The following is a 64,409-nucleotide window of genomic DNA, read 5'->3' as shown; positions in this document are numbered from 1 at the left end:
AAAACTATACATAATGAGGAGTTCTATAAACTAAAAACAGAAACCTTTCAACAATAATTATGTATTATAAACCTATCAACCCAAAAGAGAAAACTATACATAATATGGAGTTCTATAAACTAAAAACAGAAACCTATCAACCCAATAGAGAAAACTATACATAATGAGGAGTAAAATATCACTACAATATGTATCAAGTAAAACTTTAATAAGTACATATTAGAAATAAAATTTCCTGACGAAACCTATTATATAAACAAATTAATATGTAAAAATGAGATATTTCTATATCACACTGATTATGACTCAAGATCTATGTAAAATACAATTTAAAAAAGAACAACTTAATAAAAATGTATATTCATATACCTACCTATTTTGTACCATTTATTTATGTTTACGAACTTCGAAGTCCAAGTTACAAATAATAACTTATTCGGAAAAAAAGCTGGAACCGAGAATTCAACATCAGAACCATATTGTAGACATCCCTGCAAATCGTAAGTTGCGCATGATGAGCGGCTTAAAGTGGAACGGATATAGTACTTCTATCACACTCTAAAATTGTCCCAGCGAGAGAACTGTCTTTCAACAAAATCTCGTTATTTGGCTTTAAATACTTACTTTTGAGCACGATATACAACAATGTCTTCAATATAAGACTGAGTCGCTTGAACGCCACTGACTATTTGATCCCAAACTGTCTGATGGAGTGTTGTGTGTTGCGTCATACTCGTAAGTCTCATGACGCGTTTCAACCGTCCCCAGTCTACCCTACAGTAAAAAATGTCAGTCCCCACTGCCAAGGAAGTGCTCGAGCCACCACTGTAAGAAGGAAAGTTTGAAGTACAGCTGATCGGATGGTAGGTAAGAAGCATAATTTTGAAGAATATGTTATAACTATACGAGGGAGTTCACAAAGTTGGTAGTTGAAGATATTGGATAGGGTTTTTTTTTTATTTCTTACCGTGTTGTTTATTTTTTCTTCACCGGTTCCTTTTCTCAGAATTTCTCTAGAGACTTATTTTCAAGCACTTTTTGTGGATGTATCAGAACCAGAAGAAATTTCCAGAGTAGGTTTTGCAAGTCAACGACACATTTATCCAGTTATACTACACTGTAACTAAATTATGAGTAATATTTTTTTAATAAATTTCAACATTTTTTATTCTTATTATGTTGTCTTATTATAGGTACAGTTACAAGGAGTAAATCCATAATTGGTTTTGTTTTGGCTATACTACACATGTACAAACTGATAAAATATAAACTGTGGATTTCCTGAAAATAAATAAATAAAAATAAAATAAATATTTAAGCACAGCAGAGTGTAAAAAATAGGAACTTACGGCCGTTCTTCCCAATCCTACTGATCACCTACCGAGCCGAAATTTTGGCTCAACACTGCTCAAACGCACAACTATGCTCTTTCCGACGGAAAAGTGACAACTGAGTGATCAACCAATTTAAGGAAGCCAAACTACTGGATTAAGCTTGCCTCAGTAAATGACTACTTATAAAAAGTGTCAACAGAGTGAAACATATTTGCGAGGCCAAGGCACGGTGACATTAAAGTCAAGCTAATACTTTATTTTTAACATATTTCATACGCTTAAATATTAAATACTGGTTTACGTATTACAGTACTTAAAAAAATATATGCATTAATAATAAATACAATAATTAATTCTTCAATGTTAATTTAGCATTGAAAGTTTTAACTTTGATGTCATTTTATTGTCTATGAAAGTGGGCATGGCCACTTAAGATAATCAACAGTAAAGATGTTTGGAAACAGGCGAATCGAACGTTACTGAATAAATCACTTGGCTGATCGGACCCTGAGATTGATCGTTCGAAATGTTGGGAGTTACTGATCATTTCCACAGATAGTAATCGCTGATGTAGATTATGAAGATCAATATATATTAATAATTTTTTCTTTTAACAGTTTCACTGTAATATGTTTCCCATATAATCAGTGTATCTTCCAGAATGCGACTATTACATATTGCTCAGTAAAGTTTAACCTTCAAGCCAGTTCCCACAGTTCGTATTTTCAAGTTTAGTGTAGTTTCCCACATTTGCAGATTCGACCCTACAATAAAACAATTCATTGGCCTGGTATTTTTATAAACATATTGCCTTGTTTGTATCATTTATGATTTAAGAATTGGTGACATTTTACTGCAAGCGGCGGCAGTTTTCAAATAGAGCTGTGCGCTATCTATTTTATGATGACCCTAGTTAAACCATTATGCCTAAAAATATTTGCCAATACCTTTCCCACCCCTGTCCCATAGTAATAAAAACCCCAAATAAAGTTTCATCTCCCTCAAAATAATTCCTTTAAAATATTTCTATTGTTTAAATCACGTCTGTATCATTAAAAATAGTTGATTGCATTTCATTTTATGTTAAGAATGTTGTTTGCCAACGAGCGGGTGGAACATCTTTATTTTGGTAAAATGTCCTTCAGAATTTAGTTTAAATACAGATACCTCCCAGAAAAAGGGCAGTATTCATATAACTGGTAGGTACAGACGTACCTACGCAGGAACAGTATTAGAGTATTCATATAACTGGTAGGTACAGACGTACCTACGCAGGAGACAGTTTTAGAGTGTTGCTATAACTGGTAGGTACAGACGTACCTACGCAGGAGCTAGTATTGATATAACTGGTAGGTACATGCGTACCTAGGCAGTCAGTCGTGAGATAATTACTAGGTTTATGTAAACCTAGGGAAAACTGAAGAATAGAGGAAACTAGACCTTTATTTCTTTCAGTTTAAGTTTTAGCAGAGGAAAATAAGATCCTCTGCAATTATATTGTGAATTAATAAATTTATATGTCAAGAAGAAGAAGTGTTTTCCTGCATTCCATCTGACGGCGTGTTCTCGTACCACGATAGCAGAAACATATGGTCCTTCGAGCCGGATCGGGAACAGCAGCATCATGGAAGCGGGAAAACACACAAAGACGTCATCTGTCTGCGGCAGCAAGGCGGGAACCAGCAGGAGCTGGAGGGAGGCTCAAATAAAAGCTTCAGCAACCAAGGTGCACATCACGAGACAAAAAGCCCGCCTACTTACGGAGATGGCCGAAGCAAAGATGGCTGCTTCCGAAGCAAAGATGGCTGCAGCAATGTCAATATTGGAAGCAGAGGAGCAACATGCGGCGCTCGTTTTAGAAGCTGCATCAAGGACTTCGCAACGGACTCTCGAGGATAGAGTCAATGACTGGGTGGACCAGTCACATCACAGTTCATCATCAGAACTTGAAGATCACGATGAACAGCCTCTTCGAGTTCAAATGGAGCAGCAACAGGAACTGCTCAATGATGGGCGGTTATCACTACAACCGCCCACAAGAACTGCACAGCAACAGCCCTTGGCAGGGCAGATTCTCCCGTCGCAAATGGAACCTCGGGTAGAGCAGGCTCATCCGCTGCAATTGGAACAGCGGTTGGAGCAGCACAAGGGTGGGCGGTACGCATTACTCCCACCAAAAGGATCCTCAGAGCAGCAGCCCTTGGCAGGGCAGACTCTCCCATCGCAATTGGAGCCTCGGGCAGAGCAGACTCTTCCGCTGCACTTGGGACAGCGGTTGGAGCAGCAGCAGCAGGGCGGGCGGTACGAGCTACTCCCACCCAGAAGAACATCGGATCAGCAGCCCTCGGTAGGGCAATCTCTTCAGCTGCAGTCGACGCAGCCTCAGCAGCCAAGCAGTAGCTACTGGGAGCTGCCTACATCAGAGCAGCCATTCAACTTAGCAGAGCAACGCGACGGGCAACAGTGGCCAGAGTCGCAGGGCCGATTCCAGGGACCAACACCTGCTATAACTGAAGACCGTCTCGCGGAATCAATTGGTAAGGCAATGTCTTTATATAATACCAGGCCCAAAGTCAATGATCTTCCCACATTTAACGGCAATCCAATTGAATGGATTGCGTTCAAATTAATATTCCATCATACCACAGACTTCTTAAAAGTATCTGACAGCAAAAATTTATATACATTACAAAAAGCGTTAAAAGGAGAGGCGCGTGACGCGGTTTCTTCCCTTCTTATAATTTTTGGCGCAAAATCATCACCTTGTTCGGCGCAATTCGTAAAAAATAAAAACGCGGATCAATTTTTATCTCAGTATCCCCAGGCCGTCAAAGCAATAAAAACAAAACATTACATGAACGACTATTTAGATAGTGTAAATTCAGTAGAAAGTGCGAAGAAATTAATACTAGATATTACATACATACATGCTCAAGGCGGGTTTAAGGGTGGAGGTGAATGCGAAATTACCTACTACAACCATTTAGTCAGTCAGTAAGATATACATTTTTTACGGAATTTCTAGTTTTAAGACATTACCTACTACACAATTTTTAGTCATAAGAGTTACATTTTTTACGGAATTTCTTGTTTAAAGACATTACCTACTACACAATTTTTAGTCATAAGATTTACATATTCCACGGAATTTCTAGTTTGCGGCAGGAGTGGACCTAAAATACAGCGAAATTATAGAGGTAAAAAGGATACCTGATAGGCGAATCAATGCACCACCTAAAATACTAGTGCAATTTTCAGATAAATTGACCAGAGACAAGCTTATTGCAAATAGAAAAAACATCAATTATGCTGCGATCAAAGATATTTCAACTGAAACAATATACATAGCTGAAGAACTGAGCCCTTACCATAAGGAACTTCTTTGGAAAACCAAACAAATCTCAAAAGAAAAAAACTATGCATACGTCTGGCACAAAGAGGGAAAAATAATGGCAAGAAGAAATGCAAACGAAAAAATAATTTACGTTAAACATATAGACGATTTGAAAAACATCATATAAATAAAATGGCTCAAAATAACAAATATAACAAAAATTAAAAATGGCTGACACTACATTAACCACGGAACCTAATGCAAAAAGAGCAAACTTACCTAACCTATCAACAATGAACAAAAATTTTAACATACTGCATCAAAATATTAGAAGCATAAACAAAAACTTTGACGAGCTACAAATATTAATTAAAAGTTTAAATTTAACCTGGGACATAATTATACTTACTGAATGTTGGTTAACTGATAAACACTACCCTCTACAAATTGATAAATATGTCTCTTACTCCACACTAATGAATAATACAAAGAGTGATGGTGTTATTGCATACATTAAAGAAGACACTGAAGTTGAAGTCAAAGAGATCAATATTAATAACGCAAACTGTCTAAGGATATCAATTGGTAAGGATATAACAGTTCTCGCAATATATAGATCACCTTCTACAAAAAATCTGGAGCCATTCTTAAACTCCTTACATTTTGAGCTTAACTTACTCAAAAATACTAAGAATGTTTTTATTATCGGAGATATAAATATTGATATCCTGGAAAATGGAAATCCAAAAAAATATGATTACATACATACACTAGCTCACCATGGTTTTAAAAGCCTGGTTGATGAACCTACACGAGTATGGAATGAAAGCAAATCATGCATTGATCATATTTTTAGTAAAACTGATAAATTAACTCAAACCATTATTTACCCTTCTACACTGACTGATCACTACACAATACTTCTATCTATTAATAATAAAAATACATCTATAAATCAAAAAAAGAAATCTGTCATAGCAAAGTCTGAAACAAACTGGGAAAACGTTAAAATCGAGCTACAAATTGCTGACTGGTCAAACCTTCTTGGCAATGATGATACTGATGCTGCTTGGAATTATTTTATTGACTTTACTCAGAACATTATTCTATCAAACACCATAACGACAGAAAAAAAGATATCTCATAAAAATATTCATATTAAACCCTGGATTAGTCAGAACATTATCAACTCAATCAGGAAAAGAGACGAACTCCACAGAAAAGTAAGAAACCACCCCTATGATATCCATTTACATCGCTTCTACAAAAGATATCGTAACATTTGTAAAAATGTAATCCGTTATGCTAAAGAAGCATTCTATAAAAAGAAAATCGAGGAATGTAATAATGATTCCCGGAAATTCTGGCAGATTATAAACGAAATTACAAACGCTAAAGCCTCGCACAATGTTAAAAACATTAAAGAATTAAACATTGACAGGATACCAACATCTTTTGCAGAACATCCAGAAAAAATTCTCAACTTTGCAAACAACTATTTTTGCAATATAGGCTCGAACTTAGCGAATAAAATCAAACAATCTTCATTTACTGCCGAAAAAACAGTATGGAATGAAAATGTCAATCAAGAAAACTCCCTTAACATAGTCAAGATAACAAGTGAAGATATAAGAAATACCATAGCCTCCCTAAACACAAATACCTCATCGGGAAATGAACTGATATCAAACAGAGCAATTAAATATCTACTAAATGAGCTAATCTACCCACTGACGTACCTTGTAAATCTTTCAATAAGAAAAGGTATTTTTCCCACACGTCTTAAAGTTGCTACGATTATTCCAATATACAAAAGCGGTCCCAAAAATGATATATCTAACTATCGACCAATTAGTCTATTACCTACACTATCGAAAATATTGGAAAAAGTAATAAAAAAACAAATGGTTAAATTTTTGGATGAAAATAAAATATTATCAACGACACAATACGGTTTTAGGGAAAACCTGGGTACTGGTGATGCTATAGCTAAAGTAACAAATACAATTATAAAAAAACTGGATGAAGGTAAAAAATGCTTGGCAGTTTTTATTGACCTTCAAAAAGCTTTTGATACAATTGACCATGAAATACTATTTTTTAAATTAAAAAAAAATGGAATAACACAAACAACTCTAAATCTAATTAAAAGTTACTTAACTGGAAGAGAGCAGTATGTACAAATTGGTAATAAAAGTAGCAAAACACTATCAATCAAGTACGGTGTCCCTCAAGGAAGCGTATTGGGTCCAATACTATTTCTCATTTATATTAATGACCTTATGAGTCTTCCCATTGAAGGAGACATAATGAGCTTTGCAGATGACACTGTCATTATATTCTATGAACAAAATTGGACAAGCACACATAAAAAAGCGGAGCAAGGTCTGACTGTACTCCAAAACTGGTTAAAAGCAAACTCCCTTACATTAAATGTGAGTAAAACTAAATATCTAACTTTCTCTAAAACCAACAGAGGTCAACCAACGAATGAGCATACACTCAAATTACATGAATGTCTAAATAAATATCCGCAATGTTCTTGCCCGCATATAGTCCAAACTAAAACAATTAAATATCTTGGGATCGTAATTGACGACAAACTTCATTGGGATGCACACATCGAAGGAACCTCAAAAAAGCTAACAAAACTCATCTATTTCTTCAAAAAATTACGAAATATCTTGTCAACTACAGATCTAAAGAGAGTATATTATGCGCTATGCCACTCTCTACTGGAATATGGAATAATAGGATGGGGCTCAGCATCATCAAACCATATTAAACTACTAAAGAAAACTCAAAATTGGATCATAAAGACCATATTAAAGCTCCCCGTAAGGACGCCAACTACTGATATTTTTAATCTGTTTGATGTTCCAAGTTTACAAAAAATCTATGCTAAAAATATTCTAGTTCATCACTTAAAAAATAAACCAGAGGCAAACCCCTCTCACGATCATAAAACCAGAGCCAAGCAAACAGACATGCTAAATATTCCTAAATGTAATTCTACTTTTGGACAAAGAAACTCTGAATTTTTAGCAATTAAATTATATAATAAACTCCCTCTCAACATCAAACAAAGGAAAACGAAAAATAACTACATTAAGGACATCAAATCTTGGCTTATGGAAATATCGGAAGAAGAACTAACTAATATATTTAAAACATCATCTTAGTTGCTGAAAACGTATTCTAACATATATAGTCCCCCTCAGCACAGGATCTCCTAGTGAGGAGGACTTCAATGATCTGTTTTAATTTTATTTATATATTTTATTTCATGTGCCATACAAAAATGTACCTAATTATTTTAAAAAGTAACTAAAAAAAAAAAAAAAAAAAAAAAAAAAAAAGCAGCATAAATATTTGTATTTTAGACATTTTAATAAATTTAACTGGTAATTTTCGTAGACATGCAGTAGGTACCTAATAAAGATAACAGTCGCATTCTTAGCCTATTTTGTGAAGTACCTTCACGGGAGGAGGTATGTATCTTCCAGAATGCGACTATTACATATTGCTCAGTAAAGTTTAACCTTCAAGCCAGTTCCCACAGTTCGTATTTTCAAGTTTAGTGTAGTTTCCCACATTTGCAGATTCGACCCTACAATAAAACAATTCATTGGCCTGGTATTTTTATAAACATATTGCCTTGTTTGTATCATTTATGATTTAAGAATTGGTGACATTTTACTGCAAGCGGCGGCAGTTTTCAAATAGAGCTGTGCGCTATCTATTTTATGATGACCCTAGTTAAACCATTATGCCTAAAAATATTTGCCAATACCTTTCCCACCCCTGTCCCATAGTAATAAAAACCCCAAATAAAGTTTCATCTCCCTCAAAATAATTCCTTTAAAATATTTCTATTGTTTAAATCACGTCTGTATCATTAAAAATAGTTGATTGCATTTCATTTTATGTTAAGAATGTTGTTTGCCAACGAGCGGGTGGAACATCTTTATTTTGGTAAAATGTCCTTCAGAATTTAGTTTAAATACAGATACCTCCCAGAAAAAGGGCAGTATTCATATAACTGGTAGGTACAGACGTACCTACGCAGGAACAGTATTAGAGTATTCATATAACTGGTAGGTACAGACGTACCTACGCAGGAGACAGTTTTAGAGTGTTGCTATAACTGGTAGGTACAGACGTACCTACGCAGGAGCTAGTATTGATATAACTGGTAGGTACATGCGTACCTAGGCAGTCAGTCGTGAGATAATTACTAGGTTTATGTAAACCTAGGGAAAACTGAAGAATAGAGGAAACTAGACCTTTATTTCTTTCAGTTTAAGTTTTAGCAGAGGAAAATAAGATCCTCTGCAATTATATTGTGAATTAATAAATTTATATGTCAAGAAGAAGAAGTGTTTTCCTGCATTCCATCTGACGGCGTGTTCTCGTACCACGATAGCAGAAACAATCAGTTCATAGTGTTAAAAAAATGTAAAAGGAAATAAAACCATAATTTTTTGTATTACATTAAACATTACTTTATTATTTTTGCAGATGATAAAAATAAGAATTAACTATATTTTATCAAAAATTCATTAGGAATTAAGAGCCTTAGAGTAAATTATTACATAGATATTATTATTAGTGATGCAAATTAAATGAATTATTGAGCATTATTAAGTTTTTTATGGAAAATATTCTGTCACATTTTTATACAAAAAATACACCCCTCAAGATAACATCCTGTCACCAGAAAAGGGGCCAACTCGGATGATCATTAGAAAGTGACAACAGGCATCACTTATAAGTTTCAGCGGAGGAAAATAAAAACATAACTTAGGAATGAATTGGTGACTAATTTACATAGACTTGGGTTAACGTAACGTATGTTATAATTAACACATTCATAGATAGCCTTACTTTAATTATTTTATCAAAATACAATTTATTGTAACTTATGCTTTACAATATTGGGACGAATTATATGTTTGCGCCCGTACATATGCAACATGAATATGAATAAATTCTTTTGTCCGAATAAAAAATCAATTATTTCAAGAAAGACATACAAATACAATATTGTATCAGAGATTCAATCCAATGATGTATTTGTATACCTCTCTTGAAAGAATTGAGTTTTTATACGGACAAAACGCTTTAATCATATTGCATATGTACGGGCGCAAACAATTAATTCGTCTTAATATGTTAAGACATTAAGTGTATTGTCATAAAATAATTAAATTAACTCCATCTATGAAAGTTTACGTTTAACCTTAACGGAAACTTTAAATGCGTTTACAGTTATATCAGACTTTGGTATAAACCTTAAGAATATTTGTAACATTTCTAGATAGTGGCAGTTTTCGGCCACTGAACCTAAAACTCACAAGATTGAAGATGATTTAATCTAGGAAGACTATTTAAAATAAAGATGTTGTTCGTCGGTAAATTCACTATGACAATCAGGCACAGTTCTTTTTTCACTGACACTTTTTAATCTTAGTAATTGAAGACTGACATAACACACAATTATAAAAAAAAATGATATGGTATTAAGTCTCTATAACTCGTCTTTGTCCAGGTCGATGTCTGACAAGTCTATGTCATCTTCTTGGGGCAGAACTCCGTCCTTGCCGTCCCAAGGTTCATTTTCGTAGATCTTAGGCATCTCGGCTCCTTTAACTGGTGCGGTTTGTCCACGTCCAAATGAGAGATCCCTATAAAATGAAAAAATAAATTTACCCACTCAGAACATTAGAACGTCAAAAGACGTAAATATGATAATAGCGGTCAAGACATTAGAACGTCTTTTCACGTAAACGCGCGAGATTTTACAAAAATCGATTTATTTCAATCACTAGTATACGCATTAGTATAACATTGCAAACGCATACGCAAAACAATGTTCTACTGTTTTAGCGCCATTCCTAGTTCACGTTTTCAATAAATCACTTAGCACGGGTGACTTTCCTGAACCACTCAAGTCAGCTGTAGTTACACCAATCCTGAAAAATTCAAAACTAGACGCCGATAACTTAGGTAATTATCGACCCGTTTCAAATCTACCATTTATTTCAAAAATCCTGGAGAAAATTGCTGCCGCACAAATAACCAGTCACTTGAATTCAAATAAATTATTCACAAAACGTCAATCTGCGTACAGAAAGTTCCACTCAACTGAAACCGGACTACTTCGTATGCTATCAGACATAACTCTTGCCGTAGAGTCAGGTAAGTTATCACTTATCTCACTCCTAGACATGAGTGCAGCGTTTGACACGATTGATCATGAATTCCTCATAAGGAGATTAGAGGAAACATTTGGTTTGAAATCCGACATAAAAAATTGGCTGGTATCCTATTTATCCAATCGCTTACAAGCCGTGAGGGTTGGAAATAAACTCTCCAACTTCGCAACACTTTCTTCAGGGGTACCCCAGGGATCCGTTTTGGGTCCACTTCTCTTCATCCTTTTTACAAATGATGTCGCCAAAATAATCGAGTCATTTGATCTCTTGTCTCACTCCTACGCTGACGATCAGCAAGTTTATTTTTACTGTGCTCCAAATGAAATCAATAGTCTCAAGATCCGTATAACTGAATGTCTAGAAGCAATAACTCGTTGGATGTCTTCAAACAAGCTGAAGCTCAATCCATCTAAGACTGAGTTTCTCTGGGCAGCCACAAACAAACGTCAACATTTCATAGACAATTCACCTATTACTATTTCCGGCAGCGATATCATCCCAAAAACAACAGTTAAACTTCTCGGTGTCAATTTAGATTCAGACTTTTCGTTTAAAAGTCAAATAAATAGGACTGTAAGCACCGGTTTTTTTCACCTAAGACAACTCAAGTCTGTCCGAAGAAACCTTCCTACAGAAGCAACAAAACTACTTGTCAACTCTTACGTAGTCTCACGTCTCGATTACTGCAACGGCATTTATGCCAGCCTTCCAAAATATCAAATTGACAAACTTCAATCAGTGTTTAATGCAGCAGCACGGCTCATAACCGGGGTTTCAAAATATTCACACATTTCAGAACACCTTCGTAACCTTCACTGGCTCAAGTGCCCTGAAAGAATCCAGTACAAACTGTGCTGGGTGGTGTTTAAATCCATCAATGAAATGGCCCCACCCTACATCTCTGAACTATGCGTCCCGGAAAACACTGGTCTGAGGCAGTCAACGCTTAGATCAGCAACATCATCAGCTGTAGGCAGACTGATAGAACCTAAGCGCAAGCCAAATACTAAGTTTGGTGATCGCGCTTTCGGAGTATCTGGGCCGAAGGCTTGGAATAAACTCCCTCCGGAACTAAGATCCATAACAAGTCCAACAGAATTCAGGTCTAAACTGAAAACTTACCTTTTTGAGCTGTGATACCCTTAAATTAAATATACCATTCCTAAGAGAAAGCCCAGTTGTATTCAATTTTTCAATAAAGTCCTAAATCCTGTATCTAAATTCCGCCAATAAACAATTCGATAATGTTAATAGTGTTAATCTCAAGTGACCTACCAGGTAAGTATTGTACTGTATATTTTCTCCATAAGTAGTTAAGTAAGAACATAGATTATAAGTTTGTACAGCGCCCTTGAGGTGATTTTGCACAAAAACGGCGCTATACAAGTCATCCAATTATTATTATTATTATTATTATTGCCATGATTTAAAAAAACAGAGTATCGATAATGAATAACGCTACGCGTCTGTATTAAAGAATATCTATGGAACGTAGAGTTGCATTATCTAAGCCGATTGAATCTGTCATCTTGTTCGTTCATAATTTATAGCGTTTCTAAATAATTTATTAAAAATATTTTAGTTTGGACGGTCAATACTTTGAGGTGACTAATAGTTTTTAATTATATTTCTTCAATATATAAAGTGTTATTTCTTTATGATACTCAGAAAAAAGTACATTTTTCAAGGCTTTGAAATAATTGTAAGCGATTTTTAAATATTTTTGACGTTTTCATAAAATGTATATTTAGAAACGCAAATATTTACGTATAACAACACAATGCTATAGTGGATTTCATAATCTTTCCAAAACATTTTTTAGAATGAGGCTAAGTTTCCCAAAACGTGAGTTATGAAGCTTTTAGCAAAACTCGTAAATAACACAAAAATTATCACGTTTTGACAGTTCTCAAAGGAACACATAGTAGATAAAAGTCTTTGTCTGAGAGGTTAAAACAGTTTTATTATATTTTAAAAGATTAAATTCTGTATTATTAAAATGTGTTCATATATTTATTGTTCTTTTTTAAAGTAGAGTGACATTTAATTTGCAGAGTTTTTGAAATGTGGGTAAAAATTTGTGATGACTTCTCTAACAATTTTTTTCCCTTAGTTTTGACAAATAAAATAGCATAGCATTTTTTTATATTTACTCCACACAGGAGGCCCTGAAGAAAATAATTTCCCTCGGGGCCTATGTCATCTTTGGGGATGCTGTGTGGAGGGTCTTTTTTTGGAGAGGAAGGAGTGAACATGGGTCTTGAAGAGTCCCATGTTGTAGGAGGGAGGAAACACAGAGGCCGGCAGTTCGTTCCACAGCCGAGCTGTTGAACTTAAGAACGAATCGTAGAAGCGACCCGTTCTCATGTGACAAGTGTCAACTGTGTACAAATGTTGGGCGCGCGTTTGGCGTGTATCCCGACTACGCACCGGTGCCGAAGGGATCAATGACGCTAGTTCCTCAGAGCATCTTCCATTGTAATACCGATAGAACAAGGACAGCATACCTACTTGACGCCTGTGCTCTAAAGATTGCAGTCCGTTTGTTAAGATTGGGGAATCTATCAAACGGACCGCCCGTTTCTGCACAGAGTCAAGGGTTTTTTTCAGGTATTTAGGGGCTCCAGACCAGAGATGGCTGCCAAATTCGACAGTAGGGCGCACTTGCGATTTGTACAGGGTGAGCAGTTGTGTACTATTAAAGTATCTGCGGGCCCTGTACAGTACGCCCAGCTTCTGAGAGGCCAACTTTACTCTGGCTTCGATGGAGCCCCCGTACCTGAGCTGGTCACTTATAGTTACACCAAGCATATCAATGGAAGGCCTGTTCGGAAGATTGCTTCCGTTGAAGGAGACTAGATTATCATTTGGATCCCTTTTAGACGTAATCAGACAGGATTGGGTCTTTGAAACATTAAATTCGACGAGATTATTTTTACCCCAGGAGGAAATACTCTCGAGATAACCGTCCATTCTCTGCTTCAAAGCCCTCCGAGCCGTTGGAGTTTGTGTGCCCTTTGGGGGCTTGTCAAACAAAAAGCTATCATGAACTGTACTGTCATCCGCGTAACAATGAATCGGTGCACATGTCAAAAGGTCATTGATGTGCAACAAAAACAAAGTCGGAGACAGAACCGATCCCTGTGGGACGCCAGCATTTATGGAGTGCGAGGAAGAGGTGAAACCGTCAGCAACCGCCTGAATCGACCTATCCCTTAAAAAGTCAGCAATCCACGTACACAGGGATGCGGGAAGTCCGTAAGAATGCAATTTGTTGACAAGTCCTCGGTGCCAGACCCGGTCAAAGGCCTTGGATATGTCTAGTGCGACCGTTTGGGTCTCACCGTGACGTTCCAGGCACCGCCCCCAAACATGCGTCACATACGCGAGAAGATCACCGCACGAGCGGTTCCGCCGGAATCCGTATTGACGGTCGTTGATAATTTTGTTCTTCTCGAGGTATGTGAGCAGTTTGTCGTTGATCACACGTTCCATCACTTTGGACAGAACTGATGTGATCGCTATGGGGCGGTAGTTGGCCGGGTTGGAGCGGTCACCTTTCTTGGGAATAGGGTGAATGACCGCTTTTTTCCAATCAGAGGGCACAGTGCCACACTTCAGGGACATTTTGAAGAGCTTTGTCAAAACTGGAACTATTTCCGCAGCACACCTCTGCAATACCAGGGCAGGTATTCCATCAGGTCCACTAGCTTTGTTAACATCGAGCCCCCGTATGACGTGGAGTACATCCCGATGCCGGATCCTCAGCTTTTTCATATAGAAGCCGCAGTGAGGAACCGACGGCGGAACAGCACCCCCGTCGTCGAGGGTCGAGTTTTCCGCAAACATTTTCCCTAATAAGTTAGCCTTTTCGGTGGCGGTGTTTGCTAGTGAGCCGTCAGGTCTGGTAAGAGGTGGCAAACTGGGTTTGCAAAAATTTCGACCTATTGAGCCCGCAAGCGACCAGAATGCTCTGCTGCCATGCGGGCAGGCAGCCAGCTTTTTGCTGATCTGCAGGTCGTGTTCGAATTTCGACCTATTGATGATTCTCTTGCATTCCTTTGCCGATTTGTTGTATGCTGATCTGCTTTCGGGCGTTCGAGATGTGTTGTAGGCTCGGTAAGCCGCGTTTTTTCGTCGGACTGCTTCGGAGCATTGTCGACTGAACCACGGCTTTGAGCCCACACCAGTTTCTTTAGTAGTCGATTGTATGAAGCCATCCATCGCCGATTTGATGACTTCACCAATCTCCTGGGCACATCTTGAAGGGTCCGAAGTCCGAAAACAAACAGCTGACCACGGAAAAGCGTTGAAATGGGCCCGCATACCGAACCAATCTGCTGACCTATAGTGCCACACTTTTCTCCTCAGCCTCTCATTGGTTGGTCTGAGGCTAACGGGGATTGATGTCGTCACTAGGCAGTGGTCAGATGATCCCAGAGGCGCTGTGACGTCAATCTTATAACCGTGTGGCACAGTAGTTAAGAATAGGTCTAACAGATTGGAGCGGTGAGTCTGGACATCAGGAACCCTTGTAGGCTCCTGAACCAATTGCTCTAATCCGTAGCAAATGGCAAAGGATTCCGCCTGTCGGCCAGCCGAGTCCGTTGGGCCTGAGAACTTCAACCATGGTTCGTTATGAACATTGAAGTCCCCCAGAACAACAAACTCGGCCGAAGGGTAGCGGGGCAAGAGATCATCAATAGTATCGCTCAAATTTTTGAAGAGCTCGGAAGTGTCTGATTCGCTATGGTTCGGTGAGCGGTATAGACATGCGTAGAATCTTGCCGTATTGGCAAGATTGACGCGCACCCACATTACGTCGAATCTGGAGTTTTCCAGACTCAATAGTCGTACACAGTTGACGTCAGCTCGACTATAGAGGCAGACTCCTCCTTTCAGTCGGAATTTGCTTGCGAGGGTAAAGCCCGGGCAGTCCAGATAGGAGGAGTCTGGCGGCTCGGCTATCTGAGTTTCGGATAGGAAAAGAAGGTTGGGACGTTGGGACAAAAGATGGTGATGGACGGAATTTAAATTTGTGTGCAGGCCGCGAATGTTGGCAAAATTTACCAACAGTTTTGGCCCGCACCGGGGACGCCTGCTACTCGTCGCTGTAACGATGTTAAAATTGTTGTGTTGTATGTTCATGAATTTATTTATTTTTTTTTTTATAAGGGTAGGAGGTGAAAGGAAAGGTCTGGAAAGGAAAGGTATGAGGGGTGGGTAAGAATCTGGGGTTCAGGCTGTCCAGGAGTGATGAGCGTTTGGTTCCAGCCCACCCACTGTGGTGCTAGGCGATAGGCTGGGAGAGTCCGGCTGGAGAGGGCATCCAATGCGCCCCAAACGCTGCTGCTGGGTCCCCTCCGGTCACGAACCGGCACAACAGCAGTGGCGGGGTTTTTTCACTCGCTGATGGGGCAGCCCACCCTTAGTCGTGAGCCTGAGGGTCGGGCCCCTGTACTATCGAGCGGCCCGGACAGCGGTAACCGGTTGTAAAGGGTCTCCCTCAACCAGCATCTCCCAACCGGCCCGCCACGCAGAAGGTGGGCCGACGCACCCGCCACCAAGACCCGGGCAAACCTTAACCCATGAACCCGGGTACCCCTGCTAAGTCACCAAACGTAGCGAACCACTTGGGGTGACCTGTGGCAGAGGTGTTGGTAATCCAATAAATGGTTCCCAGGGCGGCGGTACCCATTCCCGCCTACCAAATTGATATATAGCATAATATAATAATATAAATTAAATTTTAACATACATGTAGGATAGTTTAAATAATTACTATAAAAAATGGGAACTTTATTTTCAAAGTTTATAAAGAAAATATTTGTAAGATTGCATACAGTATTATAAACAAACCGTTATTGAAAAAAATGAATAGCTAATGATATGGACGTATAGATCAAACAATCGGATTAAAAAATCAAACACAAATATATGCCTCGGTACAGCCCACCGCCCACTGCCCGTGTATTCAGTAATGTTGTATCTGCTCAGTAATATTTCATTTTGTTTATATTAACACAACCCAAAACAATTATTTTAGGTTATTTATGAATACTTAAGATATGGATGCATAATTTGAGTGTGGTTTAGACAAGGAACGATAACATGAAATGTGTTTAGTTACAGTTTTAAAAAGTATTATTGGTCGGCGAGACGAGATGAAAAAGGTGCAGCATGGAGGTTAAGTAATATAACCATACATTTGAAAGCAGCCTAAAGGTTAAGTAATATATAATGACCCGTCAAGTTATTATGTGAAATAGATAGAATTAACAAAATAAATTACTTAAATAATGCTTCAATTTCTAAATCATTTGGCCATAATTTTCCTTATTGTACGTAGAGTGAGTGATTGAGTTGTTTTTATTCTATGATTAGTTTTGACTTTTAATTATACAATTTGCAGAATCTCGCCTAAAACCTCCATATCATAAAAATAAATTATTATTTTGGAACAACAAAAAACATTTGGAAAAGTAAATATTATTACCTGAGGAACTCATTGATTCCTTGCTCTGAAAAAGATCCTCTCAGGATGGAGTATTTCATTTTCTTAATGTTAACAACAGCCATAGCGGGATAGCCGAACCCACCGATCTCCAGCGCCTCCTCCACTCCCGGTTGTGCTCCGCCCTCGCTCCACAGCCATCTGGAGATAAATTATATTATACATTAATATTTAAACAAGCACAAAAACTTAAACTGCATACCTCGGCACTTTTAAAGAATACAAAGTTTATGCATTATCTACTACCCTTTTCAGAACATTATATGTCTCAGAGAGGAAGGCAACGTGTATGTATCAGATAAAAAATAAATAATAATAAAGGCTCGGGTTACTGGCAACGAAATCTAATGATGTATGTACCATTGTGTTCAAAAGTATTGAATCTTTATTTTTACCGTGTAAATGAAGCACGAGATGTGTCCTTCGGTGGAGACATTCATGCGCACGTGTAAATTTTTTCCTGCCCGCAGAAAGCGTTAGTCGCTGGCAGTCGGCCTGCGAGTGAGACATTAGTGTATTAAGCAACCATTGGGTTGCAAAATGCGGAACGATTTGGTGCTACATCACTGCCTAAATCTTCTTATTTAGAAACCTGACGGGCACTCAATGCTTTCTGCAGGCGGGAAAAATTCACACACATGCGCAAGAATGTCCTCTGCACATCTCCACCGATGGCCACATTCCGTGCTTCATTTCTTTAAGCAGGTGTAGTGGTATGCCACTACTCCACTCGGACGGTGTCAGGTACTGCTAAGTACACGGTGCCAAGCGCTAAAATGCCTAGGCTGTCATAGAAACTACCGGACACTTCGGCCGTTGCCTAGAGGTAAAGCCGGACGGTACCTGAAACTACCGCGCTATTCCTACAGCCATGGGACAGCCGCTAGAATCTTCAGCGTTACGGACAGCAAAATTTGTACTGATAGCAACTAAAATGTTCGGAAACGTTCTTAGGTGCAGCTTGAATCGAATTGGAACTTACTAGCAAACACCGTAGGTACTGCCCATCTACCTAGCCGCTGGATGATTCTAGATGCATTCGCACCTTATATAAGCGACAGCGGGAAGGTACTCAGGCAGTCACTACTTACTTATATTTAATGCGCTAATAAAAATAACTTACTCCTTTTGCGCTGCGATTACTTATATAATCCTTGCTGTGTCTTTGATTAATTACTTATGTGATATATAAGATATTTTTAAAATGTATTCACGGCTGTTATATTCCCACAACAGAATAAATATGTTATAAAATATCACATTCTTTAATTTTTACACCAAACACATCTTCAACCTTCGCAACACAGGTTTATATATATTAGTTTAATACTTTTGAACACACCAAGTATACAGGTTGATTGATTGATAATAATAAATGACTGATTCAACATACCCCCACATCTTCTTCTTGTACTTCTCTCCCATAGTCTTGAGGATATTTAAGAATGCATTTCTGCAAGCCGCATCACAGTCCAAAATATGAGGCAATACTGAAACTACGCACAGTGGTTTGTTACCACATGTATCTTGCATAGACTTTTCATTGACAACCTACAATAATATAGAAAAAAACTTGTTATTCTCTAATAATACTTTGAATGGTATATGTATGGAATAGACAGATTCATAAAAATTATTACAATTTCAGAACATTAGCAGCATTATAAATAAAATGTGTGTTAAATTGAATTTTCATTAAATTTTTTTACCTGAATTAATTCTGGAGCTGGAATATTTTCTGACACTTTTTCTAAAGCCCAGTTGACTATTTCACTAGCTGTTCTGCCTCCGGTGTATTCTGACACTGAGTCGGAGTCTTTCTTGCCCGATGAGAACATCTTGATGGTCGGGTACCCTTGAACTCCGTATTGACCTGCCTTGATTTGGTTCTCGGTGGCGTCCAGCGCTCCCAATTTGACCTGACAAGCAAAGAAATAAAGTAATTAGAATAAAAGAACTTAGTTTTTAATACCACTTTATTGTATATATTTTAAATATATAAAACCGACCGGTTTCGGTTCACCCTGAACCTTCATCAGGGTTATATAAAAACATATTGATTTTTATACATTTATAGATTTTTTTATACCTTTAAGACATAATTTACAAGAGTACTAAATTATGTGTTAAATATTGTACAACTGGTCGGAATTTGTTATTTATTTATTATCTTACTCGATTTGCTAATAAACAATTAGTTAATGTTAATGAAGTGTTAATCTCACGTGACCTACGAGGTAAGTATGGTTCTGTATATTTTCTCCATATATATTTAGTAACAACCTAGATCATTGTAGAAGTGTATTATATATTTGTACAGCGCCCTTGAGGTGATTTTGCACAAAAATGACGCTATACGAATCATCCAAATATTATTATTATTTACTTATCAAGTCATTTGTACTATATGTAGAATGTATTTTAGATATATGTAGAAGTCTGTAGAGAAGTAATGTAGAAGAGAAGACCAGTAAGATGGCTTTCTTGAAGAGAATGGTGTTGATAATCCAATCAGCGAGTGGTTTCATTAGTCAATATTGACTCATTCATGAAAAGAAAGGGGATACTTATGCATCACCAAACGCATTAGGAAGATGAGGTGCTTATAAAAGGAGTAAGATTGAGAAAGGGACGCTTAGATGGTTTGGGCATTTGGAGCGAATGAACGAAGAAGAGTGTAAGGAGAATATATGACGCAAATGTGAATGGTAGCAGAAGTAGAGGACGCCCGAGGAAGACATGGCAAGATCAAGGGAATCAGATACTTGAGTCGGGCCATGTCAAGAGTCAGAATAATAGAATAGTATATATAAATGTGAATGAGGCAAGGAGTGTGTGCCAAGACAGAGTTGCGTGACGGTCCGTCCTCTCTGCCTACCCCTGCAAACGGCGTGATGGTTAGATAGTTAGGTGCTTATGGTACAAAGGGTTAAATTGTTATTCACATAAATATGTATTAGAGTTTAGTATTTATTCATACGTAGTAAAATAAAAATGTCATTTAAATATAAATATATGATAAGAATATTGATTGATAATATGCTCTTGCAACAGTAATCAAATGCCTGCATGTTTTAATAAATTCATGGTAAAGATAATTCCAAAATCGTGATTGAATAATTTGAGATAACAGTGTAATGGCGATTTGTGGAAAAATAAAAATAATTATTGTGTAAATACAAAAGGTGTTCGAAACTTAACTTACAAATGAGAGAATAAAAAACAATGCCCATTTTTTTTGCAGAAATTCAAATGAAATATTGTCATCAAATGACCATTCAGTGTTGTATGTTTTTATTAAATTTGTAAGGTCCCCGTTATTTGTAAATTCTAAGTGCCTTTCAGCTTTCTATCAAATTGTAATAAGTCGGTTTTCGTGCACACATAAAAGGATCTTGGCGCCAACCCGCTAACAGCGTTCACACGTTGGCCGCATCTCCAGTTCGCAATACGCGTTCAGCGGAGGCAGTCGTGTTAAATACAGTGAAACCTCTATCTATTGGTTTTAAAGGGACCTATTGAAATAAACGATGAATGCGGGATTAAGAGGACAAAACACAAGGAGATACGATCCAGTAAAGATACCTTCCTCCAATCTGCATAACCGTTGGTAGATTAAAATTATAAGAAGCAAATAAGTTTTAGATGTAAATAAATGTATTTATTTAAAAAAATACAAAGCTAAACAGAACCAAAATTTGTTTAAAGTTTATTGCATTGTAAATACATAATCTTTCATGGACATTTGTTTTTTTACTGTTTTATTTCCGCAAGTCAATAGTATATTTTCAGCTTTGCAAATGATATTTTTTTCGGCATCAGATATTGAGTGTGCGTAGTAGAAAGTTTTCAACCTTTCAAAGAGTGTGCATGCTTCTGAAAATGAAGGTACAGGCAGCGGCTCCTCTTCATCAATATCGACCTCTTCTGTTGTCTCCGTCAATCTTGCGTCACACAAGCTTTCGATAGTTTCTATCCCACACGTTGGAATATTGTCGTCGAAAGTAACAAAATTGTTAAAATTTGTTTGAGTATCTAATCTAAGCCAATCATCTTCAGAAACCTCAACGTGTTCTAGTTGTTCATCTAAAGATTCTGACACTCTATTGTAACCGCATTTGTTGAAACAGTTTACAACTGTTGTCTGTTTGACCTGACGCCAAGCAGTCAATGTGAAATGCAACGCTTGTAGAATGTCAATCTTTAAAGTTGCCTTATTTACTGAAGTGCCCGAATCCATCAAACACACAGCCTTCTGCACAAGTTGTTTCCGATAAAATCCTTTGAAACATTTGATAATTCCCATATCTAATGGTTGCAAAACGCTCGTACAGTTTGCAGGATAAAAAATAACTTTTACATTCTTCAAAAATGTCGTCTCAGTTGGGTGCGCTGCACAGTTGTCTATGAACAATAAAATGTTTCATTGCTTTACGCGCATTTCCGCATCAAGGTCCCTTAAAAACAAATTAAAAATGTTTGTGGTCATCCATGCCTTTTTGTTCGCGTAATATTTTACTGGTAAAGTTTTTGTGTTTTTAAAACACCTAGGCTTTAACGATTTGCCAATAACGAGTGGCTCGCGCATGTCACTTCCATCACTGTTAACGCAAAATAACACAGAGATCCTCTCTTTCGACCCCTTACCACCGTGGCAGGACTCGCCCTTTATCGTGAGTGTGCCGTCGGGCAGACAATTATAAAAGAGTCCTGTTTCATCAGCATTGTAAATATTCCGAGGCTCGTAATTTTCCAACAGTTTTGGAAGCTCATTTATCCATAGCGAAGTTCTTTCCAGATCTACGGATGCGGACTCTCCTGCGAGCTTCTTGTACACAAGACCGTGGCGATCTTTAAAACGACTTATCCACCCGTTCGATGCTGCAAAATCGTTAATGCCAATCTCTCCGCAATTTGTTTTGCCTTTTCTCGAACAATGCTCCCATCAATCGGAATGTTAACGGCACGAGATTGTTGGTACCAAGAGAAAAGAATTTTCTCCAGTTCGCTAAACTTTGATTCTTTACTGGTTTTCCTAGTTTTCGAAGATTTTCCGCACTTTTGAATTTGCTCCCGAATTTCGTTTTTTTTCAAGAAAATAGAATTTAACGTGGATGCCGCAATTCCTAAACGCTTGGCTATATCGACGCGTTTTTCAGCGGGGTTTTTTTCCACCTCTTCGATAATTTTCAATATTTCTTGAAGAGTACGTACTTTTTTTATCGAACGGCTCATTTCGAAGATAGTTTGAAGGCTCAAAAAGGATAACTGCACACACTCCACTAAGTTCGGGTAATTAGCGACAACTGACGACAACTAGCGACTGACGGCGGCGACAAACTGTTATTCTTTCTCTTTCTCTATGAAAAGTTTCGCGCATCGTAACGAGTGCCGTCTGGCGCCGTTTCAACACAGACAAAATATGTCAAATACGCGACGTAATTCCTACGATGAATGCGAGAAAATGGTGGACATAGAAACGATCGATGCGATCTATTTTTGTATGAAATGAATTCGGACTAGAAGAAATAAATGATACATCCGGGAAAACGATTATTCGAGGAACGATAGATAGAGGTTTCACTGTATTGCGTGAGTGATTATTTACGTTTACGATGATTAATAATTAAACGTGCTGTACAAATAAATTGTTGCGGCAGCGATAATTTCCACCCCATTTAGATTTGACGGCCTCCATGGTGGATGGGGTAAGGTTCTCGACGAGCAATCTGAAGGTCATGGGTTCAAATCCCGGCATTCGCAAGTGAATTGTCTATGATTAATTTGTGTTATTTCACAATTTACTCATTTTAAATAATATATAGTACACAGTAAAATAATATACGTTCCAGAGTGGAAGATTCTATCAGTATCGACCTGGTGTAAGGCCAACATGCAGAAACGTTGTTCGAAATGGCTTTAGCCGTGTTTGGTGACCAGATCTGAATAAGCCCCCTCTCCACTACCTTCAGCCTCACAACATACCATACTAGCTCCATACGGTTGGGACTCAGTTGTGCGGTATTCACAAGGTTATTATTTTTTTTCTCAAAAAAAAATTACAATATAAAAAAAAAGGATATTTAGTTTATTTTTATGTAAACGAATAAATTTTCTATAACGATTTATAATGTGCCATTTTCGATTTGCCATCTTAACGACATGACCGTTTTAAACCGGCCAACGTTGGCCCCATGCATTGGGCGAATGTGTACAAGACCCATAAAATGTTAATTTAATCTTACCTTTCCCTTGAGCTCAGTAGCCGCCTTGGCCCAGTGAGGTTCCAGAGACTTGCAGTGTCCGCACCAGGGAGCGTAGAATTCAACCAGCCATAGGTCATCACTCTCCATCACAAGTTTGTCGAAGTTGGAGTCAGTCAGCTTGACAACATCATTTGAATCACCCTGTAAAACGAGAAGTAATTAAATATTATATAAAACCGCACACGTGTACAACAAATATTATAACAGTTGAGTGTCGTCATTACCGAGCTGAGGATCGCAGACACACGCATATGATCCGAATAAATAGAATTAAAGAGAGAATAAAACAGACATCATGTTAGACCTATTTGGCCCAACTAGCTTAGGTTTTTCAATACCCTCACGTAGAACATTATCGGCAACCAAAGTTTCCATATCATGGGTTGACACCACTGCGCATCATTACTGATTTAATGCCTTATTAACTGTCGATACGATTGCATGCAAAAGTTAATGTGGGGTGAAACCAAATTTATATTGAACGTGATGAAATAGCTGGTGGGTTCTTCTCCAAAATTGATTTATATCAACCAAAGAAAGAGTTCAGAAGTCTTTGAAGATTTTTTCTTATCGCTTGCGAAATATTAGGACCTAGTAATGCTTTATAAAATAATTCACGATTGAAAGCCTGTACCTATTACAAAATATTAACTTCAAATGTCCATTTTAAGAGTTACTCCGGACACATCTTATATTTCTAAGAGCAATACTAATTATCTTGATAATGTATTTATAAGAAGCTGTAGCGTGTTTAATAGATTAAGCTCAGACATGGATTTGTTTAACACGAGCCTCACTAAATTCATAACATTCAATCGAATATGTCAGAAAACTTATTATGTTATTGATATTTTTTATCATCACATTTGATTATTTTTTTTCCTGTTTTGCTTTCAGTTTGAATTGAATAAAATAAGCTTGAATAACAGCAGTTTGAAAAACACTTTTTGTACCTTTAAGTAGTTGCACTGTATCAGAACTGCTTACATTATATTGTTATGTATATTTCTTTTTTTAATTTGGTCTTAAATTTTGAATGTCGTTACTTTATTGGTCAATGATATAAAAATTCATAATACTGTTAATACAGTTGTATCGTATTTCGCACTATAGTAAATTTTATTGACATGACAAGATGTAAATATGATTACTGCCTTATTATAGAATGATTTATAAAACAAAAAATTGATGTATAAGTTATATTTGTTTTAATAGGAACAATTTTAACACCGTAACACATTTATTTTAAATCAATTATAATATGATGTTACTAATAATATGTAATATCTTTAAAAAATTATTTATATACTGTTCTAAATAGAGAGTTGCAAATGTTTTAATATCGCCAGGATAAGTCAGCAGACTCTATTTGATAGTAAATGTACATTTACATATTTATGTAGAGGTACTGTTCTAAATAAAGATAAATATAGGTCTACATATAATGTGTATATAGAAAGGAGTGAGATAGTGAAAATAAGATACCAAGAAAATATAATACTAGATAAATATAATTAAATGTGCTATATTGTGTAAGGTGTGTCCTTTACAAGGCTTCAGTGGTGTCCGTGGCGCTGCCGTCCAGCCGTCACATTTACCTTAGAGGAGCCCCCGCCAGACTTGCCCCCCAGGACAGACTGGGCCTTCTCCTTGGCGGCTTTTAGGACTCCGTCCACCATATCGGCAGCCGTGCGGCCCCCACTGTATTTTTCCGGGTTGTTCTTGTCCAGACCGAAGATCTTCAGGGTAGGGAAGCCAGAAACTCCATACTCGCTGCCCAGGGAGCGATGCTCGTCAGCGTTTACCGCACCAACTTTGGCGATACCCTAAAATATTCTTATTTAATATTATATCTGTTTATTGTAATTATTAGTGTTTGGATTTGGAATTGAGAGTGTGTGGTTAGAATATGACATTTATCCAGTTCCTTGAAAAAATTCAAACTTAAACAACATCTATTTTCGACATAATTAAAGAAAGATTATTGTTGGACTGTGGATTGAACCTCCTCCAAGGGTCTGGCTCTTAAACTGCTGTGAACTTTTAAAATGTCTTTTAAAACTTAATTTTTTTTTTACTGTGCATTGTACCTTCTTTCCTATAGATTTCTGACAAATGCTTATATGTCCACGATGCATTGTTATCGACAACAAGTCTATATACTGAGTTTCAGCTCGATCGGATGTCGGGAAGTGGGTTATTTCCGCTTCCAAGATTTGCATTCATTCATTACCGAAAACACAAGTGAAATTCAAATAGAAGTATTTAAAAAGAAAATGATTGCCTTGGAAGACCGCCATACTAGAAGTAAAACTGTTTTTTTTTTAAAACAATATTAATGTTATGTGACTATCAAGTATCCAACGGTGCAATACCATTGGAATAGAATAAAAACAATATAACGGTGAAGTGACTATCAAGTATCCAACGGTGCAATACCATTGGAATAGAATAAAAACAATATTACTGTGAAGTGACTATCAAGTATCCAACGGTGCAATACCATTGGAATAGAATAAAACAATATTACTGTGAAGTGACTATCAAGTATCCAACGGTGCAATACCATTGGAATAGAATAAAACAATATTACTGTGAAGTGACTATCAAGTATCCAATGGTGCAATACCATTGGAATAGAATGAAAACAATATTACTGTGAAGTGACTATCAAGTATCCAATGGTGCAATACCATTGGAATAGAATGAAAACAATATTACTGTGAAGTGACTATCAAGTATCCAATGGTGCAATACCATTGGAATAGAATGAAAACAATATTACTGTGAAGTGACTATCAAGTATCCAATGGTGCAATACCATTGAAATAGAATGAAAACAATATTACTGTGAAGTGACTATCAAGTATCCAATGGTGCAATACCATTGGAATAGAATGAAAACAATATTACTGTGAAGTGACTATCAAGTATCCAATGGTGCAATACCATTGGAATAGAATGAAAACAATATTACTGTGAAGTGACTATCAAGTATCCAACGGTTCAATACCATTGGAATAGAATAAAAACAATATTACGTGAAGTGGTTATTAAGTATTTCAACGGTGCAGTACCATTGGAGTAGAATAAAATTTTACAAAAGTCAACATGAGAAATTATCAGTTATCCATTCTCTGCTTGGACTACAAAGAGTGTCTAACTGCACAGGTAGATATTTGTTAGTATAAGTTTGTAAAATTTTATGAAGCATTTAGTTACGCCTGGAGAAAATGAAGCAATTATTATTATACATATAGGTATAATATCAACAAGGATATTAAAATTTCCAAACGAAAAATAGCTTAAGGATAAACGTAACGCATGTTATAATCTATGTGTAAAGATTAATGTGAATGATCTGTAAAACTCACAAACATAAGAATTTTATCATTTCTTTATTTGTGCACTAATGAAAAAAATGACAACTTTTTTTGCCAGGTTTTTTATGAATAATCAACCCCAAAGGTTCGCAGTGTAAGTGAGGAAAACTTTGTATAATTGCAATGAATTTGGCTTACCTTCAATGCCTTTGCCGTTTTGGTGAACTCTGGAACCAGACTCTTACAATGACCACACCACGGGGCGTAGAACTCAACTAGCCAAATGGAGTCGCTTTGCTTTACCATTCTATCAAAGTTAGCCGGGGTAAGATCCACGACATCCCCACTCGAGGGATACATGGCACAAACATTGTTGATGAAAGCTAGTGAGAACACTGAAAAAAACCAATAAAATCGTTCTTATAATAAACGCAATAACGAGGAGTATTCGAACCAAACTTAAGCTTTTTATACTATCAAATAAATTAAATAATAACCACGGTATTCGATGAGGTAGTTAGTATAAATCTTCGGCAATTTTGGGATTCTACATTTGAGGTTAGCAGATAATAATGAAAATATATTAACACGAGTTAAAAAATATGTAAAATTCTGTTATAAAAACTCACCAGCTAAACACAATTTTAAAAACATTTTCACTAATAAATTACAATATTCGCCGGCCGAAGAAACACGTCAATCCGTCAAAAGTCAAAACCAGTCAAATACAACGAATACAACCATAGAACATCGATAAACTGAATGTTGAAAGGCAGTTGTTTGAAAAAAAAAGACTTTAGTAAAAATGTATATTTCGTAAGCTATTACATACACACTCTTTCAAACTTTTGTTCTGTGCTTTCTAATCGGTGGTACTGAATCCAACGCCATACTATTTCGTCGCCTATATATAGCCGGTGTTGATTCCGTGGCGAGCTGACATGGAAGAAGCTGATTGGACCAAATAATTATCTCGCAAAGTAGGCGTCATAACTTTTAAATATGTCTCAACTTATTATGTTATTACGAAAATTTACAGTTGTTATATTTAAAATTAGAAATTTCTCTGCGCGGTTAAATTTAAAAAAAATAATTACAGTACGACTGAAACAAAAGAGGTCATCCATCTCAGCGGACTATAAAACTTTTTTTATAAGTTTATTTGTGCCTACATTAAACGGTTTTTTCAGTTTATATTTATATATAAACAAATACGCTTTATTTTAAATAGCGATATCTGTTGAGATATGTACAATAATTATATGAATTCTACACATCGGCGGATTTTTGGGGATGCTGTTTGACTGATTCATATTATCAATGACTAATGCATATTATGCGAATACTTGTTTGCCAATTTTAATTGAATGCCTCACCACTACTTTCATACATAAACCAGACTACTTTAATTCCATAACTCACCAAAAATTCATTTTGGTTCTGGTGGTTCCAGTAGTCGATACAGTCGACAGGTCGCAAACATTGGCTGGTTAAAAAATATCATGTCGTTTAAGGGGCTGACAGATTGCGCTATAAGTTCAAAGCGTTTTATATAACTCAATATTGCTCGCCATACAATCCCATACAGACCTGTCACACCTAAAAAAATGACGTGTTATAAGTGTTGGCGTTGCGACAAAATGCGTTGTGATCTGCTAGCCAGGCGATATTTAATAATTATGCGACACCTTTTGCCTACGGCACAGTTTACGGAGCGCTGTAATTACGCGACTGTCATCTATCAAAGTGACAGTTCCCATACAAAAAATGATTTTTGGTGACAGTTCCCCGATTGATCTTACCCCCTCTCCTGAGGAAGATTATAGCCATAAATAAACCATTTTCATTATAGCTTAGTGTATCACTCCAACATTATTATGAGCGCATAATATGTATAAAGCTTTAGGCGGCAATACGAAAATGGCACATTTTAATTCGTTTACATAAAAATAAACTAAATATCTTTTCACTATCGTAATTTTTTCGAGAATAAAAAATAACCTATTCTACGTTGGCGATTTGATCTTCTTTTTTTATGTAAATATCCCACAAGAGTCCCAACTGCTCCCAACCGTTTGAGCCAGTGAGAATACGGCATCCCCAATCGGGGTATGTTGTGAGGCTGAAGGTAGTCGAGAGGGGAAGGAGATGGAGAAGAGGAAGGTAGGGGGGAATACATGCCTATTCAGATCTGGTCACCAAACACGGCTAAAGCCATTCCAATCAACGTTTTTGCATGCTGTTCTTACACCAGGTCGACACTGAGAGCATCTTCTACTTTGGAACGTGCCGAGAGTATACTATATATTGTTTTTAAATCGTGAAACAACACAAATTCATCAAATAAAATTGATTGGGAATGCCGGGATTTTAACCCGCGACTTTCGGATTGCTAGCCGAGAGCCATACCCCTCCACATTGCACGCCGTCAAATTAAAATTAATGTGGAAATTATCGGAGTCGCGACAATTTATTTGTAGAGCACCTGTAATTATCGTAATTCGGAAACGTAAATAATCACTCACGCAATAATCAACACGATAACCTCCGCTGAACGCGTATTGCTAACTGGAGACGCGGCCAACGTGTGAACGCTTTTAGCGGGTTGGCGCCAAGATCCTTTGATGTGTGCACGAAAACCGACAATAATCGGGTTGACCGGCCAACGTTGGCGACCAACGCATGCAACGGCCAAGTAGCTCTTTACATGTTGGGCCCATAAATCAACTTGGGCCAGCGCATTGGCCCAATGCATTGGGCCAACGTACCCGCCATAAATAAACCACTCTACCCGCGCTATAAAAGGTTTTGTTTATATTGGTAGTCGATCTCTATATTTTCTATGGTACATCACAGACCACAATAAAGATAATATATGTTGTTTATGCCCCGATTTGAAGTAAATGCAAGAAAATCCCTTTTAAAATAAAAAAAAGTAGTGATATAAACACATCAGTATTTCACCACATAAAATAAGCCAAGAAAACTTTTTAAAAATATGCTCGTTTTCAATTTAAAAAGAAATGATGTCGAGTAGGTTCACTTTATGTATTTTCCCTCCTTTTGTTTGTAGAGATTTATTTTAGGAACTAGAATGGCGCGAAAGTGCAGTCTGCCAGCCTGTCATAGCGTTTTCTGATTTGGACTCGAGCTGCTGAGTTTCTGCATATTAAGTTCCACATTCCATTTTTCCCTTTCGGTTAGCCTGTGAAATAATATCTTTTCAATTTCTGGATGAAATTAATGATTTGAACTTCGTTATTACAGGTAAACGAATATAAATAACCTGAACGTTTATCGTGGCTTGTGTCAAAAATGATCTAAATCATTAATTCTTTAATCTATCTTATCATGCTTTAACATGTGAATTAATACATTCAATTTATATGTATTTTGTATGGGTCGATTTTGTACCTTTAGTTGTTTATATTTTACCGTATTTATGTGTCTGGGTTTGATCTTAGTGGAGAAATTGAAAGCTCGTTGCCGAATGTAACATTTTAAAACCATGGTAATTAATTTGCCGACCCCGTTTGGCTCAGGGCCAGTCCTGAATAAAACTGATTTTTATTTAAGAAAAATTTTCCCGCGTTACGAATACCCATCAATATTTCAAATCCTTCCATTTCTATCATTACAATTGGAAAATGTTGCTTGGGTAAAATTTTAAAATCGCTGAAACAGAAATGCAGAGCAGAAACACATGAAGTTTTGAAACTTTGATTTACAGAAAATCGAACTTTAATGCATCTTTTACCATCTCTCCTGATGTAAATAGTTGTCTTTTATAGTAATTAAATTGAGTTGAATTGTTATTTCAAAAAAATATTCATACTAAGGGTGTCCAGCTACTCTGAAATATCACCGCAACGTCTGGGTGGGAACCCGACTCCAGTTATCAAATAGGCTACTAACATTGGTGGTTATGATGTTTGCATGGTTAGTGATGTGACCCAGTAGGTTTTCGTTTGAAATAATCACTCTTTCGATACTTACATCATCAGCACGAACAACCCTCGTTCCATGACTTCAATTCCTAATGTCCAAGGCTGGAGTTTCCACCTCCACACTGTCCAGCAGTTATGGAATTCACGTGTCTCGTTCATTCTTCAAGTTAATCATAGAGAAGTCTTTTTGGTGGTCAGCAGACTTGTCAGTTTAGAAATCTGGTGTTATTCAAACAATTTGTAGTTATTTTCGAAGGAAGCAAACACTTTGGGGTGAGTGTTTGGGAAAAAACACACTTTATCACACCCCAAAGTGGCGCTTCCTTCGAAAATATTATATCGGCTAGTACTGCCAATAAACTGCCAATAAAGCAAAATATTATAAAATACAGACTTATGTGTTCAGATATATATTTTTACAAAGAGTGTTTAAAAGTGGAAAGTGTTTCTAAACTATATTAATGTAAATTTTAATCGAACCAAAAATAAAAATAAATCTAAGGGGGTATTTCACTATCTCTGATTATGTTCTGACCAAGCACTTGTCCGCGGATTAGTCATTTTTTCGTTTTCACTATATCTGAATAACGCTAACGCTCGGGTTAAAGTTAGATTTGACTAATCAGTGCTCGAACTTCACGTTAGCCGCTATTCCTCGAATCAAAGATGGCGTCAAAACATTCCGAGTTTAACAGCTGAGAAGTGAGTCGAATTTTGTAGAATGAATTTGAATGCTTGTATGATCCATCCTGAATTATTTGATTGTGTTCAAAATAAGAAACAATGTATTAATTCGACACGAATCTATCTAAAATGACCTGATAATCAACATAACATAACCAAAAAAATGCACACTTCGCGGTGTGCGGACTGTGACGCATGACAGCCGTGGCAGTAGATTGGGTAACTGCAAACATTTTGCGATGTTGCCAGACTATTTCGAGTGTTATCTATCCGGAAGTTCGAAACAATGGTGAAACGGTCGCCGTTGAATAATGAAGTTATTCTGATCTTTAAATCCAGCCAACGGATAGCTAGTCAGATATTTAGCCCGACATAGTGAAATACCCCCTAAATCTTCGATGTGCCAAGCAAAAATAGCCTGGCTAAAAGAAGACCTAAAAAGTGCACACAAAAAACGGAATAATATTAAATTAAAACTTAAACTCTTGCACATTGAACTTGTTCATGAACTTCATGCTGTTGAATGGGACCTATTCGATGATAAAATCAGAAACTATGTCTCTATTAAAGCTTTTAAAAAACGTGAAATCTTAAACAAAAAATTGTGCGTTACTCATCAAACCTTAAATAATAGTGACCATGTAAATCCTACACATCAGTTTTATGATATTGTCAAAAATCTCTCTTCTGGATATTTTAACAATCAAATCAAGAAATCACCCTTTTATCTAAAATTTATAAATTACAACTTAAAACATAATAAAAAATGGCTTCAATAATGCTGGGTATGATTTGAGATTTTCGCGGCCAAAAGTATTAAAGTGATTTGTTTTTGGGGTATTATGCCATGTTGCACTACCTCCTTCTTTAGCCAATGTTTCGGACAGCATTGCAGTGTCCATCATCAGGGCAGATGTGTAATTCAATTACACATCTGCCCTGATGATTGACGTTAACGTTATATTATATATTATATATCGGCATAATACCCCAAAAACAAATCACTTCAATAATGCTGTTCAAAACGTTGCAGTAGACATCGAAACTGCTCTGTATAACAAACCAAAACCGTGTGTATACAAAAGTGCCGAAAACATAAAAAAACTAATCCCAAAATTCAATCTTACAATACAAACAGATCTGGAGGTTATCATCATGAAGAGTATTCGAAATAAGTTAAAAAATGATAATCTAATTTTGACAAAAGCTGACAAAGGTAACACTGTCATCATATTAAACAAAAGTGATTATAATACAAAAATTGAAGATTTCATGAATAGTGATATGGTCAGTGTTTTAGCAACCTACCCAACGGTTAAATATTTAGACAATGTAAAATGTGCCCTAAAAAATTATAAAAACTCTATTTTTCAAGATGAGACATATCACCAAACAAAGCAAAGCACCAAAACTTTACGGATTTCTGAAAATCCATAAAATTAATAGCCCCATGAGACCTGTATCTGTATCTCCTGTTGTAATTCCCCCAATTTTAAATTATCTTCCTATATAACAATGGTATTCAATGATGCAAATGTGTTTTCCCCAAAATATACTATCAAAAACTCATTAGCATTATTTGATGAACCAAAGGACATGGTTCTTCCTAGTAATTAATTTTGTTCGAGTAGTCAATTTATTTCCTAACGTTCCTGCAACTGAAAGCAAAACCCTTTTATATAATTTACCGAATAATTCACACTTACCTAAAGATTTAGCGAATAATTTATCTCGTCTATTTAATAATTCTTTAAATCAAAATTATTTCCAATATAATAATATTATTTTTCATCAAAAGGAAGGATTACCTATCGGTGCTCCTACAAGTCCCTTTATAGCCGAAATTTATTTATGAATAATTTAGAAAATAATATTTTCGCTTCTCAATCACCTCTCTTAAAAAAAACTATAACCGTGGAAAAGATATGTTGACGATGATTTTTGCATTTGGTCAGGTACCGAAAGACAATTAAACTCTTTTCTTAAAATAATAAATTCCTTTCACCAACAAATTCAATTTACTTTAGAAATAGGTACCAACTCAACCTTGAGTTTTCTAGACCTAACTTTAAGTATTATTTTTTTTTTTTTTTTTTTTTTTTTTTTTTTTTTTTTTTTTTTTACAGTATTACCGCACAAGAGTCCCAACTGCTCCCGTCTGGAGCCAGTGAGACTATGGCATCCCCAATTGGGGTATGATGTGAGGCTGAGGGTATTGGGGAGGGGAGGGAGATGGGGAAGAGGAAGGTGGGGAAGTACCTGGCTATTCAGATCTGGTCACCAAACACGGCTAAAGCCATTTCAAGCAACGTTTCAATTCTGAATGGTGGTCTTACACCAGGGCGATACTGAGAGTATCTTCCACTCTGGAACGTGCCGCAAATATACTATATATTATTTTAAATTAATCAATTGTGAAATAACACAAATTAATCAAATAAAATTTATTTGCGCACGCCGGGTTCGAACCCGCGACCTTCGGATCGGTAGTCAAAAGCGTATACCACTAGACCACGCCGGCCGTCAATAAACATTAACAGTAAACTTGATTTCAATATTTACCGTAAACCAACGTATAACGATATCACCATTCACAATTCATCTAACCATCCTTTATCCCACAAACATTCAGCTTTTCACTCCATGATACATCGATTGTTTACCGTACCATTGAATAATAATAACTTTCACAAAGAATTGTCACGTTAAACAAATCGCCTTAAATAACGGAGACAAAACTAGTAGACAATATTCTTAATAAAAACTTGAAACAATTATAGTCCAAGCGATGACCGTAAAAATCCCATCCCATAGGCCACATGAACCAAATTAGTACTGGGCTTTAACCCCAAATAAGATTAGTTAAAAAAACCCATTCATCCAGATTTCGGCCCGGGAGGAGTCCTGGAAAGCGACGACTTCCGATGTCATTTTTGGGATGAAAATATCCGACGTGCCACATTACCAAAACTAACGGCAAAAGTTGATTGCAAATTTGTTATGAACAAAAAAATCGTTCGGCCAACTTTTGTGTGGGGAGAAGTACCTAACAAATGACATTGTAAGTATCCTCCAGATGCGTCAAAATATCTCATCGGCCACACAAATGAAATCGATGTCAGAATTTAGATAAAAATTCCCTGTTTACGAATATGTCGTTCGGCAGAAATTCGGCCGAGGAGAACCTTGTGGTCTACGCGATTATTCGAGCGAAAAATACCTTTCTTCTAGCGACATTTTTAAATTACCTGCGTAAGGAGCATCAGCTTGGTGAGCGGTGAGTGCCGGGCCGAAATCTGTATGAATGCGTTTTTTTAACTAATCTTATTTGGGGTTAAAGCCCAGTACTAATTTGGTTCATGTGGCCTATGGGATGGGATTTTTACGGTCATCGCTTGGACTATTAGCATCAAGTAAATTTCTATTTAACAATTCTTCCAGCCCTAATAATATAAACATTAATTTCATTTCCCAATGGCGGAGAGTCCTGTATACAACATTTTTTTCTTCTTTAAGTGTTAAAAAATTACCCCTGAAATAAAACCCGCCTTTTACACTTATAACAATTTACTTAAATACTTAATTAATACTAAAGTTAGTGATGACAAACTTAGTCACTCGGACATATATATAAACTTAATTGCAATGACTGTTCTGCTTTTTACATCGGGAATACGGCCCGGATTGTACACATAAGATGTTTAAAGATAATTTATAAAAATTCTGGAGATAAAATTTTACATAAAAATGGAATCGGAATTAGGTTAAACAATTTAGAAGCCCCCGAAATTAAAAAAGCCGTTAATAATAATTCAAACATAATCAAATAAATTTAACTAATACTTCCATTTTTTATTTATTCCGTTAACCTCCGCTGAAACTGTTTACTCCCACCCTAAAATATTTTGTCTCCCCCTATTCCATCCTCTCTAATATTCTTGTCTCTCTCTATTCTATTTCTATCTCTTTCTGTCACCAGTAAGGTGCGTTCTTTTCTATTTGTATCTCTTTCACTCATTTTTTTATTTATATATTTCTCTGTATGCAATTATCTTTAATTAATATAATAAGCCCTGATGAATCTTGAGATAAGAGAAAACCAGTTGGCTGTCATTCATTATTAATTCAAATAAAAAGTGGTGTAGTACAAAGTGTGTTTTTTCATTTAGTAGTTAGTTCAACTGAACACCAATTTCTTAAATGACTCGAAAGTTTCCTTTATGGATCTTCCTTTCAAAAGTATTAAAAATAATTTATTATAATTTATGTGTGATATTTCTAGGATTCTTTGTGAGAAAAATGGCAGCCTGCTATTCCACATTCACTAAGAAAAAGCCTTTCACCGTTCTGGTAGAAGGGAACATAGGCAGCGGTAAGACAACGTTCCTGGACCATTTCAAGCAATTTGAAGACATAACGCTGCTCACGGAGCCTGTGGAGCAATGGAGGAACTTGAATGGAATGAATTTACTGGTAAACATATTTTTTTTGTGACAAAATTAGAGATGTCATTAATTGACCGTTTGAATCAACACCGTTAGTAAAAGTTGAAAAAGCTGTCAAAAATTTAAACAAAAGTAATACACATGTCAAACATACAATTATTAATTAATTAAAATAAAATAATTTTGTGATTGTAGGTAGGTCCTACTTTATCAATTTTCTGATTTATTCTTCGCACAATCTGTTCCAATTTTGAAAATGACACAATGAATAAAGAAGTAAGTTTGAGTTCATTGAACCAGATTTCACGCAGGAATAACTAACCCACATCACAGACAACCGAAATTAGTATTTTTAACACACTTCGGACGAGAAAGGTATTACTACCCGTTTGGTCGACTGTTGCTTAAGAACGGGAAGGGTATTTTTACCTATTGTGCCGCCTTCATTTCAATGGCAGAAAATAAAAAATTATCTAATGTTTTTGTATGAATATTATATGGCAATCTATTTCTAAAGGTCCCAACTATATGTACATAATTATCAAATCGCAATACAATTCTTCTTTTTATATTTATATTCGAGTCTTTCATGTTTATCTGTATTTCAGCAAAGGGACTTTTTGTTATTGAATGCCTGACACTTGATAAGCAATGTGTTTGAAGATTAACGAAATAATTAATTGAGATAACAAATTCTTATAATTCAATTCCTGGAACGGGGGGGTTTTTATAAACCGATATTTTTATGAACAGTAACGAATTTCTATATCTGTTCCGCTCCCACTATGTAACTCGTATGTCAGGCTTAGAAAGAAAGCAGGCATAGGCAAATCCAGATAGGCGCACCGTAATAAATATTTGTGATAAAGTGTATTTCAGTTTTTAAATATCGCCTGCATAGATTAATTAATACTTTTTTTTTATTTTTTATTCATAACAATATATTTGAATACAGTTTTTTACATGCTTTTCGACTACCACACTAGACACATGTCCGTATTAGGGCCCGTTCCCACTTCCGTTTTCAAATCGGAGGCGGGTCCCGTTTTAAAAACGGATGCCCTAGTGGCTGTAGTGGATGTATGGAGCTGTTCACACTTGTCCGACACGATTTGAAAACGGATCCGACATTTTTTGTCGGATGGCTCGCCTACGCAGCGCGTCCGTTTTCAAATCGTGTCGGAACACGCTCGCTCATAGTGTTGTATGGAGCTGTTCACACTTGTCGTCCAGTCGTTCCGGCAGAGTCCCCGCCAAACCCCGACCCTTCCCCGCCCGCTCCCTGTCGCAAGGAAGCAGGCACGCTGCGTGCTTGTATTTGGTTATTTTGTTAAGTAAATAAATCAAAACTACAATAATGGATAAGGAAATAAATCCCGAAAATTTAATACCACTGGTCGAAGAAAGAGTATGGTAATATTTTATCTTTAACCGAATAAAAACAAAACACTTGGTGTACACAACTTTTGTACATCAAAATTTTTATTTTTATTTTTTTAAGTTTACTTTTTTTAAATTTTAAAGCTTTAATGAGATGCACGGAAGAGCTTATTATTTTAATAAACACATAATAAAAATATTTGAGGTGTTATTGTTTTCTTACTTTAAAATATCGATAGCCTTTCTTCAGGACAAATGCACTTTCTCAATTTTGTATTTTGATATGTTAAGTTCTCTGAAACTCATTCCAGTAGATGGTTAAAGGAAGTGATAGACATTCTCTTAAGCCATTAAGCGCCCTTGAGGTGATTTTTCATGGTGAAAACGGCGCTATATAAATAATCCAATCATTATTATTCTAAAATAATTAAAGAACTTTAGTTCATCACTTCTCAACTCACCAATTAACACTTGGAAAATTCCTACAGAAAATCATTCGGCTATGATTGGGTGTACCCAAAATTTTCTTTTCACTTTTTTCCTTCTTTTTAATAAGTACAACATGACAACAAGAGCTTCATCGTCGTCCATTGCGCACCATTACTGAAGAATGAGCAAATAACATGTTTTTGTTGAATCGACAATTATTTTTTTTCGTAGAGTATGGTCCGTTTTTAAAACGGTAGTGTGAACAGGGCCATTGGCCATCCGTTTTTAAAACGGGACCCGCCTCCGATTTGAAAACGGAAGTGGGAACGGGCCCTTATGGTAGCCGAAATTTGTGTATAATTATATAAATGCAATACATGATTCATTTGTTAATATATTATTTTGTGAAATGTAATGTATTTGTGAAATAGGTAATACTTTAACTGAAAATAAGAAAGAGATGAAAATAAAGATAAATTAATTAATTATTTTAAAAAGAAATTTTAAACAGAATTTAAATGAAAAGAAAAGAATAATAAAGCAAATGAACTTTTAATAATTTAATGATGTCAGGCATTCTTTAAAATAGTTCCTTCCCTTCATAAATAACCAATTCTGAATATATAATATTAGGTAGATTGAATCTTGTAAAAATAAAGATTCAAATAAAAATAAGGTAGGATACAAATAAAAATAATAGATAATGTTAGGAATAATAGAAATAAAAATAAGAATATAAGAATAATCGCATCAGCGTAATATAAAGTTTTTGTTGAAAGTTAATTTGTTACTTTGATATCATGATGAAGGAAGTCTGTTATCATATAAAAGATGTATAAAAAATTATTTTTACATATGCAAAATCAAAAGATAAGTAATTAAGCATTGATTACACAGGTCTGCAACGTTTTTTTTCTTCTTTGAAATAAGAGTTAATTCCCATGTATTTTTGGTTGCTGAATTCGGGAAAATTATCAAAAAAATTCCATCACGTAAGGTTTTTCCGCAAAACGCAAAATACTGTGGGATTGCCTATCTTAAGTCGCAAAACGGGGTTTATTGCGGAAATATATATTTTTTATTTTTTACAACTTATTATAAGATAATATTAAGTTTTATAGACTGAAACAAAACATTTAGTAACTCATGACGATAAAATTAGTCAGCTTTGAATCATATATATATTGGGAGAGAGCCTCGAAACCACAGCGATGACTGCTACTTTTGTTCGTGCAATGTGCAAGGGTATAATACCAAAAAAAAAAAAAACAAATTCGCTACCCAAACATAGATTCAGCACTCCGCCCAGTCCCCCACGGACCTGGCATTCCTACACCACAAGAACCCCAAAGCCTGGACGATTTGCCATCATCAGAAAGTGAATCAGAAGAAAGTTCTAGTGACGAGTTTCAAGTAGGCGACTCCAGTGGACCTCAACAATTTTCTCAAGCTGAATTAAATGACGAGATTTAAAATCTTGGTGCAGTTAGTGAGAAGCAAGGTGAGAGGTTTCACCAAGATATCAAGGAAATGGAGAGAAGGTATCAAGGTCGATGGGATATAAATATGATGGGCGACTACTGCTGGATGCTGCATAGGGAAAATATAACGTCCCACAAACGAAAAAGCACAAAACGAAGCTTCCAAACTAAAAAAAGCATATTTTATAAAGATTTATAATTGCATATGATGTAAATAAAATATATTATGACTTAAAATTAATTAAATTTGTATAATTTTATGATATTTTCTTTTGAACATTCCCTACAGAAGTAGTGTAAGGCGGGTTTTGCCTATATTTTAATTTCCACTTTGCGGAAAATTCTTACATGATGGGTCAAAATGGAAGGCATTCTCGAATTCAGCATTCCAAAATACATATAATTCAACCATTACCATTTAAAAAAAATTCAAAAATGTCAATTTGCAGACCTGTGTTATTGTTTACATTACTTTGATAATTGATAATCATTTATGTTTGGCCTAGTTGCCAAATAATTCATTAATATATAATAATATAATGTCATAAGTCATTATTAATAATATATATATTTTTATTTCTTACCTTTTGTACTTGTTTTTTATAATTTATTCTTTATAATTAAATTAACTTTATATTTAACCTTACACTTTACACCGTAAATTACACCATAAATTATACTTTACACTTTATACATAACGTTATATTTAACCTTTACTTTTTATACCTTTAACTTTATATTTAACCTTACACTTTACACCATAAATTATACTTTACACTTTGTACATACTTAACTTTATATTTAACCTTTAGGCCAGCGCCACACTTGACGGAAATTCCGTCGCGGATCTTCCGCTGGAGTCAATCCGTTACCATACGTTGCAGCCACACTGAATATTCAGTGGCGGATTATCAGTCGACTGCCAACGCTTATACAGCGTGGTCGTAATGGATCCGATAGAAGTGATAGCTATTTATGAGGCATTAGAAGAAGAAAGAAAAAGAAAGCGTAAATATTGGGTTCATCCCATAGATACTCTTCTACTAGAAATTGGGAAATTTCATACCTTGTATATGCAACTAAGACATTATCCAGATAAAGCATTCGAATATTATCGAATGTCCATACAATCATTTGATGTATTGCTGAATTTAACGAAGGACTATATTACCAAGCAAAATACAAAACTTAGAACGGCTATATCTCTCCCAAAGGCAAACTCTATTTTGCACTTCGATAATAAATCTTTCAGTGTCGAACATCCTGTGCGTTCGTCGTCACCGCGTCTTATCCGCCGAATGTGGCGCGATGCATACAAATACTTGGAATGCGACTTTGCCGATCTTCCGCCGACGGAAGATCGGTGCGCGGAGGACGGAACAGACGCGAGTGTCGGCGGTCCGCCACGGAGCGACCGATCGTCCGCGACGGAACGACCGATCTTCCGCGTAGTGTGCCCGCTATTTGTAATTTATATGCAATTACATGTATTGGCGTTCCGTCGTGGAAGTTACGCGACGGAATTTCCGTCAAGTGTGGCGCTAGCCTTACACTTTATATTGTATATTATACTTTAAACTTTATGCTGTATACCCTATACCTTGTACTTTTTAACATTATTTTTATATTTATGTTAATGGCACATGTTGTGCCGTTTGTATTTAAATAAATAAATAAATAATGTGAAAGATGAGGAAATGTATGCTTTTATCGCCGTATTTCTAGCTGCTGGGAGAAATCGAGGGCGTAAAAACACCAATTTTCAAGAATTGTGAACCAGCAATGAACTTTTTCGGCAGCATTTTTAATTCATTATTTTAATTTACCGAAGCATTTGATTTGACGATAAGGAGACTCGGATCAGCAGAATGGAAGCATCTAATGACAATTTAGAAGCAATAAAGCACGTGATTGATCTTTTCACACCAGCGTGCTGAAGCAATTATTCACCAACTAGTAATATAATTGTGGACGAGCGGTTGGTAACACTTTGTGGAAATTGTCCATTTCGCATATATATGAAAAGCAAGCCTGGGCACGTTACGGCATAAAAATCTGGATTGCACCTGATCCCGTCAATTCTGGATATGCAAGTATACACTGGCATGATTAATAATAAAAGGGAAATCAACCAAGGTCAAGGAGTGGTTACTGAATTGAAGAGTCCATATAATGAATCTTGGCGATGAATTACGATACAATTCTATACCACAGTAAGAGGAAAATGCTCCTTGTGTTGTGATGGAGGACTTAGCCAGCCGAGGAATTGAACACACTACGCCTGGTGGGACCCAAACGCTATGTCAACTCACCGACCAGTCAATAACACCACTGTGCATCAGTAACGCTGTGTTCAAATATGCTCACATAATACTGTCGCTCTTTCACAGCATCACTGATTCGACTGTCGCTCTACCTTAAATGTTAATAACCCGATTTTAAACGTTGTTTTAGCTTTTCTACCGACAAAATAACCGGTTTCAAGAAAAAATACAACATTTCGGTTAAATTACAATTACATATAATCATTGGTCTGCTTTTTTCTTAGGACTTGATGTACAAGCAGCCAGATAAGTGGGCAATGCCTTTCCAGTCCTACGTCACCTTGACCATGCTGCAGATGCACACTCAGGAGACGAACACAAGAATCAAGCTCATGGAGCGTTCCATCTACAGCGCCCGGTACTGTTTCGTGGAGAACATGATCCAGTCCAATGTCATGCACCCCGCCATGTCGGCTATCCTCGATCAGTGGTTCAATTACATCACGGCCACTGTGGAGATACCCGTTGATTTGATCGGTAAGATAAAATAACATTTGTAAATTCTCTGTAATCAGTTTTTTTGTTTGTTTATTTATTAATTAACATCCTTTTTCGGTGCTTTTACATATGCATATCAAGAAATAAACATAATTTATTGTACATAACTTGATTGCTTCATTAAGCGCTTGTTATATGCCAGCGGATTTTCTCAAACTGTCAAAATCTCTTCATTTTTTTGTCGCTAGAGGGCGGTAGTTGTACATTAATGAACTTGTCAAAATACAACGTCAAATGTGCGTTATGATCATGTCGCGCATCATCACGTACGCAATCGGAAATATTAAGTAAAACAAACTAGCTTAGTAAAAAGGTATGACTTATTTGCAGAACCTACTACATATTTTGGTAAAGCATTTACTTTGACATTTTTTATAAATGTTTATCATTCACTTGCTGTTGTTAAATCTAATTAGATTTGAACGGCTTTTGGCCTTACGAATCGCATTTCAGAAACATTTCCTATACAAAGAAAGGTTGTTTTGCACGGTGTTCGGAAACTCGTGGTATAAACGGTATAACTTGTGAATGAATCTACCTTTCATTTAAAGTCAATTTTGGGTTATGATTTTTTTTTATTTGAGCTTTCGTTTTCGAGAAAATCGAAGGCGGATTTATTTGGTAGATTTAAAAAATTTATATTTGATAGAATATCTATACATATTAATAATATTGACCTCGAAAAATAAAAGAAAGTTTTTTTTAAATTTATATATTTGTTAAATTATTCAGTGTTAACTAAACAATAATCTGTTTTAACCATGGCAGTAGCTATCGTGCAAGGCATACTAGTACTGTATCAAAATATAACTAGCCGTTGGAAATAATAGTTATATTCATTTAACGACCAAAGCTATTGAAAAAAATTACGTCAATGGGTTGAAATATAATACCTAAATACAAATATTATTCAACGAATCCACGATTCGACCTATTGTTTAAGATGTATTGACGCGTAATAAATATATGAAATGGTGAATCATTTAAATTTACTGAATTTAAAGTTACTGTTCTTTATACAAATAGAACGGCGACATATGCGCCTCACAATTTTTGCCTCATTTGGGTGTTTAAAATGTTACCTGGCTATTATAGACTTAGAGGCCTTGTGTTTTCTCGGTAGGGAAAAAATTATTTCCTAAAAAACCCTTATTATTTGGAACTTTACAACACAATACATAAGATAGAATATCTTTGATTTGACAAAGTGTGAATGGTTACGTGTGTATACGCAGAAAGGTGATATAATCGTAAATTGACTTAAAAAGTTTTTTTTGTCTGTTTAATCTAAAGATAAAAAAACGGTAATAAACTTGTTTACTCCTTATATGAATACGCCTTACCATGTAAGGTCGGAATAGTGAAAAACTTGACTTGTTATCACTTAGAATTGACGATTTTACCAAACTAAAAATGATTTGGCGTGAGATGGTAATTTTTGGTTTGATTACCAAACTGATTTCTAGTATTACATTGTGGAATCCGTAAGCTTATCAATTCTAGCAATACCGGACTATCAACTAAATCATTTAGAATTTTATATAGAAATACCAAGTCAGTGAAAATTCTTCTGTTTCGTAGCATCTTTTCCGATAAACATTTTACCAAATCTGCAATAAGCACTGAATACATAATACACACTAGACAGTCCTCCATGTTTATTTGAATGGAAACCAATGTCGCCACTGATTTAATACCTTTTGGTTCTAGCTCAGTTAGTATGCGCTCTTTCTTACACTTGCCTGATATTGTACATGGTCATCCCATTTGAATTTCATAATGATGTTCAATGAAGATTATTTACATTATTCGAAATCTGTCTTATACCGAGGGACGAATCACATTTAGGATATCAACGTCATTGTAGAAATGTATCATATATTTGTACAGTGCCCTTGAGGTGATTAAAAAAAAAATGGCGCCATACAAAACATCCAAATATTATTATTATTATACACAGTTTTGTAATGGAAATTTTCACATCGCATCTTTTGTTATTTATTCTACGGCAATAAGTAATATTAAAATTAAATTTATGGTATTTAACTAACTAACCGTCACACTGTTTCTAGTACAGGCAGAAAGGACGGACCGCCAAACAACTCGGTCTTGGCACGCACTCTTTGCCTTATTCACATTCGTGCATCGTCTCATACGGTTCCATGATAATTCCTCAAAATGACAATTCGACACACCTTTAAAAGGTGATATAAAGTCATTAAAAGTGATGAAACAAAAACTATGTTAAATAATTACTTATGTAACCTATTTAACCAAGTTTTTATAGGTGTGTTGAATTGTCATTTTGATGAGTTACCCGGTCACCATCTCATACATACTCTTCTATTATTGTAACTCTTGACATGCCCGGACTTAAGTATCTGGTTCACTTAATCGTGCCTGATATCCACATTTGCATCATGTATTCTCCTTACTCTTTCTTTGTTCATTCTCTCTACATGCCCAAACCATCTGAGCATCCCTTTCTTAATCTTACTCATTACGCTTCAGCCTTGCCTTCTTTGCGGATCTCCACATTTCTCACATCATCATACATGGTTTTACCACACATACGCCTGGATCTTATTTCTACAGCATTTAGTTTTTATGGTTTTTGTTTTTTTTTAAAGCTTGAAGGCGATTTCTGATATCTATCTGAGACAGCTAGAGTGTTGTAAACTGGGCTGGAATGCTAAATCTGAAATTACTGCAATGTTTTGTGAACTGGCTAGCATTAACCTACCAGTACTGTCTTCCATCATAACCTTCATAAAAAGTTGAATTAATTTTTCAGTATACCTGCGGACAACCCCTTCCGTGGTGCACAGCCGGATAAAAAAGCGTGCCCGCTCGGAGGAGCAGTGCGTCCCTCTGGAGTACATCGAGCAGCTGCACACGCTGCACGAGAACTGGCTCATGCACGGCGCTGGCTTCAGGCGCCCCGCACCCGTAAGACATACTTGTGTACCTACTTAACCTTTACAACGCAACCTATTCCATCACATGGCTGTTTGGCACACACTAAACTTCCAGCCAATCTTGTTGGGTAAAATCGTATGTGTGAAAATCGCCTCGAGCCTTCATTCTTACTCGACGGTTTTAACATTTATTTATAACTGGGTGTACCCCGCCACGAATTGCTGTGGCTCAGTCTGTCTGTGCAGATAGAGAAATAATTTGCGCGTGTTGCTTTTATGTCAAACAGATGACGCTGTTTATAAAAAAAAACGTGTTTAACCAACAGTTTAAAAAAGAAAAACATGTTTTTACCTGTCACAGATGACATCTATATAATATTTATTTGTAAGAAACAAACAGGTTTTACATAATATGCAATGATAGATATAAATATACAAGTTAACTGAAGTCAAGCCACAGAAGTTTCTTATGCTAAAGTTCATTGGAAATGAAGTTTTAATATCTTAAAATTAATTTGGTGTTAAAGGAAGGAGAGAGGAAGAGGAAAATAGGAAGAGGATAGGAGATGCTCCCGATACACTCCATACTCTCATATTAATAATCAATCGTACGCATTACTTCATATCGATATTTCTTTAGGTTATTACTAAAAATGTCAATGCTGTAAAATTTTGTGCACATATACGAGGAATTTGGGAATTTTTTCGAATATTTGTTCTACACGAGGGTAGATAAAATAAATCAGATTGTCGGGTTGATCTAGACGGAATATAAAGATTTATTAAATTGATAAGTTCTGGTGAGTCCGGACCATTATTTAGGATTTTAAACAAGATTTGTACATGTGCGTGTGTTTTTACATACAAATATAGGTATATAAAAACACACGCGTAGTCCAATGCAACTTTGTGTCAAAATTTCAAAGCATTTGCTGAAGAACTTTCGGAGATTTAAGATTTTGAACAAACTATCATTTACATTTTTATTTATATAGATTCTCAACAGTTAACGCCATTATGGGTAACCTAACTACTGGCCGTTGATGTGGTGATGAATTCACCCAGCAAATTCAGCCCCAAAAGACCGTCTAGTTCCCACGCCTCTCCGAGTAATCCCGCCAAATACAAAATTAACTTATAAAAAATATTTCCTATCAAATATACTAATCGAGTGCCATCTATGGGTGAGCTCATATACTAATATTAAGGATATTACAGTAAACAGTATATGTTTAGCCCTGCAGATGCTGTTCACTGTTGCGTGGTGGATGGATAACCCTGCCTAAAGCCCACTTTCTACAATTATTTGTCGTGGAACCCAAAAAACCACTTATAATTCTCCTTGTGTAGAAAACCCCAAATGTCACATAGTTTATTTGTCAGGAGAGCATTTAAATTGAAAACCACGGTCCTACTGATATTATGTTTATGTAATGTACATTTGCACCAATAATTTCCAGTTTTCAAGTGGAAAAAAAAAAATTGTTTTTACAAAAGTACTATATTTTTGAGAGTCAATTCGAAGGACATATGATTTTATAAGAACCGCTGCATGGACCCATAGACGAAAACAGAAAAATGAAATAAAAAGTTTGAGGTTTTCTCCCCGAGGTCTTCAATCTGTATCCAAATTAAACAATGAACCGACATCGAGTCGTTGATTCCAAACCCCAACATGGGCCACAGTCAGTCACTAAATCTTAATAGCCAGGTACTTAGCAACACTTCTCCTTCATCCACGACACTGACAAGACAAGAGGAGTATGTTATTTCTTCCTGTGGGTAAACCACGTTCAGTCAGCCACTTATAGCAAGTCTTAATAGCCAGGTACTTAGCAACACTTCTCCTTCATCCACGACACTGACAAGACAAGAGGAGTATGTTATTTCTTCCTGTGGGTAAACCACGTTCAGTCAGCCACTTATAGCAAGTCTTAATAGCCAGGTACTTAGCAACACTTCTCCTTCATCCACGACACTGACAAGACAAGAGGAGTATGTTATTTCTTCCTGTGGGTAAACCACGTTCAGTCAGCCACTTATAGCAAGTCTTAATAGCCAGGTACTTAGCAACACTTCTCCTTCATCCACGACACTGACAAGACAAGAGGAGTATGTTATTTCTTCCTGTGGGTAAACCACGTTCAGTCAGCCACTTATAGCAAGTCTTAATAGCCAGGTACTTAGCAACACTTCTCCTTCATCCACGACACTGACAAGACAAGAGGAGTATGTTATTTCTTCCTGCGGATAAACCACATTCAATAATTTTTATTTTTTTTATTTTTTTTTTTAAATTTATTAACTTTCAAAAATACATTTTTTACAATTAAGTCCCGTTAAACTGATTGATATCAGTTTGTCAACGGGTTCTTTTAACAATTACTTTTTAAATACATATACAATTTTTACAAGTACATAAAATATACACATAATTACATTAGTACAAAAAAATTCTTTCACATAACCATTTTTTTAACATACATTTCCTTCTGTGAGTCAATTCACAGCTTTTTATTGAGTTTGGTAACATGTTGTAAATTATTGGAACGAGGTATTCTAGAGTTCTTTGACCATATTTATTCAGGTATCTGGGAACTACAAGTCCATCGTTTGCAATTAGTCTTGTATTATGAACATGTGTCACTATTTTATTATGTTCAGATTGAGATGTATGCTGACTCGCAATTTTAAGCCACAATAAAGCACGAACAGATAATACATTTACAGAGTTATATAGTAATGACTTTGGTACGTCATTTCTTTGTTCGTATTAATTATGTATATCTAAATATTGTTGTTTTGTTTAGGTTCTGGTTTTAGATGCAGATTTAGATCTATCTCAGATAAGCGACGAGTACAAGAGGATGGAACACCACATTCTGCAGACGGCCGTTGGTGTGGTGATGAATTCACCCAGCAAATTCAGCCCCAAAAGACCGTCGAGTTCCCACTCCTCTCCGAGCAATCCCGCCAAATACAAAATTAACTTATAAAAAATATTTCCTATCAAACGAACCAATGTACCACATACCATCATATTGACTTATATTTTTATACATATATTATATTAACAATGGTAGTTAGAATAATCATTCTTATATTAATTTTTTCGTGTGTGACTAATACAGTATCTTTATTATTATGTTTTTCGATCTCTGCTTACCCTCGCAGACGGTATTGAAATGTTTTCTATGTGCCTCGCCTATAGCACTATTTCTTTAAATACTGAATATTGAATTTTTTTTCTAGTTTTGTCTCAAATTCTACAGGAAATTTAAATTTAAAACTTAATAAAAAATTACTTTAAACTTTGAAAAAAAAGCCTATTTCCTTCTTGTAAATTAACAGATTTTCAGAGAGGATACTTTAGCAAGGTATACCAAGCAAAAAATTTGCTTCTTTTAAAATATTAACTTTACATTTACATATTATTATATAGGTAAATACATATTGAATTTTAGCCACTGACTAATCATAATTAATTGGAAAGATTTTTGAAAATATATTCTTTGATTGCTAATTTTAAAATTAACACAACTTTTATAAGCACACTTAAATCTTAAACATTCAACCAAAAGTTTATAATCTACTTTCATATTATGTTTTTAGATTTAAAAGATTTCACCCCTCAGGCCTCTGGCATATTCTAACAGAAGGTCGGAGCATTTCCGCTTTGCAATAAAATCCAAATAAATGGAATCATTCTGAACTTATCCAAAAACAAAAACCTGTTTTTGAAAGGTGATGAAAAATGCTTTCAAAATTTATCATTACAAATTTATTCATTTTTGAAATATCTATTAACATTTTGAATGCAAACATAAACATTTTTGAAAATGGATCGCCTTATGTTTTTTTTAATTTAAACACTGAATTAAAATGACTGATTACAAAAAAAAGCACATATTTTATTATATAAATGTATTACAAACATACAGTCACCTCTTTTTTTTACGTTTCATAAAAAATAATTAATTTTTAAAAATCGGTAAGTTTCATAAATTTTTCTCAAACTGCAGTTGGAACCTTTGATTTTATAGATGTGTACATTTTAATTTTTCTGTGGTTAACTTCTAGATTTGAATATAAAGCATGGTGTTTTTTCTAGGGAGGGAATAAATAAGCTATGTACATGTTAGCAGTGTTTTAGAATTATTATAAGTGCAAAATGTGCCTAAAAATGAGGATGATTTTTCCTAATTTTTTTTATTATTTACATTTGGATTTATAAATGAACAAACATTATTTTGTGTGATTATTATGGAACTACGCCTACTAGGGTTACCCTTTCTAATTTAATGTTGTGTATTCTGTTTATGAGCTATTTAACCCTTAGAAGACGGCGAATATTTTGTAAATATCTCGAAGCCAAATATAATATTGAAAATTATATTTGAAATAATTGACAGGCTATTTATCACATTACAGTAGAACCCCGTTAATTCGAACCCCGATAATTCGAAAAAACGCGTAATTCGAAATTTTCGCAAAAAAAATTTCCGCTGAAAAATTTTTTCATACAAAATTTTTTTTAATTCGAAATTCTTTAATTCGTAATTCGAAATTTATTTTTGTCCGCGCACGAAAATTTGTTCGTGTAATTCGAAAAAATTTGATTTTTGCGAAAATAAATCATAATATTTCGTAAATCTGAATCTAAAAGTCAGCCGTGGCGGTAAAACGCCGAAAATTGTATTTTTACGTGGTTATACATCGTCGTAATTAGTATTATTATTTTGTAAATCTGAATCGATTTAAACTGGAATGTCGTATTTTTTCAAATTTATTTCGAATATCCGAGGTTAAAGGGCCGAGAAAATACATTTTACGCGGATATATGTCGTAGTTTTACGAGTTTACGCCAAATATCTGCATTTAAAGGGTCGGCCGCGACGAAACTCGGCCGCGTAATTTCGATTTACGCGTAAATATATCGTATTTTTATTAACTTTACTTCGAATATCCGCGTTGAAAAAATACGGCGCGACGGAAATCGGCCGAAAAATTTCGATCCATGCCGAAATATGACATATTTTTACGAATTTACTTCAAATATCTGAACAAGGCCGGCCGCGACGAAAAACTGCCGAGAAAATTCGATTTACGCGGAAATATATCATATTTTTTACGAATTTATTTCGAATATCTGAATTTGAAGAGCCGGCCGCGACGGAATACGGCCGCGAATTCTCGTTTTACGCGGAAATATATCGTATTTTTTCGAATTCAAATTCAGATATTTGAAATAAAGGGCCGGCCGCGACAGAAAATTAACTCGAAATCTCGATTTACGCGGAAATATATCGTATTTTTACGAATATCTCAATTTAAAGGGTAGGCCGCGACCGAAATCGGCAGCGAAATCTCGATTTACGCGTAAATATATAGCATTTTTGTGAATTTATTTCGAATATCTGAATTTGAAGAGCCGGCCGTGACGGAATACGGCCGCGAATCCTCGTTTTACGCGGAATATATCGTATTTTTACGAATTCAAATTCAGATATTTGAAATATATGGCCGGCCGCGACAGAAAATTACCGCGAAATCTCGATTTACGCGGAAATATGTCGTATTTTTACGAATATCTCAATTTAAAGGGTAGGCCGCGACCGAAATCGGCAGCAAAATCTCGATTTACGCGTAAATATATAGCATTTTTACGAATTTATTGCGAATATCTGAATTTACAGTCCCGGCCGCTACGGTAATCGACCGCGAAAATAAAGAAATAATTGGTATTAATACGAATTTACAACTAAAATACCACCCGGATTTGAAGAGGCGGCCGAGAAAATCGATTTTCGGCGTTTTTTTTTTTTTTTTTTTTTTCATAAAATTTCGAATTACGTGGGAATTCGTTAATTCGAAATTTGATTTTTGATGTCCGCTGGATTTCGAATTAACGAGGTTCTACTGTATATACAATTTCAACATTTTACTTGATGCATTCAAGACTTCTAAAACACCTGAAGGTAGTCATGATTTCATTGTACTGCTATTATAGTTGGTCGCATCCTAAGGGTTCATGCAAGTCATTTTAAACTGTTTTTTTTTTTATTATTGAAAATTGGGGTAGGAATTTTATTTTAATACATACTATTAATCTTAAATATAAACCCCTATTCTAATTTTAGTAGCTATCGCATTTAAACTATTATGCATTCTAACTTAGTTATTATTTTACTCAATACTCAAAAACCACATGTATCAGCATATACTTATGTTCCAGGACAATACTCAACAGTGACAAATCAGCACTTTTGAAAAGTGATACATACAAAAGTCATTAAAGGTGATGAAAAAAAACTAGCCTAAAAACTATTGATATAAAAGCCATTCTCTTTGCAAATGTTCTGATTTATTCAGTTTCCGAAACTTATTGTGTATATTTTATGACTTATCACTATACTTAATCAATAAATCATTATACTTAAATGTTGACTTTTCTTTTTATCACAAACAATAGCAGTATAGGAATGAGGATATCCTTAACTGTTATTATTTCATCATGTTGTTTCACAGTACTTGGATAATAACAGAACTTGGAATAGGGTTTTCACAGAACTTGAATATTAACTTTGAAATTTGATGTCACAGGTTAGTACTAAAACTACGAAATCAGAAGTACTACAATTAACCTACGGTTTGCTTGCCACTTTGAGATTTTTACAGTGTGTCTATACAGGGTGTTAAGGGACGTACTTGACTTATAACCTGTGATTCCTGACATTATTTGGAGTAAAACTGTAAAAGAAATTTTGGAATCCGGTGACTTTGATTTTTTTTCAACCTAACTGATTGACTCGTTGCCAATGACCATGAATTTTATCAACTTAACCCAAGATATTTTACAAAGCAAACGTTAAGTTAATAAAAAGAAACGGGTTAAATGATTTTAATTTTCGCCACCTGCTGGCGGGTCAGTCTGGGAGAGACTGGTTGTGGGATCCATACATCCGTCACTCCTGGCGCATTGACCATTGACCCCCGGATTACTACCCACCCCTCATACCCTTTTCCTTCCCAGAAATTTCTCTCCTTCATTTCCCTCAAAAGATCCTCGAAATTACGTTTCACAATGATAGGTATTTTGTGCAAAATTCGTAATATTTTTTGAAGAAAAAACATTTTGTAACAGCGGTATGGAGGCAGAAACTAAAATGGAGAACGTCTTGAACCAAAGAATATCGGTACAACACTGATGAAATGTAATGAAAACAAAGTTCTACCGCTGCATTATTTATTATTGACTTATTTAGCATTGGAAGTGCTTGTGTACTGTGTCAACAAAAGCAATAACAAATCATCGACTCCCAACAGTGATAAGCAGTGAATAGTTAATTTTTAAACGTTTCACAATGGTTGTGCAAAATTTCATCTCCAAAGCAGAAATAGCTGTCAATGCCTTAAATAAGGTACTTTTTGATCCGGCCAATAAATTTAATAAGGATCAAATCTCTAAAATTTCCCCAATTGCATGTGAAATGCAATTGCCATAAGTACCATATCTTCAGCTGTAGCATCCAAAACTGCTAATTTAGAAGGTGAACTGCGCGCATACAAGGATATTAGAGCAAATCCTTCTCAAAATAACTTTAGTATTTGCGAGGCTCAATGTACGAAAAGAGCATTCGCAATGTTTCTGTGTGCTTCAAATTCTTTAAATACATTTTATTTTTAAATATTCCGTAAAAACAAATACTGTTTTAGAAACTAGATAAATTTATCTTTCCGGAACCGATTGTTACGATAGCGGCGCGAAATCTGAACTATTCAACAATTACTCTGGCTATTTTTAGGATTTTATTGATGGCATCCAGTATAAATATCTGTGAAAAACTGGAGAGAATTATTATTTCTCTTTCTAGCATCAAAAAATTAAGTATTTCCGCATGATAGAAATAAATATAAAAATACTTTTATAAAATATGGACTCACGGTCATATATAAAGCTCAAACGCTGGAGGGGTCAAATACATTATTTTATTTCTTCGGCGACTGAAATATAACGATTGAACTAATACAAAGTGTTTTAACCAGTGATTCTGGATATTGGTAAAGTTGTCGAGTTCCGCATCATGCTTGTGTATGTGTTTGATTTCAACTTCAATATTTAATGGAGACTACTATTTAAGTCTGGGCTTTAGGTAAATATGCACAAAATAGGTTTTCAGAGTCTTAGTTTGGGTTATTTTAATAATTTATGAGTATTTCCCAACCTTAAAACTACATTGATAGATAAAATATGAAACTTAACCCTTTATAGGACAACTTTTTTTTAACGTTACGTTATGTCTTCTATATTCATTTTGATGAACAGAAAAAACCTTTTTTTTTTGTTTAGTCTTTTTGAAATTTTCTATTTTCCAGACTGGTGTCCATTTAGGTAAAAAACAATATGATTAAAAATTTTGTTTTCATTACAAAAAGACAGGTAAGGAAAAATTTACTTTTATATTGCGTTACAGGAGAATAACTCCTTTGATAATTTTATAGAGAAACTGACCAGGACGCGATTTTCGTAAATTTACTCCACATGTGCGAACTTCGGGGCGGTTGGTTCGATTCAAGACCTGAGTGATTGGTTTATTTATGCCTCTGTGGGTTACCTCAGAATGATTACAACCCATAAGGGTGATTATAACTTGTAAACATAAAGAAATATAGACCTTAATGTGGCACGTCTCAAAACTATCCGTTTTTAGCTTATGACCTATAAAGGGTTAAATACATCTTTTATCATCTCCCACTACATAATTAGTTATTTCTTCTGATAAACAAATTAAGTTGAAACCAAGTGCTATTTATATATTTTTGGCGTAAAGCGTGCAGCGGAATTCGATAAGTTTAATGTTGTTTCTTGTAGTAACTATGTTGAAAGCAAGTGCTATATATTTTTATTTTTTGCGTAAGCGTGAAGCGCAATTCGACATGTTTATCATTAAAACATCCGTAAAAATAATTATGTGTAGGTTCCAAGGTTCCAAAATATTAATTTCGAAATCTACAATTATTTTACAGTCTAAGGTAATTAAAAACGGATGATTTAAAAATCATTTAGCGAAATGGTTTTATAATTTGACCGGTCAGTGGTTGAGTGGGCATAGCGCTTGGGTCTCACCCGAGCGTCGCGTGTTCGATTCCTCGGCTGGCTAAGTCCTCCATCACAACACAAGCAACATTTTCGGCTTTCTGTGGTGGTAGTAGGAGATTTTCAAACATTGTTGGGTTATTCGTAACCTGGGAATGTTTGTCTTTCTTTTTAAAAAAAGGAAAAAGAAAATTTACTTGTCATCTCCTAAAAGCTTTAATACGTTTGAATATAAATTTCCGGATGACATTGTTGTATGTACGATATTATAGTTGACTTCAGAAAAAAATGTACGATAATGTTTACCAATGTTTACAATGCAATAATAATTATCAAACAAAATCATTTTGAACTGTCAGATCTGAAAATGGCATATATTTGTTACCATACTAAAAATAATGTAATCATTAATTTTTCAAAGCAGGTACCTTCATTTGTAAAAAAAGGGCAATGTCCGTAACTAATGCTTTGTAAGGAAGGTTTATGACCAGACATGACATTCTATGAAATCCGCCTACTAACATCATTTTTAAAAGGTTGTGCAACTAAGCTAGCAGAGAATTGAACCAGCAGCGCTTAGGCGGGAACCTGGCGCATTTGTCTACTCGGCTACTAATCTTTCAAAATGTATATATTAGATGTTTTCAAAATATGTAGGCATATTAGTTGACCAATAAACTAAATCTAACAGGTTTCGATCGTGTGTCCTGGTCAAACTCCAACTCAAACCAATAAAAACAGTTATTGTGGTCTCATGAAATGAAAAACTTGGAGAAGTTGTAATTTTTGAAATAGCGAGTTTAGTATTCATCCAAACCATTGAAATCATAGGAAAATTTCAAATTAAAGTGATTTATTTAATGACAGTTAATAGTTTTAAAATATTAAAAGGATTGTGATTCAAATATTTAATTGACTACTCTTAAAGGTTTCGATCGTGTGTCCTGGTCAAACTTACAAATAACTCGGTACCAGGTTTCTTCATTATCTGTAGATGATATTTTACTAAAAATTGAACAAACTGTATGGAATAAATTAAGTTAATAAGTTTTTCTCAGTTTTAAAATATATACCAAAATAACAATATCAAATCCAGTGGGCATATTATTTGTAGTATCCAGATAATTACCCATACAAAATTGAAAAGTGTATAAAGAACTTTGAAACTTTTAGCCCCAGCTTTTAGTTTATTATCGTCAAGTTTGCTAAACAAAACAACTTCCTTCTGTTGGCTAATCTTTTTTCCAATTCCGCGGGAATTAGTGGCGTCTTCAAGTTCTGATGTGAGTGTGAAATATTGTGCTGCTGAATTTTGTTGCATTATAACAGTTTTATATTTATTATATATTATTATTTATTTATTTTTTTTTTAGTGAAAAGCGAACTAGTAAATTTACAGATTTTTATAAAATAATGTTTAAAATGGCCAGTGAAAACCTGAATGTGAAAGGCTTTTTCACCAAGAAGGAATGGAGTGAAATGTCTGAAGAAATACGTTACGGAGCCCATTGCATGTACGTCGTGTACAAACAAGGTAAGATTCTTTCTCTTCCCCTCTCCTATTTCACCAAGCTTTATTGATTAAAGGGTTTTAAGATTTTCACAGCAAAAGTATTATTGGGATAAATTTGAAGGTTTTATGCCATGTTGTGCTTCCTCCTTCTTTCATCATTGGGGAAGATGTGCACCCACACTTTGATGAAGTTTTGGTGTACCCTGGTGTCCCAATTAAGTTTTTGTCTTGCAGCTGTTGTCTTTGTGCTTGTTGGTAAGTGATGTTGTCAATTTTCTTTCGGTTTTCTTCACTGAGGATTACACTCAGGTACAGGTGTAGACATAAAAGGTCTATTCCACTGTTCAATCACTGTGAATTCTTTCGCTCAGCAGCGCTGTGTCCGCTACGTAACTGTGACGCTGTCCGAAACGTTGGCTAAACAGGGAGGAATCGCACTACGGCATAAAACTCCAAAAATGAATCACAAGGTTTATACATACTGATAAATGTTTATCACTTTGTCCACAGGAAAGATTGAAAAACCAGATTTTGTTATTCGGCATGAGAAATTCAAGGCAGAGCTAGAGTCTAAGAGCAAAAAGCAAGGTACATAATATTATATAATGCATGTTGTATTTAGATTCATAATAAATTTACTAAAGTGTTCCTTTTCTTCACTGTTTGTAGATAAGAGTCCGGCATTCAGGCTACAACAACAGAAGACCCGAATGCGGAATAAGCTAAAGAACCATAAGGTGCGTATTGTATTGATGTTCCTCTAGTATTAGTGGTGTATGTATAAGGTGTCATGTGTGTTGGTTGGATTGTTGCAGGTTGGCGCAGTGGAGCAATGCTTGAAGGGCTTCAGCCAACTGGAAATAGACGAGTAAGTGTGGAAAGGAAGAGTTTGTTGTATTTTGTTTGTAACTATATAAATTGTTTCATGTGATCTTTGGTCTTTACTATAGACACTTGACAATAATCATAGTGATGGCATTAACATAGTGATGTAACATAAATATGTTTTGATTCCTGCAGATGCGCACGGAGGAAAAAGTTAATGGATGAGGTGGTTAGAGCATTGGAGGAGAAGTTAGACACGGGTCCAGACAGCGAGCCTGGTGAGTAAAGCCTATAGAGAATAGAGAATATACTGTGGTGTGTGTTGGGTTAATTGGCTTCATGAACACATCCTTACTTTCAGTGTACATCAAGAAGAGGCGGCTGAGAAGACTGAAGAAGGTGAACTACATGGAATTGCAGGAACAGGAGGACGACGCTTACAGCTGTAAGTGTGTAGTGGTGGGTGTACTCGTGTATTGTGTAGTGGTGGAGTGTGTGTAACTGTGTGTGTGTTGAATTTCCAGGGTGTGATGAATGTGACGCACGCTTCCGGACGTTCTGCCCTTTGCACGGACCGCTACTCATAATACCGGATGATAAGACGGGAGACGCAGAGCTCGGATGCCCCCCGCATGTAGCGCTGCGGTCCTCGGGAATCCCGGGGGCGGGGCGCGGCGCCTGGGCGGCGGAAGCTCTGCCCAGCGGACTGCGCTTCGGGCCCTACCGCGGCCAACTCTCCAGCAGACCCAACCCCAACAGCCAATACGTGTGGCAGGTACTACTCATCTACTCACTTCTTTTGCTATAACCGCTTACCACATGTATACCAATTCGCAAATCATGCTGTACAGGTGCGCCGTCCAAACGGAGGGAGGCACTATATCGATGGCGAGAAGATCAGCAATGCCAATTGGCTGCGCTATGTTAATTGTTCGCGCAATACCCTGGAACAGAACCTGCAAGCCTTTCAATACAAGGGGCAAATCTTTTACAGGTAAGTGCGGTATACTCAGTGGCGTAGCTAGGTAACCAAGGGCCCTGGGGCAAATTAAAAAATGGGGCCCCACTGCTATGTAAACTGATTAGGTTTTTTCAAATAAAAATATGAAATATACAAACACTTTAAAAATGCTAAGCTACTTAAGCTCTTTTTTGTGCACTGCAGACTGCAGGGCAGGTAATAAAAATATTAAACAGTAACAACATAAATTACAATACTTGGTGTAGGTTTGGCTAATAAAACGAAATAGAGCAGATTCAAGGGTTTGTTATATAAAGGTCGGGCCTACCAACTGACTAAATAACAATTATATTTACAATTTTTTCCTAGCTTTAGTTTTCGCAAAAGTATCAATGACTTCGTTTAAATCCAGGCTTGATGCGGTTTTGTTTTCAATTGCTATTAGCGATAAATGTCGGAGTCGAGTTTGGCCCATCTTATTTCTTAAATAATTTTTTATTATTTTTAATTTGCTAAATGACCTTTCAGCTGCTGGAGAAGACAGGAATTGTAAAGAATTATAACATTAGATTTGCTCATTATTTCCTTACATAATTGGTGAACAGTCCATGCTTGAGTTAGTTGAGGTAAAACTAAATGGTAAATATTAATAAATTGAAGTGAAAAACTAGGGCCTGAAAAACTGAATATTTTCTTTGGAATTCGTCACACTTTTGTAATAAAGTTGCTTCATCAACATGTAATAAAAATGTTGGTGTTAGAAAATCGAATATATGACAGACTGCACTCATACCAATAAACCGTGTATCTAATTGAGATATTACTGTGTCTAGTACATTATTGAAAATCTCAATTTTAAATATTTTTTCTCGGTTTGGAAATCGGTGATCAGCAGCTAATTCATCAAAATGTTTTTTAACTTTTCTTTGCCTTTTATCTTGAAAATGGGTATCAATACCATATTTTCTTGCAGTTTCACTGGCTTTGCACTTGAATAATTCGAAATCATTTCTATAAATTTGCAACTTTGCTTTGGTCTCTGCTAAAACTTTACTCGCCTCGCCCAAATTGATGTCGCATTTTTGTAAAGTTTTGGATGCATAATTGATGTCGTTCAATACACTGTGCATGAATTCGCAAAGCAACACGAACTCGAAATTTAGCATTTTTGTTTTAATACTCTCTGCTTCACTACGCTCATCTTTATTAGGACTCTTTAGAACTATTTCTGATAATGCTTTGATAATATCAAAATAACGAAGTTTTATTGCAGATATCGTATTGACCCTACTGGACCATCTGGTCGGATTTAGTTTTTAAATGTAGAGGTCTGTGGTTCCTCCAAACCCTCCGCTCTTATGTGTGTCATGCAAACATCATCCACGTTCACATGATCGGCGGCGGAGGCATCTCCAACTGCAATAATTGTCGAATCTTCTTCAGTAGGCTTCTCAACCAACACTGCAGTTACCACATTATTTGAGTCACTATCAATAGAAATATTGTGGCCAGATGTACTTGCAGAAGGCTGACTAAAAAAGTTGTCAATTTTGGGCAATTTTTGTTTACTATCTTCTCTTTCTTGGCGTTGTTTGCGTTTAAATGCACCACTGGGTTTCTTCTTTTTATCCATATTTTAATACGCTACAAGTGTCGTTGGGGAATGACGCACATATCACTATCCGTCAAATTGACAACACTGCCAACCTACAGAAAGAATTTAGGGGAATTCCCTAGGCATAACTTTTGAATTTCTCTCAACTGAGTTGTCATGATTAAAGTGGGGTTGCAAGTTGCAACCTGTCATATTTATTTTGAAAATGGGAGAAATTTCTAAAAGTTCAGTTCGATCGAGATTTCTGGTAAGGATTCGAGGGCCCCCTGAGCTTGAGGGCCCCGGGGCACTGCCCCGCGTAGCCCCTAGGTAGCTACGCCGCTGGGTATACTATACTATACTACATTACACTTAGTCGTCAGCTGTAAACCATACATTCTATTTGCACTTCTGCGTATGCTTTCAGAACAGTGAAGAATATTGAGTCAAACACGGAGCTGCTGGTATGGTACGGACCGGAGTATGGCAAGACGCTGGGTATAGATCCCAAGACGTACCACGCACCTCTTTGCACCCGTACACCTACTCCGCTCCAAGGTATACATTCTTCTATATTATATACCACTGCACCGTCTGGAGCCAGTTCCAGACTGGAAGTCAATTGTTACCTAGTCATTAAAATATATTCACTAAACATCTAAATTCTGCGTTTCACACAGCCATAGTCATTTTTGGAAAGACCATGCGGTGGGTATACAATTTAACATGGAGACCGCCTAAATGCGTTTGTAAATAGCTCTTTACTTCAAATTAATAACTCTTAAGGACGGGTTATTTTACAGAATATGAACCATTAATCAAATTCAAGTTCTGTAAAAGTTCCATTCAAGTTCTTTTTTTATTTTACCATGGGCCGGTTGTTTCACAGTACTCGGATAATTACAGAACTTGAAAAACTTGTAAATGTATTAGCTACGAAATTTGATGAATAGTTCAAATTCTGTATAACATCCCACCCTCATTATTATTACTGTATTGAAGCTCATCTTTGAATCCACGTAATATTTTATTTGTACTTTTGGTAGCAAATTGTTTTCAATCTACTTCACTACAATGAATAGAGTTGTGATCTATCTGTGACTACATATTTACATTTATTGAGCAAAAACACAGACAACCATTGCTTTTCTTTGCATTTTTTCACATCTCGCACGGACGGGGGTGTGAAAAATTGTTATCACTTCTTCGATAATAATTTGGATAACTTCGGGAGTTATTTTTTCTTCATGATGGTAGATGTAAAAAAGATGGACAACTTTTTTCGATATTCCATTGTTTTTTTACTGTACAATCCAATCATTATTATTATTATTAGTTATGAACAATAAATACTTAGAGCAAACGGATGAGTTTGTATGTTTTGGAAGTATGTTGGATGTAAGGATATTGAAAGAAGGGCAAACGCAGGAAACTCTATTAATGGAAGACTTTGGGCCAGTTGTTTCACAGAATTCGAACAATTAATCAAATTTCAAAGGTAATTTAAGGTTTTATACCAACACTGATGTATAGATGTGGTGTTTGTGTTTATAAAACCATGTATGACCGTTTTAGGAATTTAAGAGTTATTTAATGAAGCAAGTGTTCTCTGCAGGCGGCAGTTCGCAGTGTGAAGAGGAGCGGGTGGCAGGAGGAGCCCCAACCAGAGGAATGGGGACAATCGACTCACAGCCCTCCACAAGCAAGGGGCAGAGCTACACTGTGCTGCTTCCACAGAAGAAACGTTTATCATGTTCCAAATGTGAATACTCCACTAATAATAACACAAATTTTAAACGTCATAACCTAATCCACACAGGTGAGAAACCTTTCTCGTGTGATGTTTGTACGTACATCTGTTATCAAGCTGTAAACCTTAAACAGCATAAACGCACTCACACAGGTGAGAAACCATTCTCGTGTGATGTGTGTACGTACACCTGTTCTCAAGCTGTAAGCCTTAAAGTGCATAAACATACTCACACAGGTGAGAAACCATTCTCGTGTGATGTGTGTACATACACCTGTTCTCGTGCTGAAAGCCTTAAAGTGCATAAACGCACTCACACAGGTGAGAAACCATTCTCGTGTGATGTGTGCACGTACACCTGTTCCCGAGTTTGCAACCTTAAAGTGCATAAACGCACTCACACAGGTGAGAAACCATTCTCGTGTGATGTGTGTACGTACATCTGTTCTCTAGCTGGCAATCTTAAAGTGCATAAACGCACTCACACAGGTGAGAAACCATTCTCGTGTGATGTGTGTACGTACATCTGTTCTCTAGCTGGCAATCTTAAAGTGCATAAACGCACTCACACGCAATCATATCCAAAATAAACTTAATGCTAGTCTCACACCAGCTCTATTCTCTCATAATATGTGGGCTTGGTCTGTTTCACCATATCACTCGCCACACATTCTTTAATACATAGAAATTTTTAAATTTTAATTTTATTTATTTGCATTATAAACAGTTCTTATACATTCTTATTTTACAGTATTAGGAATAAATTATATCACTGACCAATAAAATAATGTCATTAAAGCTAATACCTATTCTATTCTCTCATAGTATAATATAATGTGGGCTTGGCCTGTTTCACCACATCGCTCGCCATACATTCCTAATGTGAATATATGGCAAGCGATATGCTGAAATAGGCCAAGCCTATATTATGAAAGGTTAGCACTCGTGTGCGCAACTAAACACAATTTTACATTTTCCTCGTAACTAGTGATGTGTACCCGGTAATATTCCCCAAACTAATTTAAATCCCCCAAAGTCCGGAATTTATTTATTTTATTAAGAGAGTCATTCAGAATGAGGTTATGTTTTTTTGATGAAAAAGTAATATATTTAAAGGTATTAAAATAAGTGAACTTGAGTAAAATGTTTACAATTGCGTTTTTTGACATCACACAATACATAATTCAGAACAATTCATAGTGCTGCAGTACTGCTGCGTAATTCATTGTATGTACGTTGACATCACTCGCTTATCGGCCGTCCGGAAATATCCACATTTTGACAGCTTATATCTTCGGTACTATTCTACAATCATTTTAAAAAGTTCTGTCCTCAGCGTTATCTCATTAATTTGATACATTGGAAATAACATGATATTTCGTTGTAGAAGACAACCGCTCGGGAATTTCAACATGTATGTGAAAATTTCCCAATTTCAAAATTAGTTTTTTGCCATTATGTTTTTTAATCTAAATCTAAAAGTTATAAAAGATATTATGCTGCATTTTCAAGGTGAAATTAGCTGAGTTAAATACTTTCATATATTATATAGGTAATAGAAAATACAAATGAAAAGCCGCGTTATATTCCTGAAAATTGTGAATTTCGCATTTTCTCGTGGAAATGCCAAAATATTCGTTTTTGGCTAAAAACTCAGGAATTTGTTATAAGAATTAACGATATCGCAAAAGTTAGATTTTCAATTCACTACTAATAATTCTTCACAGCAAATTACATAATATTCAATAAACCTTTCAAATCCATATTTTTTTCCCGACTCTGTAATAACAATATTTTATTTTAATTTTAATTATTTAACGCCCAGAGGGCTTTTACATGGTTGGTAGTATAATTAAATCAAATTAAAATAGTATAATTTTAATTTGATTTCATTTTAATATGATCCTACTTTCATTACTCCGACACAACTTACAGTCATTCATGGTTTTAACACACAAACACCTCAGGGATCTCTCTTTTACGGCATTCAATCTACTTTCATCTTTTGTCTGCCAGTTCCATGCGTCATTACCAGAGATGTGCAAAATGGGTACCCAAAACCATTTGAAATGCAAAATGGAAATGGGTCAAAACTTTTCCATTTGAAAATGCAAAATGGTTTTTAGAAAAGCATTTCAAATGCATAATGCAAAATACCTATTTTCAAAATGCATTGAAAATGCAAAATGGTTTCTCAGATCAAACAATTAAAATAATTATAGAATTTTTAAACAATTTTGTCATTTAATAATGGACATCAATGTAGAACAAACATATTACATGATGGTACATCCAAAAACACCACGACTACAGATTATGAAACCACAAAAAATTTGCGCAGGACTAATGTTGCCAATGTAGAAACATAGAAACCACTATCTAAAAATTTGCGCAGGACTAATGTTGCCAATGTAGAAACATAGAAACCACTATCTAATATTGAATATTACAGCATCATGGCCCCATGTTCAGTATTTGAATCAGTATATTTTTTATTACCAGGGAGCAACTTGACAAATGTAAATTATCTCTCATAGCGAGGTTGAGGACCGACTGATATTTGGGGCTTATGAAAAAAAGATGAGTGGAGATAGTAGGAAGAATGTTGCAAAAAAGCATTTAAAATGGAAAATGCATTGAGAAAAGCATTTAAAATGCAAAATGGAAAATACCCATTTTGCATTTCCATTTGAAATGGATTTATTTGAAATAAAGCACATCTCTGGTCATTACCACCCATTAGGGTTGGTATCAGCACTCCATTGTGGAATGTCTAGCCTCACTTCTTTGTTTAATACAAGTAACCATCACATTGTTTAATAAGCGGTAGAGAGAGGTTGGTAACACTTCATCTCTATCGCTCCAAGTGCTCCTAGCTTCATTCACAATGAGATTTAATCATTTCAAGTATATAGGTATCATCGCAATCATTAAAAACTTCCTGGTGGAAAATCACTTCAAGTGATCTTTGCAAATAGTTAAATAACTAAGAAACTTACGACTAAGAAATCATTTTCTAATGTAATCTTTCTTACAACTTACCAGAGGCGGTTCCTTGGTACGTGCATTTGTGCATTGCACTGCTTGTCTTCAATCTCCACATAACAAATTACAACGACATCTGTGCCCCAGTGATCGATGTAAAAAATTCGTAATTCCCGTCAGGTCATTATTTGAGCTATCTTCTAGTAAAAAAATCCCGCGCAAGAGCAAGCGGTCGTGCATACCCCGATATGCACAGAACCAACTTTTACCATACTACTAAAACAGCGTCGGGCGGTATCGAGACAGCCCGAAGTAGCCGAAACGGTGACATGAGCGAGACAGATTACACTCTTAACGTCAAATTACGTGTTAGAGCAGTGCAGATACATAACCCATCCGTGCATTATCGAAGTGCTTTGACGACGAGTGAATTTTGCATCACTTTGATCATGCGTAATCCAATGCGTTTGGAATGGATTCGCTTAGAAATACTAATGTTCAATGTTAACGCAACAACATTAACACATTGGAACTCGTTCGCGGTGAAATCAAACGGTTTCGCTATATTTTCAACGATGAATTGAGTGTC

At 35.8% G+C, this 64,409-nt stretch overlaps 3 protein-coding genes and 1 long non-coding RNA gene across 5 annotated transcripts; 3 read left to right on the top strand and 1 right to left on the bottom strand.

The window, feature by feature from the left end:
* Positions 1 to 9,145: 9,145 nt before the first annotated feature.
* On the bottom strand, positions 9,146 to 27,721 carry CaBP1 (Protein disulfide-isomerase A6 homolog CaBP1). The gene is made up of 8 exons (XM_089651170.1): positions 27,619 to 27,721; positions 27,188 to 27,384; positions 25,265 to 25,492; positions 23,646 to 23,807; positions 19,110 to 19,319; positions 18,794 to 18,951; positions 17,383 to 17,541; positions 9,146 to 10,355 (listed from the first exon to the last, which is right to left on the bottom strand). Exons 1-8 carry the CDS (start codon positions 27,641 to 27,643, stop codon positions 10,199 to 10,201), a joined length of 1,296 nt encoding a protein of 431 aa, XP_089507296.1. The 5' UTR covers positions 27,644 to 27,721; the 3' UTR covers positions 9,146 to 10,198.
* A 2,175-nt stretch (positions 27,722 to 29,896) lies between these two features.
* Positions 29,897 to 51,519, top strand: dnk (deoxynucleoside kinase). Of its 2 annotated transcripts, none has more exons than XM_089650728.1 (5): positions 29,897 to 30,022; positions 35,903 to 36,093; positions 41,904 to 42,156; positions 44,972 to 45,126; positions 47,906 to 51,519. In XM_089650728.1, the coding sequence occupies exons 1-5, from the start codon at positions 30,013 to 30,015 to the stop codon at positions 48,089 to 48,091; spliced, it is 795 nt and encodes a 264-aa protein (XP_089506854.1). In that variant the 5' UTR covers positions 29,897 to 30,012; the 3' UTR covers positions 48,092 to 51,519. The 2 variants fall into 2 exon arrangements, with proteins under 2 accessions (XP_089506854.1, XP_089506855.1); XM_089650729.1 differs by lacking the exon at positions 29,897 to 30,022 and adding an exon at positions 30,033 to 30,256.
* A 4,094-nt stretch (positions 51,520 to 55,613) lies between these two features.
* On the top strand, positions 55,614 to 56,469 carry LOC149425548 (uncharacterized). The gene is made up of 3 exons (XR_016305647.1): positions 55,614 to 55,726; positions 56,216 to 56,293; positions 56,375 to 56,469. It is a non-coding gene; the product is annotated as an uncharacterized LOC149425548 (long non-coding RNA).
* Positions 56,458 to 60,668, top strand: LOC149425547 (histone-lysine N-methyltransferase PRDM9-like). The gene is made up of 7 exons (XM_089650792.1): positions 56,458 to 56,573; positions 56,726 to 56,808; positions 56,892 to 56,975; positions 57,055 to 57,305; positions 57,382 to 57,524; positions 59,513 to 59,643; positions 60,661 to 60,668. Exons 1-7 carry the CDS (start codon positions 56,482 to 56,484, stop codon positions 60,666 to 60,668), a joined length of 792 nt encoding a protein of 263 aa, XP_089506918.1. The 5' UTR covers positions 56,458 to 56,481.
* The last annotated feature ends 3,741 nt before the right edge of the window (positions 60,669 to 64,409 follow it).

The sequence above is a fragment of the Hesperophylax consimilis genome, chromosome 3 (genome assembly GCF_061612785.1).
Source record: "Hesperophylax consimilis isolate HC1 chromosome 3, BYU_Hcon_1.0, whole genome shotgun sequence".
Lineage (NCBI taxonomy): Eukaryota > Metazoa > Arthropoda > Insecta > Trichoptera > Limnephilidae > Hesperophylax > Hesperophylax consimilis.
The sequence above is the reverse complement of the archived record's forward strand: the minus strand, read 5'-3'. Positions and strand labels throughout refer to the sequence as shown.

Excerpts from the sequence above, each read along its gene's own strand:
- CaBP1 (XM_089651170.1), bottom strand. The coding sequence starts at position 27,643 with ATGTTTTTAAAATTGTGTTTAGCTG. Across the intron at positions 25,493-27,187 it reads AAACGGCAAAGGCATTGAAG|GGTATCGCCAAAGTTGGTGC; the intron begins GTAAGCCAAATT and ends AGAATATTTTAG. Across the intron at positions 23,808-25,264 it reads CTGGCGGGGGCTCCTCTAAG|GGTGATTCAAATGATGTTGT; the intron begins GTAAATGTGACG and ends CTCGTTTTACAG.
- dnk (XM_089650728.1), top strand. Across the intron at positions 42,157-44,971 it reads GATACCCGTTGATTTGATCG|TATACCTGCGGACAACCCCT; the intron begins GTAAGATAAAAT and ends TTAATTTTTCAG. Across the intron at positions 45,127-47,905 it reads GCTTCAGGCGCCCCGCACCC|GTTCTGGTTTTAGATGCAGA; the intron begins GTAAGACATACT and ends TGTTTTGTTTAG.
- LOC149425547 (XM_089650792.1), top strand. The coding sequence starts at position 56,482 with ATGTATAAGGTGTCATGTGTGTTGGTTGGATTGTTGCAGGTTGGCGCA. Across the intron at positions 56,574-56,725 it reads AGCCAACTGGAAATAGACGA|ATGCGCACGGAGGAAAAAGT; the intron begins GTAAGTGTGGAA and ends TGATTCCTGCAG. Across the intron at positions 57,525-59,512 it reads AAGGGGCAAATCTTTTACAG|AACAGTGAAGAATATTGAGT; the intron begins GTAAGTGCGGTA and ends GTATGCTTTCAG.